Genomic DNA, 68,956 nt, shown 5'->3' with positions numbered 1-68,956 from the left:
AAAGTTCGCGTGCTTCCTGTGTCCAGCGCAGGTGCACGGAGGTCTGGCCAATGGTGACAGAGAGTCTCTCGCGCCTCAGTGTCCATTGGCTGAGCGACACGCCCATCCCGTGAGCTGCAGCCAATTGCTGTAGTGGAGTGTGTGAGTCCTGGGGAGCCCGACAGCTGTCAGATGCAGGGCCCAGAGGTCGCCACCAGCCTGCGGTCCCGCGTGAGCAGGCGCAGGAGGTTGAAGAAGACAGTGGTTTCGTGGCAGCGAGGCGAGTCCTGGAACACGGGCAGGAGGCCGAGTCAGGCTTCGCCTGGCCCAGAAACTGCCCTCCGGTGTTCGAGCCCCGTGCTCTGTCCCATCCCGCCCCCTCCCCCGGGGTGTCCTGCTGCCCGAGCCTGTGCCCCGGCATGGCACTCAGCGCCCTTGGCAGCTTGGGTCGCCTCCTTCGCGGTCGGTCGCGGGGACCTCCTCCAGGAGCCTGGCCGGATCAGCTGCAGCTGGAGGGGGGATCCGGATCAAGGAGGAGTCCAAGGCCGCAGCGTCCCGCCCAGGGCGGCCCCCCGCCCCCCGCCCAAACCCGGCTCTCTGCGGCCCGGAGGACAGGAGTCTGGCGCGGCCGGGTTCCTGCCTTGGGCGCTCAGATGCGCCAGGCGCGCGGGCCCCGGGGGCCTCAGCGGCCAGGGCACGGTTTCACTCACGCAGGCCTCCACGTCCCCGCCCGCGGCCGCCAGCAGCTCGAGGGTCGGGCCGGTGCCCGGGAAGCGCTCGGGGCTGCGCAGGCTGCTCAGCACCGCCTGGGCGTCCGCGATGCTCCGGGCCACGCGGCGGAGGCCAGCGCAGGACTGTGGGACCCGACAGCAGTTAGCTGGCTGGCTGGCGCCGGCCCGCCCCTCCCACCGGGCGCGGCCTCACCGAGGGCCGCGGCGGATCCTTCGGAGCGCGCACCGAGTAGTTGCGCGGCCTCCAGCTCGGCCTCTCTTCCTCCTGTGGCACAAGCGCGGGTGAGGCGGGGGCTCCTCCCGGGGCCCTGGGGCGGCCTCCAGCCCTGCCCGGACGAGCCCCGATGGCCGCCGACCGTCTTGCGCGCTGTCTGCGCCAGCGCCTCTGGGAAGGCGCGAGCTGGCGCTGACCTGCACCCTGCCATCCTTGGGCCAAACCCTGCGCCCCAACACGGAGCTGGGTCCCCTGCGGGGCCCTCTCCTCCCTGGCACACAGCCGGCTTCGTGCTTCTAAAGGGACACAGAACTCGGGAGCCCGAGATAGGAGCTGTGCCTTCCGGGCCGAGGACACAGTGTCCCTCAGTACAGGGCCCCGTGTCTCCAAAGCTGGCGGGTCCGGGCTGGGCTCGCCGTGCCAGGGGGGCGGGGGCTCACTCACATAGCTGTCCCTCAGCGCCTTGACTGCTGCCAGTGCCCTGGGCTCCAGGGAGTGGTAGTGTGACAGCAGGCAGTGCCTGGGAGCCACCATGCCTCGGTCTTCAGCCACCCTGAGGTTCTCAGCCATGACCAGCATGCACATGACCCACAGCCCTGCGGCCACTGCGGCCACTGCGGCTCTGCCACTGGGCTGCATCTCTGTTCCTTCAGGCAGCAAGGAAGTCAGGGAGTCAGGGACCGGGCCTGTCCGGGTCAGTGCCGCTTCTCCTTCCTCTCCCAGAGGACTGATGCTTGGGTGCACAGGGACATGGCTCCCCACGGTCCGGGCTACCCGCTTTCCTCCAGCTACTTCCCCCACTGCTCACCTGCGGTGGCCCCTGGGTGAGTCGCGCTGCCACGGGGCCTGGCCTCCACCGTCCCCGAGGAGGTGTGCAGAGTGCTGTCCACCTTGGGCAGTGGTACCCGCCCCAGCCATGGTGGCTTTTATGGGCCTGAATGAGAAAACAGTGTGCAACCGGGCTTCCCTGTCCTGGGGATTGCCCTTTCCAAACGTCCGCGCTGGCCCCAGGCTCTGTGGTATGTGGGCCAGGGAGTGAGGACTTTACCTGAGCGGTCCTGTGCCAGGGTTGGCTTGGACCTAGGCTTCAGCTCCCAAGTCGGTTTCTTTCCTCTCGAATGTCTCACCTCTCTCTCTGCCTCTAACTGTTTTGTCATTTCTTTTGTCCCACAGTCATACCCACCATTCTTTTGGGGTTCATTGTTTCCCATGCTCTGTTCTAAGTAACTGATGTATACGTATCATCTCTTTTCAATCTCAACAACCTCACAAAACCGACATTCTATGTTCACTCCACTCTACACTTGGGACGTGGTGGCCCTGTATCCCAAAGGTCTTTCCCAAACTACACAGCTATCAAGCAGCAAAGATGCTCTTCGAACCTACACACTGTCCAGCTTCAAGGCTGGTTCTTTCATGTCATTATCACCCAGAAGCTTCTAATGCATTTTCTCCTCATTTCTCCGTCTTCCTTTCATTCCATCTCTCTTTATTCCTTCTGTTTAAGCCTTCCTTTGTGCCTCCTTGTCTCTCTTCCTGACCTCATCTCTGCCCCTACATTTTTCTTTTGGTACCACGATGGAACTCAGGGTGTTCTGCCACTGAGGTACATTTCAGCCCCTCGAGATGGGTTCTTGCTAAGTTGTCCAGGTGGCCTGGGAACTTACAGTCTTCCTGCCACAGCCTCCCTTAGTGCTGGCATCATAGGCGTGAGCCGCTGTGCCCAGCTCATCTCCACCTCTTCGTGACTCCGTCCTTGTCTGTGCTTTCCTTTCACCAACAAACATACCAGTCGAGGTCTCTCCATCTGTCTCAATCTGTCACTGTGTTTTAATTTAAAAATAACATACACTACTTCTTTTTTGTGATACAATTAGCAGTGGATGTTCATTGAATAAAGTTTGAAAAACACAGAAAAACATAAAGAAAGCAACCGAAATGTCACCCTCTTTCTCATCTTCCATCACCTGGAACACTTTTCCAATAGGTAGGAATGTTCCATATATTTGTACATTTGTTTTCTGATTACCAAAGTAACACTCATAAATATTCCATCAATACAAAAACATACAAGTTGGAACAACTGTGCTAGACATTTTTTACCAAACTCACCCGACTGACTTTGTAAAGAGATTATAATTGCTAAATTACAACATGATCTTTATTTAAGGCCTATTAAATTAGCTCCCTAAAAGGGGCCCCTAACTACCACTGACCCTTCTCAGCTCGAAGCAGTCAGATGAAACCTGCGCCTCTTCTCCCCTACCTGCAGTTGGGATAGCCCTTTAAAAAGGAACTTATTAGAGATAGCTACACCAGTTAAATGCATTAGTGGTCCTTATAACCCATAAGGACAAGCCATTGTTGGGTGTACTCACTTTTCCCAAAAAAATACACTTAGATAAACAAAAAAGGAGGATCCTTTTTTGGATCAGGAGCCATTCTGCATAATTTTGGGGAAAAAAATCATTTCACAATTAAATTATGATTAGGGCTGTAGGAGACCTAGTCTTCTCACCTGCGGGCTGGCTATGGCATGCAGAAACATAACTCTGTTTTGCCTCCTGTCACAGCTGAGGCCTCAATGGTCCCATGAAACTACGATGCTCAAGGGCAAGAGTACGTCAGCTGAAGACATCCTGGTTCTTTGAGAACTGAGTGGTAATACAGAAAGAGAAAGGTTTCACCTGGGGAGGGACAAGCTCCTTGTCAATTTAACTCATCCCACCCACCTGTTTACTCATCTCACTGTCCTAATCAATTTAAGCCCTTCATCCACCTAAGATCCTCATCAGCACAAGCTCCTCATTGCCATAGGATTACTGTCACCCTTCCAGGCATCTGATACCTCCTCTGATTATAAGATCCTTGTCAATTTAGGATTATCACCGCCCTCTGAGTCATCTGATACTCCCTTGATTATTGTATGAACCCAATAAATAGTGGCAAGTTCAGAGTGTGTCTTTGTCTTTGCCTACTCTGAGGTACTGACATCCCGGCCCCACATATACTTGAAATTTAAAACAAACAAACAAACAAACACAAGTTGGAAAGTTAAAGTAAGTTTTAAATCCTACTTCCTGGAAGTAGCTCTATTTTTAACAATTTGTAACTATCTCTCTTCTTCTTTCCTTTTCCCTGAGCAATTTCACCCAAATTGGAACCATACTGTATACAGTTTGGTAGCCTGCTTTTTATGCCTTATCATTATTTCTCATTTGCATTTCTTCACGTCTTTAATTTTAGTGTATCAGTTAGGACCCAGCAGCAAACAGATGGCCTAATCAATTTGGGATAATTTGAGGTGGAGTTGAAACTAGGAGCATTTCCAAAAGGATTGGATATCGAAGGGAAATGACAAGAGCTAGTGTAAGGTCCTGGGGTCAGTTTAGGGGAGGGATTACACACAATAGGTGTCAAAGGCCAGCTTCTTGGGCCCAAAGGAGGATGGAGGAGGAGAGCCATGGAAGACACTGCATGCACCACCACTCCAGCTTCCAGGCCTAACAGGATTTCTTTCTAACCAACCACCTATTTGTGGCATTGATGCTTCCTCCAGTGTTTAAAGTCTTTGTTCTCAGTGGGAAGTGAGAAAGACGAGTTCTGCCCCCTCCCCACCACCATTTTCTTAATAGCATCTTTCTCAAGACAGATTTAAATTTTTTTTTTCTTGTGTGGATCATGCTTTTAGTATTGCATCTAGAAAGTCATCAACAGACACAAGGTTACCTAGATTTTCCCGTGTTGTCACCTAGGAATGTTCTGGTTTTGGATTTTACATTTGGGTCTAAGATATATGCTGAATTTATTTTTGTGAAATAAAAATAAATTCTTTTGCATGTAACATCTAGGTGTCCCAGCACCATTTGTTGGGGGGAAAAACTAACCTTTATTATTTTGCTTTTGCTCCTTTCTCAAAGACTGATGGGGGCCAGGGATTTACCTCGGTGGTGCCACCACCTGTCTCACAAGAGCAAGGTCCCAAGTTCGATCCCCAGTACCAAAAAAAAAAAAAAAGACTGATGGACCATATTTGTGTGTGTCTACTCCTGAGTTCTCTATTCTATTCTGTAGCTCATTTGTCTATCCTTTTACCAGTACCACAGTGTTTTGATTACTATAGCTTTATAGTAGGTCTGGAAGTTGGGTGGAGTCTGTCCTCTAGCTTTGGTCTTCTCCTTTAATAGGTGCTTGCTTTGCTATGTCTTTTAAATTTCTATATAAATTGTCAGTTTATCAACATCCACAAAATAACACTCTGGAATTGTTTTTCAGTGTTGGGAATTGAACCTAAGGTCTCAAGCATGCTAGGCAATCTGAGATTTTTGATTGGATTGTATTGAATCGATCAAATAAATTGAGAAGAATTAACATCTTAACAATATTTATTCTTCCTACCTATGGACATGGAATATTTCTCAATTTTTAGATGTTTTTATTTCTTTCATCAGAATTTTGTAGCTTTCCCAATGTAGCTCTTTTATGCTTGTTTTATTAGACTTATACCTAAGTATTTCATTTGGGGGAGTGGTAATGCAAGTGGCTCTTTCTTTCTTTCTTTCTTTCTTCCTTTCTGTGCTGGGGTTGAACTTGACTTGATAAACAATGCTCTACCACTGAGCTATACCTCCAGCCCCATACATGGTGTTTTTAATAGCAAATTCCAATTGTGTATTGCTATTGTACAAGAAAACAATTGGCATTTACATATTAACCTTGAATCTTGAAACTTTGCTATATCACCTATTGGTTCTGACTCTTTCTGTGTGTGTGTGTGTGTGTGTGTGTGTGTGTGTGTGTGTGTGTGTGGAACCCAGGGCCTTGAGCAAGCTAGGTGAGGGATCTGCAACTGAGTTAGATTTCAAGCCCCAGAATCATATATTTAAATGCATACTACCAAACACACAGGAATAAGAAGGAAATTAATTAAAGTGAAACACAATTACTGAAACAAAAAAACTTTGTGCTATTGTACTGTAAGTACCTCTTTATTTTTAAATGGAGAAGCTATTTCATCTCTTTAAAAATTTTATTCTTATTAGTACATATTTGTAGTATATAATGGTTACTTTCATTGTGGGGAATTGGTACATGTCCATAACACATCTTCATTCTCTTTATATCCCCTTCCCCTCCCCTGCTCCAACTCTTGGTCCTCCTCTCATTGGCAGATCTATCTCCCTGAGAAAAAGAATTAAGGTAATAAGCAGCAAAATATAGCAATAGATCTAAAAGCTACTATACTTTTGAAGTGGTAATGAGTATAAACGATATTTCAAGATAAGAGCTACTTCTGTAGTTTGTATGAAAATATGTGTGGATTCTTTCAATGACAAAGACACAGGTTCCAAAACTGTTGTAGTTTGTTGCTGAGTAGGTTTGTATGTGTGGAGGTGGGGATGAAATCCAGGGCCTCACACATACAAGGCAAGCACTCTACCACTGAGCCACATCTCCAGGTCCTATTGCCTACATTCATAATGGAAAGAAATGCCAAACTTCAGGTAAAGGTCGGTGAAGATAATGATGCAGCTCTCTCCCCATGCAAAGTTTGCTTCCCCTGGATCCTAGCAGGGAAAGGTATCATAAACCTCAGATCCAGCTAGACCTGCAGCAGATAGATAGAATGAGGAGGATCCATGTGTACTGACATGAAAAACTCTTTGAGATGTATGTAGTGCAAAAACAAAATTGCTGAGCAATACAGATCGTGTGACACTACTTCTGTTTAACAGTACTCACACATGGAACAACAATACAATGGAGGAAATTGTCTTTTCAATGAATGGTTTTGGAGCAACTTGCCCTACAGGGTCAAAAAATGAACTCTGAATTAACCTCATACTTAATATAAAAATTATCTCAAAAGTTACAAACCTTTTAGAAACAATCATGACAAAACATTTGAGATCTGCATTAAGCAAAGGTCTGGAATTTATGGCAAGGGCTCAATCCATAAAAGGAAAAAAGTGATAAAATGGACTTGATCAAAAGTATTTGCTCTGCTGCACAGGCACACAAGAAACAGCCAGTGGTATGCCCAGATTCCGTCAGTAAGTGCACACAGATCCCAGCAAGAAGCTCACATGGACTAGAGCTGAGTGGATACAAGCAGGTCCCAGCCAGGGCCCTGCCCAGACACCAGCAGCTTGGGCCCAAAGGCCCTCCTGGAAAAGAGCTACAAAGGCAGGCAAGCAACAACCAGACCACCCAGATACAATTGGAATTGGTACAGTGGTGAGCAGCAGAGTAAAGGCCTCTTAGTGGCTTGCTGAGAATTTAAGATCACTGGACAAGCAAAAAGTCATCTCAACAAAAGCACAGCAGGCTGCATCTGTTGAAATGAGAAGACACGTGAACAAGTCTCAAAACCAGACTTCAGGATCACCTAAGGCAACCCCAAAGGGCCACAAGATGGAACACTCTGATACTCAACCACCTGGACTCCCTGAACTGGTAACCAAAGAGGATCTGGGAAAAATGAAATCAGAAATGATTTCTCAGTTAACAACAGAGATTGTCTCCATAGTGCAAGAAATGATTAATAACTCTAGCACAGACACAGATTAAAAAACAAATAGAGGAGCAGAGGAACATGATGGAACCAAACATAGGAAACAAATGGAATCCATAAAACAGATGCAAACAGATATCCAGGAGTTTAAAAACTCCATTGATAGTTTACACAGCAGAATGAGCCAATGTGAGGACAGAATATCAGCTATAGAAGACAGGATTACAATTAGTAACCAGGAAAAGAAAAATTTCTTAAAAATAGTAAAGAACCATGAGAAATCAATCCAATAGCTGCTAGACGATGCAAAGAAGAATAACATAAGACTGATTGGAGTCAATGAAGAAACAGGAGAGAGTAGAAACAACATAAAAAAAAAACTGTTCACAGAAGTAATGGCAGAAAACTTCCCAAGCAAGGGAAAAGAACTTGACACACAGATAAGTGAGGCTTATACGACTCCAACTAGCTGTGATCAAAAAAAATCTACACCTAGGCATATAATAGTTAAGATTCCTGAAACCAAACAGAAGAACAAAATTCTACAAAGTCAGAAAAAAATAAACAAATCAGATACAAAATAAAGCCCATCAGAAAGATTTCTCAACACAAACCCTCATGGCAAGAAGAGCCTAGAGTGATGTATTTCAAGCCCTAAAGGAAAACAACCTCCAACCCAGATTGATGTACTCTGCAAAACTATCTTTCAAATTTGATGGACAAATAAGATACTTTCATGACAAAGAGCACCTGAGGAACTTCACGAATACCAAACCAGCACTCCAAAAGTTTTTAAACAATATCCTAGGAAAAGACAATGAGGATCACAACCCCAGGAAGCCCAGCAGAATGAATCCATCAGGCAAGACAAGAAATTAAATGCAAAGGGGGAGAATCCAACAAAAAGAAAGTCATGACAAGGATAAGTCAATACATATCAGTTATAACCATCAATGTTAATGGTCTCTATTCACCAATAAAAAAAAATAGACTGGCAGAATGGGTCAAGAAGCAAGATCCAACAATAAGCTGCATACAAGAAATACTTAATTCAAAAAGAAACTCATAGATTGAAAGTTAAAGGGTAGAAAACAATACACCTTGTGAGAGAAACCTGAAAAAAAGGAGGAGTAGCTATCCTCTTTGCAGATCAAATGGATTTCAAACCAACACTAATTAAAAGAGACAAGGACATTGCATCCTTATAAAGGGAAAAATCCAAGAGGAAGAGATGACAATCATAAATATATATGCACCAAATACTAGTGCACCCAATTATATAAAACAAATATTAACAGATATGAAAAATCAAATAAGCAGTAATACAATAGTAGTGGGGGACCTCAATAACCCACTGTCACAAAGAGATAGATCAACTAGAGAAAAAATAAACAAGAAAATACTAGAACTCAATCAAACTCTTGAACAAATGGACTTAACAAATATTTACAGAGTGTTCCACCCCACAAAATCAAAATACACATTCTTTTCATCTGCACACAGGTCATTCTCCAACATAGACCACATATTTGCTCATGTAACATGTTTAAGTAAGTGCAAAGGAATTGAAGTTATCACCTGTATATTATCAGACCATAGTGTGATGAAATTGAAGATCAATAGCAAAAGAAACTGCAAGAATTTTATAAACACATGGAAATTGAACAACACACTTCTGAATAACCAATGGGTCACAGAGGAAATTAAAGAAGAAATTAAACAGTTCCTACAATTAAATGACAATGTCAATACAACATATCGGAATCTATGGGACACAATGAAAGCAGTCTTACGAGGGAAATTCATATCAGTGGATATTCATATTAGGAATACAGACCAAGGTCAAATAAACAACCTGATGCTGAACCTCAAGCTTCTAGAAAAAGAAGAGCAGGACAAACCCAAAGCTCATACAAGGACAGAAATTATAAAGATCAGAGCAGAAATCAATGCAATGAAGACTAAGAAAATGATACAAAAAATCAACAAAGCAAAGAGTTGGTTCTTCAAAAGAATACACAAAATTGACAAACCCTTACCCAACCTTATCAAAAAAAGGAAGAAAAGACCCAATCCATGCAATTAGGAATGAAAAGGGTGAAATTACAACAGATCCAGCAGAAATCCAGACAATCATCAAAACCTACTTTGAGAAACTATACACCAATAAGATGGGAAACATAGAAGAAATGGACAGATTTCTAGATATATATGAATTACCAAAGTTGAACAAAGAAGACCTAAAAATTCTAAAGGACCTAATATCAATCAGTGAAATTGATAACGTAATTAAAAACTTACCAACAAAGAAAAGCCTGGGTCCCAATGGCTTCACTGCTGAATTCTACAAGAATTTAGAGAAGATCTATTGCCACTACTGTTTAAACTGTTCAATGAAATTGAAAGGGAAGCAGTACTCCCGAATTCATTCCTGGAAGCAAGCATCACCTTGATCCCAAAAGCAAAGAAAGACCCAACTGAAAAAGAGAACCATAGGCCAATCTCACTGATAAAAATGGATGCAAATATCCTTAATAAGATACTGGCAAAGAGAATACAGAAGATCATCAAGAAGATCATACACCTAGACCAAGTGGGGTTCATCCCAGGGATGCAGGATGGTTTGACATATGCAAATCAATTAATGTAATACATTATATCAATAGGGCCAAGGACAAAAACCATATGATCATCTCAATAGACACAGAAAAAGCATCTGACAAAATTCAACATGCATTTATGACAAAAATCCTACAAAAAATTGGAATAGATGATCTCTATCTCAACCTGATAAAAGCCATCTATGAAAAACCAACAGCCAATATCATACTAAATGGTCAAAAACTGAAATCCTTCACACTAAAATCAGGAACCAGACAAGAATGTCTACTACCACCACTCTTTTTCAATATAGTTTTGGAAACATTAGCCACAGCAATTAGACAAGAGAAAGAAATAAAAGGAATAAAGATAGGAAATGAAGAAGTTAAATTGTCATTATTTGCAGATGACATGATACTGTATATAGAAGACCCCAAGAACTCCACCAAAAGTGTTCTAGACTTAATAACCAAATTCAGTAGAGTAGCTGGATACAAGGCCAATGCACAAAAATCAATAGCTTTCCTGTACGCGAACAACAGACGCACTTAAAAAGGAACTGGAGAAACAACTCCTTTCACAATAGCATCCAAAAAAATGAAATACCTAGGAATCAACCTAATAAAAGAAATCAAAGATCTCTACTCTGAAAACTATAGCACTCTGAAAAAAGAGATCGAAGAGGATATCAGAAAATGGAAAGACATCCCTTGGTCCTGGGTAGGAAGAACCAATATAGTGAAAATGGCTATATTTCCAAAACTGCTATATAGATTCAATGCAATCCCAATTGAAATTTCAACATTATACTTCACAGACCTTTACAAAACATTCCAAAAATTTATTTGGAACAAGAGATACCTAAAATAGCAAAAGCAACTCTAGGCAACAAAGACAAGGTAGGGGGTATCACAATCCCCAACTTGAAACTATACTACAAAGCTACTGTGATAAAAATAGCATGGTATTGGCAAAAAAACAGACCCAAGGATCAGTGGAACTGATTAGAAGATGCAGAAACACCTCCAGACACACTCAGCCACCTCATCTTTGACAAAGGAGCCAAACACCCTCACTGGAGGAAAAATAACCTCTTTAATAAATGGTGCTGGAAAAATTGGCTTTCAACCTGCCAAAGATTAAAACTAGACCTATATCTCTCACCATACACTAAACTAAAATCAAAATGGATTAAAGATCTAAATATTAAAACAGCAACACTAAACTGGCTGGGAGAGAGGTTAGGTAGAACTCTTGAACATATTGACGTAGGAAAAGATTTCATGAACAAAACCGCAGTTGCACGTGAACTAGCACAAAGAATCAACAAGTGGGATCTCTTGTTACTAAAAAGCTTCTGCACAGCAAAGGAAACCACCAACAGCATGTAGAGATAACTCACAGTGTGGGAAAAAAATTTTACCAGCTGTTCCTCAGACAAAAGTCTACTATTTATATATATAAAGAACTTCAAAAAATCAGACCTCCCAAATTTAAAGACCCAATCCAAAAATGGGCACCTGAAATGAACAGACATTTCTCAGACAAATAAGTAGAAATAGCAAATAAACGGATGAAAGAATGTTCAACATCACTGTTCATTTGAGAGATGCAAATGAAAACAATGCTGAGATTCCACCTCACCCCAGAAAGAACGACTGCTATCATGAAATCAACCAATAACAAATGCTGGTGGGGCTGTGGGGGAAAAGGAACCCTTCTCCATTGTTGGTGGAGTTGGTGCAACCACTGTGGAAATCAGTATGGAGATACTTCAAAGAACTAGGACTGGAAGTCCCATTTGATGCAGCTATTCCCCTGCTGTGTATCTTCCCCAAAGAATTCAAAGAATCATACCACAGCGATATATGTGCACCCATGTTCATTGCAGCACAGTTTGTAATAGCTAAAGCTTGGAAACAGCCCATTTTCCCATCAGCTGGAGACTGGATAAAGAAAATGTGGTGTTTTTTTTTTTTATAAAATGGAGTACTACTCAGCCATAAAGAATGAGAAATTAGAGACATTTAAAGTTAAATGGATGCACATTGAGGCAATACTCTTAAGTGAAATAACTAGGACACACATGTGTAAATACCTAATAGTTTCTCTGGTGTGAGAAACTGAAAGTGTAAATAAGGACCTAAAGTAATGAAATAATGTGAAAGAGGAAGAAAAGGTCCAAAGGGGAAGGGGAAGTGGGAGGGGTAGGAGAAAGGAAAGAAGGGATTGGAATTACTATGAGAAAATGAAAAAATGGAAACAAAGTCTTTGTAAATAGGAGGGATGGAGGGGTTGAAGGGAGGGCAGGGGAGGGGGAAAAATAAGAACCAAGATAGATTATGTAAAGGTGCAAATTTCCAATGATGAATGTCATTATATTGTATACCTAAAATGTACCAATAAAATTAATTAAAAAGATATTTGCTCTGTGAAAGACCATGGTAAAAGGATGGAAAGGTGAGCTCCAGACTGGAGAAAATGATCTGCAGCTGACCTATCTGGCAAGGGACTAGTACCTAGCATAGGTAAAGCACTCTCAAAAGTCAACAGTAAAAATGCCAACAATTCAATGAGAAAATAGAAGACCTAGAGAGACATTTCACCAAAAAAGATACATAAATGGCAAATAAGCACATAAAATGTGTTGAACACTATTAACCATTAGAGGAATGCATATTAAAACCACAATGGGACATCATTACATACCTATCAAAATAGCTAAAATAAAAACCAGTGATAACACCAGATGTTGGTGAGGAAACAAGGAAACAAGGAAACTGGGTCACTCTTACATTGCTAGTGGGAAAGGGTGCGGCTACTCTGCCAAACAGTGTGGTCCTTTCTGCAGAGACTGACCTTGCAATTACCATATGACCCAGTAACTGCACTCCTGCACATTGATCTCATTAAATGAAGAATCATGTTCTCACAAAACCTTATATATAAATGTTTGTTTATTTGTAATAGCCCGAAACTGGAAATAACCCATATTCTTCAACAGGTGAGTGGTTAAACAAACTGGTACATCCATACCACAGAATGCTACTCATTAACAAAAATTAGTCAATTCATATACACATCTGTCTGCCCTAGAGGATTGTGTGGAGTTTTTGCCCCCACTTAAAACAAAATGTTATACACTGGATGTTTCCATTTATACAACATTCTTTAAATGACAAAATTATAGAAATGAAGAGCAGATTAGTGGTTGCCAATGGTTACAGAAAAGATGGGCTAGGAGGACAGTGGATGTGACTATTAAAAACAGTACAAGAGTGGGCTGGGGATTTAGCTCAGTGGTGCCACTGGCTGCCTCTCAAACACAAGGTCTTGTGTTCGATCCCTGGTACCCCAAAAATAAAAATAAATAAATAAAAATAGAAAACAATACAAGAGATCTATGTAGCAAAAAGGGAATGGCCTGTATCTTGTCTGTATTGACATTGGCCAATATCCTAAATAATTTGGCACCCTTCTTTTTTGTACTGGTATTAAACATAGGGCCTTCACATTGGGCTATATCCCTACCCATTTTTTACTTGGAAGCAGGGTCTCACTGTCATTAAGTTCCCCAGGTTGAGCTTGAATTTACAATCCTCCTGCCGCAGCTTCCTAAAGTGCTGGGATTACAAGTATGCACCATCACACCCAGATGAGTTTTGTAAGAAATTACCACTGGGAGAAACTGGGTAAAAGATGTACAGCATCAGGGCCGGGAATTTAGCTCAGTGGCACCACACCCACCTCACAAGTGCAAGGTCCTGAGTTCGATCCCTGGTACCACACACACACAAAAAGATACACAGCATCTCTTTGTATTATTTCTTATAATTGCATTTGAATCTAAAGTTATGTAAAAATAAAATGTTTAATCAAAGCAATCACCCAAACCTCACAAGTGCAAGGTCCTGAGTTCAACCCCTGGTACCAAACAAAACAAAATAAAAACAAACAAAAAAAATCACCCAAATATATATTCTTAGAGCTTTGTAATGTATCTATGTGGATGAACAGCTAGGCAAGGATGTGTCTTCCATTAACCATGGGCTATCTTGGGGGAAAGCATGAAAATTGAGGCAATGATCACAGAAATATTTATAATTTCTTATAAAGAGAATGAATTCTACTTGAGAAACTGAAAACTAAGATATCAAACTCATATATGAAGGCAGTGCCAGCTCATTGCTTCTTCAATTGCTGGCAGGACAGAATTTCTAAGAGCTTTCTAAGAGGTAGAGGTAGTACATCTGACCCCTAGGTTTGCTGGTAATGGCTGAGTGAAGGATGGTCGTCGCCCCCCCGCTTTGATTTGCCTCTGCCAGGCTGAAGCCAGAGGTGTTGACAGGTGATTGAGGGTGGGTGGGAAGGCAGGGCTGGGGTACTTATTTTCTATTTGCCTGGTTCCCTCCCAGCAAGGCTGCGGCTGGGGAGTGGGCTATTCCTCTACTTACAGCTATTCTTTCTGTTTCCCCTGTTGCTAGTCCCTGTGTGTGCCACCAGCCCTTGTTGGTTCCTTTAACCCTCAACACTTTTCCCATGGTTAAACTTTTGAGTAGGCCATTTGCTTCTTGTAGATTTCATTTTCCCTTAGAGTTATTTTAATTGAAATTTTTATTTAGATGATTGAAGATTTGGGTGCTGTTATAAGAAATAATACATAGAGATCCTGTGCACCCTTTACCCTGATGGTGATTTGGATTTGACTTGACTCGTTTGCTGGGGACCTGGTGGCCAGGTACAGTAGGGATTGGATTGGGAGGGCTTTAACTTCGTCCAGTGGATCAGTCCATTGATGAGATCATATTTTGATCGCTGGGAGGTAACGGGAACTGGAGGTGGGCCTAGTTGAAGGCGTGGGTCAGAGGGCTGTGACCTTGGGGATGTATCTGGCCTCCAGCCCCTTCTTTGCCTCTTTCCCCCATCCCTGCCTTGAGCTGAGCAGCTTTGCTCCACCATGACTTCTGTCCTGATGTCCTGCCTCACCGTGGGAGCCCAGAAGCCAAAGGACCCAGCACTGAAACTTCTGAAACTGTGAGCCAAAGTAGATCTTTCCTCTTCTAAGTTGTTTTTCTTAGCTATTTGATCACAATGATTAAAAACCAAAAAAAAAGAACTGGGGCCAGGGATTTAGCTCAATGGCACCGTGCCTGCCTTGCAAGCACAAGGTCCTGAGTTTGATTCCTGATACCAGAAAAGAGCTAATACATTCAGTTTCTGCCAATGATAGCTTCTTGCAAATTACTGTATACAATATCACAACTAAGATATCACCATTGATACATTTCATCCATCTTACTCAGCCCATTCTACCCCTATTCAGTGTGTGTGTGTGAACGTGCACGTGCATGTGTTGCTTTATACAATTTTGTCATGTGTTTAGGTCCATGCATGCACCATCACAATCGACATAGAACAATTTCATTCCCACAAGGACTCCCGGGGTTGCCTTTCAACAAACATACTGCCTTCCTCCCTCTACACCCACCATGTCCCCTTGCAACAACTAGTCCATTCCCCACTTGTAAGATTTTGTCATTTCAAGATATTACATAAGTAGAGTCAAGCAGTATGCAGTCTTTTGAGGTGGGCTTTTCTCGTTTAGCACAGTTGCCTGAATATTATGCAGGTTGCTTCATGTATCAATGGTTCATTTTCATTTCACAGTATTTATGTGTTGGAATTTGTTTAAACATTCACGTATCTGGGCTTTCTATTTTCAAAAATTACAAATAAAGCTATTATGAACATTTAAATAGCAAATAACTATGCTATTGCATAGACATTAGTTTTCATTTCTCTGGAATAAATGTTCGGGTGTACGATTGTTGAGCTGACTAGGAGTTCCACAATTTTTGTTGTTGTTGTTTTGTTTTTGCTTGGTTTTTTGAGACAGGTCATACATTGTATAGTTCAGGCTGGCCTTGAACTCACTATGTAGCTCAGGGTGACCTTGAACTTGAGGTTCTCCTGCCTTAGTCTCTGGACTGCTGGGATCACAGGTGTGCACTACCATGCCTGGCCCATGGTTTGTTTTATAACCAGCTATTATTAGCCAGCTGCACCATTTCCCCCTTCTTACCAGCAACATTTGAATGACCTAGTTTCTAGATCTTTTTTTTTTTGGCTCTGGGGATCCATCTAGGGTCCTTGCACTTGCACAGCAGGTGGCAAAACCACTGAGCTAAATTCCCAATCCTAGATTTTTTTGTTTTGTTTTGTTTTGTTTTGTGACAGGGTCTCACTATATAGTCTAGGGTGGCCTCAAACTCATGATGATTCTCCTGCCTCAGCCTCCCAAGGCGAACGCCACCATCCCCAGCATTCTAGATCGTTTTGGGGGGAGTTACTTGTGCTTTCAAGGCAGGCAGCAGAACAGCTGAGCTAAATCCCCAGACCCTTAGATCATTTTTGAGTTATACTAACAAATATGTTTTCCAGAGTTTGTTGTTGTTCTTGTTGTTATAATTGTTGCTTAAACTCCAGAGTAGGGGTGTCAAACAGTGGGTAAAAGAATCCTTTCTATTGGGATGGTATTAAATGTAATTTTTGTTTGTTTGTTTTTTAGTTTTTTGAGACAGGGTCTCACTATTAGTTCAGGCTAGCCTTGAACTCACTATGTAGCCTAGGGTGGCCTTGAACTCAAGACGATCCTCCTGAATCAGCCTCTCAAGTGCTGGGATTACAGTTGTGTGCCACCACACCTGGCTTGTAATTTTTTTTTTTTTGTACCAGAGATCGAACTCGGGACCTTGCGCTTGCGAGGCAGGCGCTGGAACCACTGAGCTAAATCCCCGGCCCCCGGCTTGTAATTTTTTAAACATATATAACTTGAACTCAATGACCGACATTGTGGTGCCAAGTTGGATCACTGATTGTCAACAGTTCTCATCTGGTAATTATAGCCCTCCATTAGTCCAGCAATTACTAATTTTACTTCTAATTCTGTAGTATTTGAAGATACATGATTTTATTTCAGCCCTATGCTGTACATCACTTGTGACTTTTTGGTGGAAAATAAACAAAAAATCAACTCATGCTGGCTTGAACAATGGAGGATTTATGGGCTTACAAAACTGAGAAGTTCAGAGTTAGAAGTGAGGCTTCAGCTTTGATTTAAGCTTTGGTTTAAACATCCTGAATCTTTGAGTTTGTCTAAAAAACAAAGAAACAAACAAAAAATCTTTGTGATCTCCCTCCAGCTGATGAGAAAGCTGTTTATATTTGTCATTCCAGGATGGGTGGTAGCAGATCCTCAGGCTTTAGGCTTCATTTTTCTCCAGGAGGAAGAATGTAGCATCTTCCCCCTAAGATATTGTGGACTGAGGTTCATTCTAGTTACCTTGGCTTAGGCCACATGAACACCAAAAACCCAGTCACTGTGGCCAGCGAGACAAACTGAGGTAATGGTTGCAGCTTGGTCAAGTACCCTGTTTGAGGTATGTGGAATTAAATCATCTTTCCAAAGTTATTTTTGTTCCCAAATGAAATATATGATGCTAGAAAGGGTGGATGAGGTAAAAGAAACTGGAAGGTGTGCTTTGCTGGTGCGTTGTGGGACCTCTTCAAATGTTTGAGTAAAATTGCTCTCCTGGATTTTTAGAGTTTTTACATTTCAGATATTGTAATGTTTCTTCAAACCTCTTTACCTATGAATAAGGAAAATGTGCACTGAAAAGTCATAAAATAATTTTGTCACATTAATGTAGGGAAAGATACACAACCCTGAACAAGTCACAATTTGCATGTAATATCAGTATTTGTTAATGAATTTAATTATGGTTAAAAGCAGTCCCATCTAGAGAGGTTGGCTAATTTGCTTAAAACATATTTAAGCTATAAGAGACAGATGAGCGAAGAGACACAAGACTTTTGCTAATAATAACCCAAGCAGGCTGAGATCAAATCTCCACATCACATCTACCAAGTGCATGAGTTAGGGCAGAATTTGGAGCCTCTCTAAGCCTCAGTGTCTGAATCTGTAAAGTGCCAGCCAATAGGACAACTGACCTCACAGTGCTGCTGAGGAGAAAACCACAGGGTACAGGGAGAGAGTCTGCACAGGAGCCTTGCACACAGGAAGAGCATAGGGCATATTAGCTATAGTTGAAAACAAAGTCCATGGTTCTAATTTTTTTTTCTTTGGTACCAGGGATCAAACTTGGGTCCTTGTGCTTGTGCAGCAGGCAGCGAAACCACTGAGCTAAATCCCCGGCCCCATGGTTCTAATTTTTAACAGTGAATTAACAATACTTTTATAATTGGTAAAGAAATAAATACTGGGCCAGAGTGTAGCTCAGTGGCAGAGCACTTGCCTCTCATGCCAGACCCAGAGGTCCTTAGTTAGATTTCTAGAGCAATAAAAAAATAAATAGGAAATTCAGTAAGTGCTCGCCTAAGACACGGATAAAGAAAAAGCACAGAGAAGAGAAAGGGGAATATTAAGGTGGAGAAAGAAAAATACAAACACAGGGGCAGATGGACAGAATGCAACTGAAGGGAAAGGAAGATGAAATATTGCTCTGAAAACAGGCAGTGTGGCTGTCCCAAGTACTTGTGCAGAACAATGCCTACAGTGCTGGTGCCCTCAAAGACAAAGAAAGGTGTGTCTGCACTTCATTCCCAGAGTGCAGAAGAACCAAAAACTGTCACAGGAAACAAACGTTCAAAGATCAGAACACATAGTTTGCTTGGGAAAGATAGCTGGGCCCAAGCCATCCCTGGCACAGGAACGCTGCAGGTAATTTCCCTAATTCCACAGAGCCTGGGGCCAGCGCGGACGTTTGGAAAGGGCAATCCCCAGGACAGGGAAGCCCGGTTGCACACTGTTTTCTCATTCAGGCCCATAAAAGCCACCATGGCTGGGGCGGGTACCACTGCCCAAGGTGGACAGCACTCTGCACACCTCCTCGGGGACGGTGGAGGCCAGGCCCCGTGGCAGCGCGACTCACCCAGGGGCCACCGCAGGTGAGCAGTGGGGGAAGTAGCTGGAGGAAAGCGGGTAGCCCGGACCGTGGGGAGCCATGTCCCTGTGCACCCAAGCATCAGTCCTCTGGGAGAGGAAGGAGAAGCGGCACTGACCCGGACAGGCCCTGTCCCTGACTCCCTGACTTCCTTGCTGCCTGAAGGAACAGAGATGCAGCCCAGTGGCAGAGCCGCAGTGGCCGCAGTGGCCGCAGGGCTGTGGGTCATGTGCATGCTGGTCATGGCTGAGAACCTCAGGGTGGCTGAAGACCGAGGCATGGTGGCTCCCAGGCACTGCCTGCTGTCACACTACCACTCCCTGGAGCCCAGGGCACTGGCAGCAGTCAAGGCGCTGAGGGACAGCTATGTGAGTGAGCCCCCGCCCCCCTGGCACGGCGAGCCCAGCCCGGACCCGCCAGCTTTGGAGACACGGGGCCCTGTACTGAGGGACACTGTGTCCTCGGCCCGGAAGGCACAGCTCCTATCTCGGGCTCCCGAGTTCTGTGTCCCTTTAGAAGCACGAAGCCGGCTGTGTGCCAGGGAGGAGAGGGCCCCGCAGGGGACCCAGCTCCGTGTTGGGGCGCAGGGTTTGGCCCAAGGATGGCAGGGTGCAGGTCAGCGCCAGCTCGCGCCTTCCCAGAGGCGCTGGCGCAGACAGCGCGCAAGACGGTCGGCGGCCATCGGGGCTCGTCCGGGCAGGGCTGGAGGCCGCCCCAGGGCCCCGGGAGGAGCCCCCGCCTCACCCGCGCTTGTGCCACAGGAGGAAGAGAGGCCGAGCTGGAGGCCGCGCAACTACTCGGTGCGCGCTCCGAAGGATCCGCCGCGGCCCTCGGTGAGGCCGCGCCCGGTGGGAGGGGCGGGCCGGCGCCAGCCAGCCAGCTAACTGCTGTCGGGTCCCACAGTCCTGCGCTGGCCTCCGCCGCGTGGCCCGGAGCATCGCGGACGCCCAGGCGGTGCTGAGCAGCCTGCGCAGCCCCGAGCGCTTCCCGGGCACCGGCCCGACCCTCGAGCTGCTGGCGGCCGCGGGCGGGGACGTGGAGGCCTGCGTGAGTGAAACCGTGCCCTGGCCGCTGAGGCCCCCGGGGCCCGCGCGCCTGGCGCATCTGAGCGCCCAAGGCAGGAACCCGGCCGCGCCAGACTCCTGTCCTCCGGGCCGCAGAGAGCCGGGTTTGGGGGGGCGGGGGGCCGCCCTGGGCGGGACGCTGCGGCCTTGGACTCCTCCTTGATCCGGATCCCCCCTCCAGCTGCAGCTGATCCGGCCAGGCTCCTGGAGGAGGTCCCCGCGACCGACCGCGAAGGAGGCGACCCAAGCTGCCAAGGGCGCTGAGTGCCATGCCGGGGCACAGGCTCGGGCAGCAGGACACCCCGGGGGAGGGGGCGGGATGGGACAGAGCACGGGGCTCGAACACCGGAGGGCAGTTTCTGGGCCAGGCGAAGCCTGACTCGGCCTCCTGCCCGTGTTCCAGGACTCGCCTCGCTGCCACGAAACCACTGTCTTCTTCAACCTCCTGCGCCTGCTCACGCGGGACCGCAGGCTGGTGGCGACCTCTGGGCCCTGCATCTGACAGCTGTCGGGCTCCCCAGGACTCACACACTCCACTACAGCAATTGGCTGCAGCTCACGGGATGGGCGTGTCGCTCAGCCAATGGACACTGAGGCGCGAGAGACTCTCTGTCACCATTGGCCAGACCTCCGTGCACCTGCGCTGGACACAGGAAGCACGCGAACTTTTCCAGAACCAGAGACCTCAGTGCCAGGGAAGCAGCGCTGCTTGCCTGGGCTGAGTTGCGCGAAGCTGGGCCAGGATGCGCGTGGAGAAAGCGACTGGAGCTCTGGGCGCAACCGTGGCTGACTCCGCCTCGTGAAGATCAGTCCCAGCTTCTGGGATTACCGGGAATCTCGCCCCTCAGCTGCTGGTCCCAAGCCGCGATGTGAACTGTCCCGTACTCCTCTGAGATTCTGTGAAGCTGTCGCTTTGGGTCTCCAGCAGAGGCGCCCATTTCCTTGGTTCTGACTTTCTTTTCTTTTTGGTGTGGGGCAGGGTCTCCCTGTGTAGTTCAGGCTGGCCTGGAACTCACGGCAATCCTCTTGCCTCAGCCTCCCCCGAGTGCTGGCGCTACAGGCGAGCACCACGACACCTGGCCTTCCTACGGGCCGTGGTAGTGCAAGGCCGAAAGAGCCTTCTGTTGCTGTCATCTGTGGATACTGTTACACGTGTGTTGCTCGCATTTGTGAAAATCCCGTGGGCATTTCCTCTTCTGCCTGCTGGTGTTAATTTATTACAGCGATTGAACACTGTCTCGTTTGTCCTGGTTGTTTTCCCTAGAATCATTTTGAGGTGCACTCTACAACAAAAAGGGCCCGGCTGGCAAATCGGTGATGTCATTGATCAGAGTGTAACTGTGCAAGTGGCTTCTCCCAGAGCCTCACTATCCTCCTCAATGAGACGAGGGTGCTCTCCTCCCTCCTGCATAAATGGGCCATTGTATTGTTCCTTTGCATCCAAACATGTGGGTGGCAATCTCTGGAGCTCACTGCACACCTAGCTCCCAAGGCCCCAAGGTCCCGCAGGTCAGAACTAGGATGAAATCTGCTCTTCTTTTGCTCCAGAGCCCGAGTTCTTCCTTAAGTGAACTTGCCCTCTAAGAGGAACAGGGTGGGAGGAGGAGCGCAGTGGTAAAGCACACACTGAGAATGCGCAAGGCCTGTGAAAGTCACCAGCAACACACGTGCGCGTGCACACACACACACGGAGGAGGTGTGAGTGTGACTTGCAGCCTGTGACACTGCACAACCACAATGGTGCAAAGGCTCCTACAACCAGCATTGAGGCCCTGCCTTGGAAAGAGGCTGGACAATGCACTGGACAGTGAGGTGGGCCGATCCCGCCCTTCCTTAGGAAATATTTTTAGGAATCAGAGCTCCAAGAGACTGAAAGTGTGCGTCCCTCCCAGACATTATCAGTGGGGAAAAGAAGAGAGTTGGAGTGGGAAGCTCCAAGAACAATGGCTTCAGGATTCGCTCCCTACAAAGCTCTATCCCATTACCGCGTACACTATATGCCATGAGGCTGGAGCTGAAAACTCCTTGTTAAATGATGAAGACCTTAGTTGCAAATTAGCCTGGTTCATTGAGACCCTTGGTGTGACTGCAATTCCAGAGCAGAGCCTCATTCTCCTGGGTCCTCAGTGTCTTAGACAATTAAGGGAGATCTGTGGTGGATGGGCCACCTCCCCAGGAGTCCTCTCAGGGGCAGATGGGAAGGGTGGACAGACTCTCACTCTCAATCTTGGGGTTTCCCCCCTTCAGCCCCTCCCAAGGCAGCCTACTTTCTGGGCCGCATTCCCACCCCACCCAGCCCTCTGGGAAGGTTCTGATTCTCAGGAAACAGGTGGGCTCTGGGGGGCACCTTCCTCCCTCCCTGCCTATGCCATCTTGCACTTCAGGCCCCTATCCAGCTCTGCATCCCAGACCTAGCTGTCCCAATCCTTCCCTATGTGCTGAAACTGCCTCAGTGCTGAGGGTTCCTCACTGAACTCGCTTCCAGCCAGGTGAATCTGATTCCCTGGGCAGTCTTCTCCCTTCCTCCTGCTCACCTGGTCATCGCACTGCCCCCTCTGGGCTTCTCCAGCCTGGGGCACAGCTAGTGGCCAGTGAATACGTCAGGCTGAGTCTTAAGTTTACACACATCACCTGGGACTGTCCCTCAGTCTAGGATAAAAGGAGCACCATGGGACTGAGGCAGGAGAGGCATTGTGGACACAGCTGGACACCGAGAGACACCTTGTCACAGAGCAGCAGGCCGAGATCCACACGGGAGACTGAGGCTCAAGGCTCCAAGAACGGCTGAGGTAGACACCAGAGCTGGCAGCCTCCAGTGCACATTGGGTCTCCACCTGCGACAGAGAAGGGAGAGCAGGATGAAGCCAGGTGAGAAGCACAGCCTGGTCCATGAGGGTCCCCTCCCCATGGCCCTTCAGCCCTGGGCTCCCGACGTCACCTTCCTTGCTGTCCCTCTGTGACACAGACCCCGCTGGAGGTTGCGTGCTGCTGCTGCTGCTGCTGCTGTGCACTGTACAGACCAGGTCAGGGGAAGTTCCTGTCCCCAGACCCCTCAGTGTCTCCCCGGATGCAAGGGGCTGCCACGTGGCCCAGTTGCAATCTCTGTCCCTAGAAGAGAGGCAGGCCTTCAAGACAGCCAAGGAAGCATTGGTGAGTCTCCCCTCTGCCCCTTCTGTGAGCTGCACTCCATCCCGCCCCCCATGTGTTATCAGGTCTAAGAGGGGAACCTTGACCTCCCTGTGCTGGCTAAGCTCAAACTTCGCCAGACAGGTTTAACCTCCACCCTCCGTGTGGTAGGCTCACCTCCATTCTGACTCCTGTGCACCTTCTCGTGCTCTTAGTGCACTGGGTCAACTATGTCCTCGGCAGTGGAGGTGGCTCAGCCATCCCCTAGAATCAAACCTGCCACCTTGGTACATGAACCATCCTCCAACCCCACCGCACTGTCCCCACACCCTCCTGGGGAGCTAACCTGTGTCCTTGTTGTCTAGGAAGAGCGGCGCCTGCTGAAGGACTCCACCTGCAACTCGGGGCTCTTCTTCAGGGCCTGGGACCTGGGGAAGCTTCAAGTGAGTGGAGATCAGGCCCAGCCAGCGCTCAGTCGGGCCCAGACATCGGCCTTGTATTTGGCCCACTGGCCTTCTCCTGTGTCCCTCTCCGTCCCTCTGCACAGGTTTCTATCAATTCTTCCCCATCCTGGCCCCTTATGTGGTTTTTCACTTGTGGCCCGACCCGTTCCCTTCTCCCAGTCCCCTGTGTCCTCCTCTCCTCTGTTCTCTGTCTCGAGGATCCCTCCCTGTGCCCATGTCCTTGACAGGTGTGGGAGCGCCCCATGGCCCTGCAGGCTGAGCTCTCCCTGACACTGAAGGTCTTGGCCTCGGTGACAGACCAGGCCCTGTGGGGCATCGTGAAGCAGCCGATTCACACTCTGCGTCACATCCACGCCCAGCTCCGGGCCTGTGTGAGTTCTCGGGCCGCTGTGCACCTCCTGGGCTCTGAACCCCGCCCCTCCCTGTGTGCCAGCCCCAGCTCACAGTGCCCTCTCTGCCCCCAGGTCCCAGCTCAGCCCAAAGCAGCCCACAGGCCCTGCAGCCACCGCCTGTCCCGATGGCTGCAGCGGCTCAACCAGGCCACCAAGAAGGTGAGGGACCAGGAGGTCCATGTCTGGGGCATCAGGGGACCAGGCCGTGGGCAGCCCCTGAGCCCTCTCTGTGTCCCCACAGGAGTCCCCTGGCTGCCTCCAGGCCTCTGTCATCTCCAACCTCTTCTTCCTGCTCACCCGGGACCTGAGATGTTTGGCCAGGCCAGACCTGTGTGCCTGAGCCCTCAGCCTGCCCTGCAACCTGCCATGGAAGCCTTCGTGTCATTTCTGCCTCAACCACTTGCCTTAACTTATTCCCACCCAGACACTACTTCTGTAATTTGTGTGTTGATGTCTCAAATTCATATCCAATTCAATGAAAACCTTCTGCAACTAAACAGTGAGGAAGAGGCCCTCGAGTGCCTCGTGTTTGTTCGTGTGGATTCCTTTTCACCAACTCCATAAAGCCTTAGGGCAGATGCATGCTGTCACATGTCCAGTGTCCATAGCCCTGCACGTCTGGCTATTGGGCGGGGTGTGCGGTTCAGGCTCCTTTGCTCATGAGCCAGTACGAGCTAGCAGCTACAGCGACCTGGTCATGGGCCTGTTTAGGGAAGGGCTGAGGACCACTAGGGGACACACTTGCTGTGACATCTTGGGTTCATTTCTCCTAGGGACCCCGGTTATCCTGTGATATGGGAGGGAAAACTGACCAGGTGTGGAGGCTTCGAGGGCGGCCGGGACTCTTGCTGGCACCCGGCCTCACCCTGGACCAGGCGGCCTGGATTCCTCGGTATGGGATGCAGACACGGCTTCTCGCTGCCCTGCCCCTCATGTCTGGAGCTCCCTGCTCTTCTCTCGGTCTCCACTGCTGTGTGTAGGTCAGGCTCACCGGTGGCCGAGGCTATCGCACTGTTCCCTGCTGGCATTTGCCTCCACTGCTTACGGAACTTATGTTTGCACCTTGCCTCTCCTCTCTCCAGCTCCTGGGGCCCATTGCTGTCCGGAGTCCAGCTCACACCAGCATCCTGGGCCTTCAGCCCCGGCCCACGCAGGGAGCCGAGCTGCAGCGTCCGGATGACCCACTCTCCTGGCCCACTCTTCCTTTCTCTGGATACACAATTAGTCTTCCAGCTTCTCCATGGTCCATGTAGCCGAGGTGTCCAGCCCCAGGTCATGCATGAGCCCAGGCTTCCCCGTCCTCTGAGCGGCTTCCCAGCAATCTCCTGCTGTTTTGGGCCCAGGCTGTACAGGCTCTCATGGTTTCTGTGCACGCGAGCCCATCTGCGCGGGTCCTCGCTGGGGTTGCCATCCTCCATGATGGGAGAGTATTCCCACCTCGATCAACTCTCCCTTCCCACAGTCATGAGTGCGTTATGTCCCCCCCAACACTGAAGCAAAGACGTGTGGAGGTCCCAGCCCCCTAGCGGGGAATGTGCCCTCAGGGGACTCAGTCTTCACAGACGCAGTCAGGGTTGAGGCCATCCGGGGGGGCCCTAGTTCAGCCTGCCCAGAGTCCTTCCCAGATAGGGAAAGCCGCACGTGGGGAGACCACGGGCAGAGTGTGCAGCTTCAGCTATGGGTCAAGAGGCTCTGAAGGCCCCACAAGTCACCAGATGCTGGGAAGAGCCGAGGACAGAATCTCTGCTCCTGGTTTCAGAGGGAGACAGCTCCAACGATGCCTTGACTCTCGGCTTCCAGCCCCAGAACTGTGAGATAATAAATAAGTTTGCTTTTAAGGCCCCAGCTTGGATACCTGTGGGCCTGTAACCTTCAGAGTAATGCAACCACCTCGTCTCTGCCGACCTTTGATCCAGCACCTTCAGGGTCCTGTCCTTCCACTCCTCGTGTCTTCAGACCCCGACGGAACAATTTGTCGGGGCATGGCACACCCCAGGGTCCATCGTCCTGCCTCCCATGGCAGATGCAGCCCATCGTCAGTTTGGTGTGGTGGAAATGTGCTCCATACTTGAGTGATCCTTGGGGTGGACATTGTTGTGGGAGACTGCAAAATGGCCCTCCAAAGCGCTCCAGGAATGAGGATGGTGGAAATATTCCCTTATTTGCAAAAAAAAAAAAAAAGGTTTGATCATGTGATTCAGCCAAGGATGATGCCAGGGAGGTTTTCCTGGGTCTCCAAGGTGAGCCCAGTGCCATTTCAGGGGTCCTTATACACGGAGGCAGAGGGGGACACGACCTCAGCCAGAGTGTGATGGGGAGAAGGGGCCAGGAGGGGCCTGAAGATGGAGTGAAGACACCCTCAGGGAAGGGCGTGGCAGGTTCTAGGGTGGGAGAGGCAAGGTAGGTGGCTCCCTTCAACCCCTGTGTGTGGGACCTGCTCACACCTGGATTTCAGGCTCCAGATGCTGGGCTTGGACTTGAGGCCTCCACAAATGTGAGAGAAAACATGGCTCAGTTTTCCTTGCGGGGAGCGTTTTGTTTTGACACAGGGTCTCCCTAAATTGGGAAGTTACCCAGATCAGGCTCACACGTCAAATGTTCCTGCCTCAGGCTCCCAGAGTGCTGGAATCTGAGGCCTGCACCACCATGATAGGTGCAGATACCCTCTCCATAGCACTCTACCCAATGCAAATTCCTTCCAGCTGTCTTGCTCCCCTTGCTTCATTCTACTTCCCTAGACAGGATACAAAGAGCCCGGTGAGGCTCCACCAACTTTGCCTGGTAAAACTCTCCACTGCACCACTGTGCAGATTTCTTTTGTTTTCCTGCTGCTCTCTCCTGAGGGCTTCAATGGCGTCTGCCACAAGGTTGGAGCTGCTGAAGCCTTGTGGCATGCATTAGGCACAAATCAGCCTGGGTCACCGAGGTCCTTGTCCTCACTTCAGCTCCTCCGCAGAGCCTCCTACTCCTGGGTCCCTCTCAGCATGGACAGCAAAGGAAGCTCTGGGGGCTCAGCCACCTCCCACCACCCCTCTCAGGAGCAAGGTGGGAGGGGAAGGGTGGGCAGCCGTGCCTCTCTCTTGGGGCTTCTGCTTCTGACTTTCCCCACCTTGCAGCCCCTTCTGGTGGCCCCTCCCAGGCCCACACCCAAGCTCTAGGCCTGAGGTAGCCCCCACCCCAAGGGACGCCCTGCACAAGGCCAGTCCTCTGTCCCTCTCTGCACTCCAGGCCTCCTGAGCCCCAACATGCTAGGTCCCACCCCTCGCAGAGCCCCTGCCCCAGATTCCAGCATTCCTTTCAGATCCCACCTGCAGTCCAGCTGCCCTGAGTCCGGGGCACTTTCTCTTTCCTTTACCTGCTCACCTGACTAGAGCCCCGCCCCCTCTGGGTTTCCCAGCTGGGGCTCCCCTAGCGGCAGTGTAAGGCTCTTTTTCTGTCTTCACTTTTCACACATCACCAGGGACTGTCCCTCAGTCCAGGATAAAAGCAGCACCATGGGACTGAGGCAGCAGTGACACTGTGGACACAGCTGGACACCGAGAGACACCTTGTCACAGAGCAGCAGGCCGAGATCCACACGGGAGACTGAGGCTCAAGGCTCCAAGAACGGCTGAGGTAGACACCAGAGCTGGCAGCCTCCAGTGCACATTGGGTCTCCACCTGCGACAGAGAAGGGAGAGCAGGATGAAGCCAGGTGAGAAGCACAGCCTGGTCCATGAGGGTCCCCTCCCCATGGCCCTTCAGCCCTGGGCTCCCGACGTCACCTTCCTTGCTGTCCCTCTGTGACACAGACCCCGCTGGAGGTTGCGTGCTGTTGCTGCTGCTGATGGCCATGGTGCTCACCAGGACAGGGGCAGTTCCTGTCTCCAGTGCCCTCAGTGTCTCCTCAGATGCGAGGCACTGCCACGTGGCCCAGTTCAAGTCTCTGTCCCCACTAGAGCTACAGGCTTTCAAGTCAGCCAAGGATGCCTTTGTGAGTCTCCCCTGCTCCCCCCTCTGTGAGCTGCACTCCAGCCCTCCCTGTGTGTGTCACCACCCCAAATGGACAGGAAGTGGACCTCAACCTCCCTGAGCTGGGCGCACCTCCGCCCTGACTGCTGTGCCCCTTGTCCTGCTCTTACTGCATCTGGCTGCCTGTGACTCCTGCAGGGGAGGCCCCTCTGCCATCCCCTGGGATGGAACCCGCCACCTTCCTACATGAACCATCCACCAAGCCCACTGCACTGGCCCCGCCTCGCCCTCCTGGGTAGGTCACCTGTGCCCTTGCTGTGCAGGAAGAGCGGCTCCTGCTGAAGGACTCCAGGTGCAGCTCGCGCCTCTTCCCCAGGGCCTGGGACCTGCGGCGGCTGCAGGTGAGTGGGGATCAGGCCCAGCCAATTGCCTCCTATCTGTTGCCCTCACCTTCTCCTTGTCCTGCCCTGCCCTGCCCGACCCTGGGGCTCCATCACCTGTTCCCCAACCTGACCATGGTGCTGGGTCCCACTCCCTCCTCCCCCAGTCTCACTTGTCTGCTGACCTGTCCCCGTCCTCTAAACCTCTCTGTCTTCCTCTCCTGTTGCCCTCCTCTGTTCTCTCTCCCAAGGACCCTCACCCGTGCCCATGTCCTTGCTAGGTGTGGGAGCGCGTGGTGGCCCTGCATGCTGAGCTCGCCCTGACACTGGAGGTGCTGGGCTCCGTGAGGGACCCAGCCCTGGAGGACGTCCTGGAGCAGCCCCTCCGCACGCTGCGTCACATCCACTCCCAGCTCCGGGCCTGTGTGAGTTCTCAGGCCGCTGTGCACCTCCTGGGCTCTGAACCCCGCCCCTCCCTGTGTGCCAGCCCCAGCTCACAGTGCCCTCTCTGCCCCCCAGGTCCCGGCTCAGCCCACAGCAGCCCCCAGGCCCCACAGCCACCTCCTGTCCCGATGGCTGCAGCGGCTCAACCAGGCCACCAAGAAGGTGAGGGACCAGGAGGTCCATGTCTCGGGCATCAGGGGACCAGGCCGTGGGCAGCCCCTGAGCCCTCTCTGTGTCCCCACAGGAGTCCCCTGGCTGCCTCCAGGCCTCTGTCACCTTCAACCTCTTCCGCCTGCTCACCCGGGACCTGAGATGTGTGGCCAGGCCAGACCTGTGTGCCTGAGCCCCCGGCCTGCCCTGCAACCTGCCATGGAAGCCTTCGTGTCATTTCTGCCTCAACCACTTGCCTTAACTTATTCCCACCCAGCCACTATTGATGTATTTATTTGTGTGTTGGATTCTCCAACTCACATCCAATTAAATGTTTATTTTTCTACCTTTTTAAACATTGTGCATGGGCCGGGGATTTAGCTCAGTGGTTTCACTGCCTGCTGCGCAAGCGCAAGGACCTGAGTTCGATCCCCAGTACCAAAAAACCCCCCAAAATAAAATAAACATTGTGCAAATGAACAATGAAGAAGAGCACCTTGTATCCTGACCCTTTGTACAGGTCGGTGTGACTTCCTCTGTTTGGGCCCATAACAGCCTAGGGCCCATGTGGCCCTCCCAGCCCTGGCGCCCTTCTCTCCCGGGCTGGGGCTCCGCATCAGGCAGTGGCAGCTCCTTCTCCCAGCTGCAGCCACAAACCCAAGGTTCAGCAGCTGGGCTCCTATGGGAGGAAGCTGCTTCCAAGTGGGTCTTGGCTGCTGCTCTCCGCTCCTGCTGCTCCAGCTCAGGTCCCTGTGTCCCTCTGCGGTGCAGACGTCCTTGCTCTCACAACCCCGCTTTTGTCCTTTTCCTGGACCCCCCTCTCAGAGCCTGCAGCAGCACGTCTTCCTTCTCCGCCAGACTGACCTGACCCTCCCCTGCGCCGTGTCTACTGCGGTGCCGCACCCATCGGAAGAGATCGAGGGCTCTCCATATCCCAGGACACTGTCCCTTCCTAAAGCCCACAAACCTTAATTACATCTGCAAGTCCCCGTGCCACAAGGTGTAAGACACGCGCTGCTCCCAGGGCTTGGGCTGGGATGACATCCTCGGGGGTGAAGGTTCAGCCCAGCACACTAAGTGACGGTCCATCTGATTGTGTGTCCGTGTACACAGGACTGCGTGTGTGGTTGGACATCTGACTGTGAGTCCTTCTTCATCTGTGATTTTGTTTCTGGCCCCTCTGAAGATGTGTGAGGGGATCAAGGGAAACTTCCCTCTTCAGCACACATTGCACATCCCTTCCCCCTCAACCTGAAGTTCTGCAGGATCACAGGGATCGTGTTTCGGGGTGACCTAGACCTCATGCTCCAGTGATCTGAGCCTCTTGGCAGCTTCTCCCTGAGACCCCAGGCTCTGGCTGTTCCCTTCCTAGTTATATTTTCATCACCCTGGGCGACACACTGACTGAAGATGTCCCCAACCATCCCCCTCCTGCTGGCCATGTTCTTCCCTCCCAAGGGCAGGAGCCCCTCCCCACCTGGTGACCAGGGACAGCTGTGCCTGCCACGGTGTCGGCTCCTCTCCCGTGGCAGAGGAACACAGCTACTGGGTAAGAATCAGATTCTCAGAGTCACTGGCATTCTTGCCTTGAGCATGGTGCAAAGGGCCTTCCTCTGGGCCCCAGGGCCTCTCCATCTGCACAGCCTCCTGTTGGGGAAGGAAGAACCAGTGTGTCAGGTGGGCGTTTCCATCCCACAGTCCGTTGCTGCTGGGTGCACTCGACCTGCTGATGTTCTGGGTCTAGTGTCTGGGGTGGTCACTGCTGTCACCTGGCCCTGCACTCCTCCCTCATGACCCAGCACCTGGCTGGCCTCTGCTGTGTGTTTTGTGTAGCTCCCTTGACCTTTTCCCATACCCCTTGGGCTGCACTGGGCTGCCCTCCTGAGTCTGTGTAAACTCCCAGGGCCTGGCCTTAATAGAGTGCTCTGCTTGGCAGGTTCTCTTGGGTCATTGGGTTCTTGTTTTAGAGCTGCTACACCACAGCCTGGCCTGCTGCTGGCTCCCACTCTGGCCTGGTCCAACGTCCACGGCTACGGCTTTGGAGTCTTCCTGACCATGGACCCTGCCATCTGTCTGGGCCTCTCCCTTGAGGATGGGAGTTATGAGTTGCAATAATTTAACTGGGGAGGGGGCTGCCATACCCCAGACCGCCAGATCCCTAAACACTTCACTCACGGGGCAAGCCACCAAGTCTTTAAAGGTGCTGTCTCCTGCCTTCTGGAGCTGGGGACTTCCAGCGTCCTTGCCACTTCTTCTTCGTGCCTGTGACTAGCAGTTGACATGGAGGAGTGGATCCCAGGGCTGTCCTGGAAAGGCCCCCATGGTGTTCTGGGGAGGCGATGTTCCAACAGAGGGCAGCACTGCTCACATAGGCCAGGTCCTGATTCTCCATGAGCACCTGGCCAGCCTCAGTCAGTGTGACCTGCTCCGACCTCCGGTTTTGCACAGTGATTGCCTGTGCAAGATCTATGGCCAGGTATCTCTCAGTGATAGGACCTGTGACATCCTCACATCTGTGCAGTTTGAGGCACTACTGTCTTCTATTGTCATGCATGTTGGGTTTTTTTCTTTTCTTTTCTCCTCCTTCTCCTTTCTTCTCCTCCTCCTCCTCTTCCTCCTCCTCCTCCTCCTCCTCTCTTTCTCTCTCCCTCTCCCCTTCTTTGTGGATGTTGCGTGATCCTGGAAATGGATCCCAGGGTCTCACACATGCTAGGTAAGTGCTCTCCCACTGAGCTATGCACAAGCCCTTTTTATTTTGAGACAGACTTCCTAACTTCCCCAAGTTTGGCTGACCTCAAACTTGTGATCCTCCAGCCTCAGCATCCCAGAGTGCTTAGATTACAATGTATAGGACCAGGCTTTGTCTGGGTGGTTTTGGAAGGAGTAGGAGAGGGGAATTAACTGGGCATGTGATGTGCACCAGCAGCCCTATGTGCTTGAAGCTTGGAGAACCACACAAACACCTGCCATCCGGCATATGCCTGGAACATATGACTCCTTTTCCTATCACAGCTGAGGTGGCTTGGCCAGGCCAGTGGCTTCTACTTGGGCCTCCTGTGTTGTGGTAGCTGTGTGGCCCCATCAGGGCCAGGACTCCATTTACTGCCTGAGTTCAGATGGCACCAGAGGGACCTGAGCGGGCCTCTGTATCCCCAGCATCCGTGTTAGCTAAGGTCTGATGTCCACTGATTTCTAAAGGGCCTCTGGGCAGTTTCCCTTGGGCAGTGATGGCCAGTTATTTTTTCACAACCACTGTCTCAGAAGAAAAGCTCTGATTTGCAGTACTTGCCATTTTCCATGGTGTAAACCCACCCCATGGCCAATTTCTAGCTGCCAGTGTGATGTCTCTATGCACAGAATTTGGAAGACTACAAAATAACACATCAGCAGGGCACAGTTTTGTTTTTTTAAATTATTATTCACTAAGTTTATTGGTACATTTTAGGTATACAATATGATGACATTCATCATTGGGAATTTGTGCCTTTACATGCTACGTCTTGGTTCTTATTTTTTCCCCATTCTCCTGCCCTCCCTTCAACCCCTCTACCCCTCCCTATTTACAAAGACTTTGTTTCTGTTTTCTCCTTTGCTCATATTTTTTCCTTTCCCTTCTTTCCTTTCCCCTACTCTTCCCACTTCCCCTTCCTCTTTAGACCTTTTCTTCCTGTTTCACATTCTCTGTTATACATTGTGATCCTTATTTACACTTTCAGTTTCTCACACCAAAATGTACACACAATAGTCCTAGTTTTCATTTCCTAGGGATATGGTAACAATGTAGTACAGGAAATGTAGAAGTGGGAGACAATAGCTAAGTTTGGTTTTTAAGCCCTAGGTTGGGTTTCTGTGGCCCTGTAAGCCTAGGTGTCAACGTAACAACCTCGCCTCTGTCCACCTTTGCTGGAGCACACTCAGGGTCCTGTCCTTCCACTCCTGATGGCCCCAGACCCTGATGACACAATTTGTCACGCCATGGCACACCCCAGTGTCGATTGTGCTGCTTCCCGTGGCAGATGCAGCCCGTCCTCAGTTCGGTGTCTCGGGAATGTCCTCTTCATTTGAATGGTCCTCGAGGTGGACGTTGTTGTGGAAGGCTGACAAGAAGGGAGGCTTCACGTCAGTGACTATTTCAGAGGTTTCAGTCCATGGCCACTTGGCCCGGTTGCCTTCAGGCCTGTAGCAGAGGTGCTTGTGGGGGAAAAGCTGCTGGCCTCACAGTGGCCAGGCCCGACCAGAACCGTGAGGAGGGGCCAGACTTCCTGGATGCCCTGGAGCACAACCCTGAGGACCCAACCTCCTACCCGGCCATCTGCGAAAAGCTCCACCGCTTCCTAAGAACAACATTGGCTCAGAGCTAAGCCTTCAACCCCTGAGCTTATAGGAGACCTTTCAGATCCAACCCCAACAAGCAGTGTCTGCCTGTCCACTGTGAAGCTCCAGTTCCAGGTCCATCCCAGGTGCCAGCCCCTCCCAGGCCTGGCCATGCCCTTCCCATGTGTTCCCATGCTCATTTATTTCTCTAAAATTTGCAAGACAAAATGTTTCTCCATCCTGTTTCTTGCAAGGAGCCTCTACATTGCAGAAGTGAGGGACAAGCCCACTTGTCCTGCCTCTGCACACAGGTGTCCAAGGCTGCCTGGGTCCTAGCAGCCCTGCTGGGCAGAGATTGCAGAGCCCAAGGTTCACAGCACAGATCCCGGGATGGAGGATCCAAAGCCACAGAGTGGAATTCCTCACTGTGTCCCTGACCAAGGTGTGCAACCCGGTTGGCAGGGGACCACTCATTCACCCAGGCCCCTGCTCTGCCCAGCCATGGGTGCTCAATGCCCCAGGCCAGGTGTTTGCACCCACCTCCCTTGAGGTCCTCTTGGGGGCCCTTTGGTGCCTCTGCATCTTTCTCAGCACCAGAGAGGGTTCCCGGGCCAGAGTGATCTGATTACCCTTAGAAGGCAGTGATGAAAATATTTCCCCCGTGATGTGGTAATGTCGCTGCTTCTCCATTAGTGCATTCAGACCTCACCCATCACAGCCTTAATAACTACTGTAACCGAGAGGTGCAGAGGAGCAGAAAGGAGATTGCAGGTCTCCAGCAGGGAAAGAGCACAACGGGCAGTGTCTGGGAGGCCTTTGGGTGACATCCCAAGGTCAGTTGACACTGTGCTGTATGTTGGCCTCATTGTAAAAGATGTGGGGTCTCCTGAATAATGGCCTCGCAGATGTTCCTAATGCCTGGGCCCTGTGGGTTTGTCACCTTCACGGGCAGAAGGGATCTGGGATGGACTGAGGTATGAGTGGGAGGGCAGGGTCCTGGGGTGACCCAGTGGCCCCTGTGCTGTCAGAGGCCCTCATGGAGGAGGTCGGGGCAGCATCAGCACCGGGGGATAGGACAGGGGCAGTGGGAGACTGGAGTGACTGAGGGAGGGATGGACCAAGGAGCGCAGCCTCAGGAGCAGGAGAGACACAGAGAGCTGTGGCCCTGGGCTCTGAGGATCCTGCACCGTTCACAGCTGGGTTTCAGATCTCTTCCCCACAAATTGCTACACTCTAACCAAGCAGTGGCACTTGCCTCCCAGCATTCTTGGAGGCTGAGGCAGGAGGATTCCAAGTTGAAACCCAGCCTGGGAAATAGCCATGTAGTGAGATCTTGTCTCAAAATCAAAAATAAAAAATAGGACTTGGCTAGCATAAGCAAGTCTCTATGTTTCCTATCCAGCACACAAATAAAACAAAACAATACAAAACAAAGCATTACCTAACAAAACTTTTGGGTGCTGATCAGTCCTCCAATCTGCCTAGAAAGTGTGGGGGGGGTGTAGTGAGGGCTAAAGAAAGAAAAACACTAGAGACTTGTGTAATTTCATAGTATATGGCAGGCTGGGAGGTCAGTGCCTCAGAGTGGGCAAAGACAAAGATACTTCAAGCTAGCCACTATGTATTGGGTGCACACAGTAATCAGAGGAAGTATCGGGTGACTCAGAGGGTGGCAGGAATCCTATGTTGATGATGATCTTAGATTGATGAGGACGGTGAGATGGGCAAAGCATTCTTACAATAGTAGTGGGAGGAGACAGCAGGCTAATAAGGAATCGGTCCTTCCCCCAGTAGAAACCTTTCTCTCTCTTTTTTTATAACTACTTTGTTCTCAATGAACCAGGATATCTTCCGCTGATGTACTCTTGCCTTTGACTGCCGCAGCATCATGGGACCATTGAGGCCTCAGCTGTGACTTGGAGGTACACGGAGTTATGTTTCCACATACAATGGCTGGCTCTCGGGCAAGGTGACATTGGGCCTTAGACAGCTATAATCATAATCTAATTATGAAACGATTTTTCCCAAAAAATTATGTAGAATGGCTCTCGACAAAAACCATTGTGCTTTAAATTTCAGTGTTTTTGTGTTCCTTTTAATTAGGCAATTTAAAAAAATTATCTTTTGGCAAACACATAGCATTTACCATCTTAACCAATGATAAGTGTACAGATCATAGTTCTATGCACATGCACACTGTTGAACAAGCAATCCTCAGAACTTCTTTGTTCTTGCAAAACTGAATCTCTGTACCCATTAAACCCAACTCCCATCCCCCTCCATTCCCCCCTACAACCTCCATCTACTTTCTTCTCTGCGAGTTTGTCAACTGTACATAGGGCCTATAAGAGGGACCACACAGTATTTGTCCTTTTATGACTGGCTCATTTCACTTAGCACAATGCCTTCAAGGTTCATCATGTTGCTTAGGTCAGAATGTCCTTCAGTTTTGATGAGGCTGAAAAAGCTCCATTGTGGGTAGACTACATTTTACTTACCCCCTTATTCACCAGTGGAAGTTTTGAATCTTCTACACCCCTATCTTTGTGGTGATTGGTTTCAGCAGCGATAGAACCAATACAAGCAGTAAATATCAAATTTCAGAGAGAGAGGTGAGTGAAAAATACAGATTTTTTTGCCCTCTTTCCAAATCACAGCCCTTCTTTGAATCGTTATGGCCAGTCAGAAGAACTGCCCCTAGGGACTGTCCTAATCTTCGAGGCAGAGCCTAGTTCTCAGGTGTATCCACATTCCAGGTTGGCGGTCAAAGAAATAGGGATATCCTCAAAAGCGGAAGGACCCGAGTTCAATCCCTGGCACCAAAGGAAAAAAAAAAAAATAGGGAAACCACACACTAGGTTTTTTGTTTTATTTTGTTTGGCAAGGATTGAACCAAGGACCTGTTTTGTTTTTGTTTTTGTTGTTGTTGTTTTGAGACAGGGTCTTGCTAAGTTACCTAGGCTGAGTTGGAACTTGCAATCTTTGTGTCTCAGTCTCCTGGAGGGCTGGAATTACAGGTGGTACCATCAGGGTGTTTAAAACAAATGAGTGCTTTAAGGCCTAACTCCTAGTGAGGAGACATACCCAGTAGCACAGCAGCACAGAGCATACTGGAAAATGCAGTCTTAAATTGATGACCAATGAGGCTCCATGTCTAGTACTGAGGAAGGAGGGGCAGAGGGTTCTGGTGGACAAGGCAGAAGCAGCCCCTAGGTCCCCCCAGGGGACTCCCTAGATGGGCAGAAGTCAGGTGACAGATCTCAGCCAAGTGTGCTCAAGAAACCCAATACCTCTGGAGGGAGGAGGTGCAGGGGTAAGGTCTGGGTAGCAGATAAAACTCAGCCTCCCTCAGCACTCATCTGCTGAGTAAATGTGGCCAAGTCAGCTCTCTCATATGCAGGGTGGGAGAAAGCGCAGCACCCACCTCAGAGGCCCAGGTACTGCAAGCCCACTGCTCTCATGTGGGCAAATCCCTCAGGACAGGCAGGTGCCCGGGACAGAGCTTTGTCGTCACCTACACTTCGCACAGGCAGCTCCCACCCACTGGGATGCTGTTGCCAACCGCCCACACGCTTCCTTCAGGGGCCTGTCAGCAGCACCACCTCAGCCAGCATACCGCAGGTGAGTCCTCCTCCTCCACACCCAGACTCTCCATCTCCTACTTCCCATAGCCAACCGCATGCATGTTTCCTACTCTGCTATTATTCAACTTCCCGCAGGAGCATTAGCTCCGCAGGGGGCAGGGTGTGCGTGCGTGTGTGTGTGTGTGTGTGTGTGTGTGTGTGTGTGTTGCTGATGACTGGGGCCTCAGTGCCTAGAACAGTGTTGCCCCAAGTAACTACTTGATAATACTTCTGGGTCGATGATGGACTAGATAAGGGACCAGGCTGGTCACAAGCAATTTGGTTCCTTTGGAGCCCTTAGCTGGACCTGGAATCCTCAGAGGACACCATTCCCATCTCCCTCTCCTCCCCATTGGTGGCAGGTAGGGGAGCCCTGTCCTTTTTATTATTATTATTATTATTGCAGTGCTGGGGCTTGAACCATGCATGCTTGGCAAGTGCTCCACCACTGAGCTCCATCCTCAGCAACCTCCTTTTTATTTTTAGACAAGGGATCACAAAGTTGCCCAGGCTAGCCTTGAACTTGCAATCCTCCTGCCTGAGCCTCTTGAGTACTGGCATTACAGATGTGCACCACCATGCCCAGCTCAGGTCTGCCTTTTACCTCCTTCTTTGGTGTTTCAAAGTTCTGAGCTATTTATTAACCTAGTGCACAGTTGAGATTGAGAACAACAGTGTTAAAAAGTAGAGGGTTGGCACTGTATGCATATACCCAATTATCATACTGTAGCTCCCAAATATTTAGATTTAAAAAGAATAAAACATTTTTTAACGAAAGGGAAGCTTAGAGAGGCCTGGGGATTTAGCTCAGTGGTTTCGCCACCTGCTGTGCAAGTGCAAGCGCAAGGACCCGAATTTGATCCCCGGTACCAAAAAAAAAAAGAATTCACAAAGGAAGGTTAGAGAGTTGAACACTGAACGACTTTAAGAGAATTTAACTGCTCATAACTGACCAGCTTTCCCATAAGGAGCCTGCTCTGCCTGCAGAGCCCAACTGGCACATTGAAGTAGAGAGTACAAGTTCTTTTCTTTTTTAGTTTGGTTCTTTTATGTAGCCCTGACTGGCTTGAAACTTGTGATCCTCCTGCCTCAGCCTTCTGAGTGCTGGAATTACAGGCTTATGCCACCACAACATCTAGGAATATAATGTGTGTGCATGCGTGTGTGTGTGAGGGGGGCACTTGCGTGTGTGGTATTGGGGATTGAACTCAGGTCTTTCACACACAGCCACATCCCCAGCCCTTTTTTTTACCTTTTATTTTGAGACAGGGTCTCACTAAATTGCTAGATTGCTCAGGCTGGGCTTGAACTTGTGATCCTCCTGCCTCCGCTCCTAGAGTGCTGGGATCACAGGTGTGCACCAGCATGGCCAGCTAGGAGTAGAATTTTTAATGGAAGAAGATAAAAGATTATCAACAAAACTGAGCAGGTAAAAACATGTTCTTGATTTCATACTCTGCAAATCACACTGGGGCACATATGTTCCTGGGTGGCCATCTGGTAATAAATTTGGTGCCTAATATATTTAGTAAAAATCACAAGTCCCTGTTGCCTGGTGCACATTCAGATTTAATCAAGTCACTTCCCATCTTAACACTTCCTCTTTTTTATGCTTTTTGATCAAAATTATTAAGCGTATATCAGTGGGCTTCAGTGAGGTATTTCAATACAAGCATAAAACATGCACTAATCAAATGCTTTAATGTTCTATATTCCTTCTATTCTTTCATTCTGTCTTGGTCTTGGCTCTCTCTATCCTGCCATCCCATAGTATTCCTCTCCTAAGCAAACTCCTTCTAGGAGCCCCCAGTCTCCCTCAAAAATTCTCCCTGGGTAGGACTGGGGATTTAGCTCAGTGGTTTCGCCGCCTGCTGCACAAGCATAAGGACTCGAGTTCGATCTCCGGCACACACACACACACAAAAATTCTCCCTGGGGACCCCTCACCAGCCCCTCCACACTAGGGCCCTGGGCGGGAAAATGAGCCCTGCCTGCCCCACCTTTGCCCCATCCGGGCACCCATGGCCCCTCGTGTTGTCGGGAGCTGCTGAGGGTCCAGGGATTGTCACGCTCAGGTGACTTCCAGAGCACAAACACTGAGCCCGGTCAGGGTCCCTTTCCCTAAGCTTGCCTGGCTCCCTGCCCCACCCTGCTCCAGTCCTCCAGCCTGGGGATCCCCTGGGTCTTCCTTCTGCCCAGCTGACACTACACCACACAGCTCTGGCAGGGCTGATGTCCCAGGAGGAGATGAGATCTGCAAGAGGAGGCTGAGACCAGACAGTCCACACCAGAGGAGACAAAGGGGGAGGCCACCGAGGTCCCCTTGGGCAGATGAAGGCACCCTCTTGCCCGCCGCCCCTCCAGGTGGGCTGACCTAGATTCCCACCTCCAGATCCCTATTTGCTTGTGAAGGCCTCAAAAGATGTTTATTCTTGTGGTTTTTCATAGTTCGTGAAAAATAAAGAATGAGAAAAACAATGTGTCCTCGACATTGACCCTGTTTGTGTTTGTGGCTATGAAAGACAGCACTGCTGCTTCTGCGACTGTATCCCCCTGAGTGTGTGTGAGAGACAGAGACAGAGACGGAGGGGGCCGGGGAGGGAGAAGGACGGGGGATGGGCCAGGAAGCATAGATGAGGAGTAAAGGATCACGAGGGATGTTTTTGGCTAAAGTCACAGAGAACGTGACTTAAACCCGGCGAACAATGATACCTAATAAGATGTCCAGAGGGAGGCGGTGGCTGGGTCAGGTCTCGAGCTCAGGATCTGCCCCCGACTGTCTCCAAGACATGTGTCAAACTCCTGTCTGTGGTCTTGCGCCTTCACCTCCTGTGGTTCCAGACCAGGGGTGATGTCTCGGTGGGGTCCTTGCTGCTTTAACACGGAGCCTGGGTAGTTTATAATGAGCTGTGTTTCTTACAGTTCTGGAGGTGGGGAAGTCCGGAACACAGCACTGCTACCTAGTGAGCGCCCTCTTCCCGCTTTATAACAACAGGGGGCGTCCTGCGTGGAGAAAACGCGCATGCGTGACAAACACAAAAAATCCAGGCGAACTCATCTTCTTTTCAGGGACGCGCACCTGTGATAACTTATCCATTCCCACGACAACAGTCTTGATCCATTCATGACAAGTGAAGCCCTCGTGACCTCCTCACCACTTGCCGGTCCCGCCTTTTAATATTGTTATAACAGCAATTAAAGTTCAACCCGAGTTTTGGGGAGGACATGTTCAAACCACAGCAGGTGACGACGTCAGGGCGGGAATCCCCTGGGAGGAATGTTACAGACAGAGTTGTCATCCCGAAGTCATTTCTGATGGCAGACGTAGGTTAGAATTCATTTTGACTGCAAGCACTAGAAACCCACTCAAGTTAGCTTAAGTGAAAAGAGGAATGTGGTATAAGAATAAAGGATGTGTTAAAGAATCTAATAGAAACATTTTGGCATTATCTTGTGAAGTTGGATATATGCAGATTCTCTGAGCCAGAAATTCTACACCTAAGATATGTCAAGGGGAGCTCTCGAGCCTGTCTATTGGAGACGCTAGAAGAACGTTCTCAGCAGCATTGTTGGTAACAGTAGAAAATTAGAAAGCACCCAAATAGCCACTAACAGATGGGCAAAGGAAATCGGGGTGTGGAATACTATGCGGTAGGAAAATGAATGAACTGTCACACATTTCAATATGGGTAAATCTCAGAACTAAGGGAATGTTGGATGAGTGCCACTTGGGTCTCCCTTCAAAAGAGAGCTTGTCACTCAGCCACAGGCTGTACAGTTCCCTTCTAGTCACGCTGCCTCTGGGGTCTGCCTTGGCTTCTGAGTCAACACTGGAGAGGCCACAGACAACTACCTGGAGCTCTTCCTGTCCAATCCCATATCAGTTCCCCCCCCCCCCATGTGTCACATCTGCATCACACTGTTGAGTTCTCTGCCAGCTCCAACTTCCTGTCCCTTGTACTTCTTCCAGGTATTACCTGTCAATAAATCTTGCAAGCTGTGAACCGACAGCAGCCTCTCATTCCAGCACAGGAGCACGAGGCCAAATTCCAATACCAGGTTGCAGATGACTACATGGCATCGGCTGACATTTTGTAGGATTCCACGACAATCAAACTACCCACTGCCATGTGATTAAGCCAAACAGAAAAGCAATCAAGTGATAAACAAAACAAAATGTCAGCCAGCATTTACCTAGCACCAGGTGAGTGGGATCAGGAAGGGCACACAGGTAGCTTGGATGAGGTTACGATGTTCTGTGTGTTCAGCTGACTGATGGGGTTATAAATATTCATCTATCATTAAGATGCATGACTCTCACATGCTCTTCAAATATTCTCTGTGGGTCCCAAATATTTTATATTTAAAAATGAAGAGCTGGGCATCGTGTTCAATGGTACAGTGCTAGCCTAGCACATGCAAGGCCCTGGGTTCCATTTCCAATACTGAAAAAAAAGGAGGGTGTGTTGTTGCATCTCATATTAGCACAGATAAGAGATCAAGATTCAGAATTTGGGTACAGTTTCTACTTAATGCGTATGGTTTCCACACTGTTGTAGAGTCAAAAAATGTCTACTCTGAGGCTAGAGCGGGGGGATCACAAGTTGAAGGCAGGCCCAGGTAACTTAACAACATAAAAATAAAAGGACTGGGGATGTAGCTCAATTGTGGAGCACCCGGGGGTTGGATCCCCAGTCCTGGAAGAAAAAAGCATGTCACATCAGTGCAAGTCACTGTCTTCTTTTCTAAAAGTTTAAAATTTTTCTATTGAAATTTGTGACCCATTTGAAATTTATTTTTGTATAAAATGGAAGGATTATGTTGCGGTTCACTTTTCCACCTATACATGTCCAATTGCTCCAATACTATTTGTTGAAAAGCTTGTCTCCTCTTCTATTGAATTGCTTTTGCACTTTTGTAAAAAATCAGCTGGGCATATCTGTGTGTCTATTTCTGGGTTTCCTATTGTATCACATTGATCTATAATGCCTAACCCTAAGCCAATTCTACCCTAGCTCAATTACTGCCATGTATACTAAGCCTTGAAACCAGATAGATTTATCTCTCCCACCTTACTCTTTTTTCTCCAGAATTTTTATATAGATATTTGAGTTCTTCTAGCTGTCTATGTAAATTTTGGAATAATCAAAAAAAAATCTTACTGAGGCTTTGATAGGAGTCATGTTAAGCCTATCCATCAACGTAGAGAGAATCATTACTCTGTTGAGTCCTCTAAGGACACAGCACATCTATTTTTATTTAGGTCTTGTTTGATGTTGTTCATCAGGAATTTATAATCTTCAGTATATGAGCCCTGCATGTGTGGGGTTTTTTTAGATTCACCTAAAATGTGAATGCATGTGTGTGTGCATGTGTGCACGTGCGCGTGTCTGTAAATGGCACTGTAGCTTTAATTTCAAAGTCTACCCAAAACAGATTCTTGTCTGTTCTGTTCTTCTGTGTCTCCAGTACCCACAACAGTACCTGGCACACAGTAGGTGCTCAATAAACACTTGCTGATAGAATGAATGTATTCATTGCTTGCACTTAGAAATATAGTTAACTTGATTGGGGATTTAGCTCAGTAGTTTCGCCGCCTGCTGCCCAAGCACAAGGACCCGAGTTTGATCCCCGCTACCCCCCAAAAAAGAAATATAGTTGACTTTTGTCCCTTTGTCTTTTGTCCTATGACTTTGCTGAACCTACTTATTACTTCTAGGATTACTTTTGTACATTCCCTAGAGTTTCTAAGTAGACAGCTATGTTACCTGTAAATAGTTTTATATCTTCTTTTCCTGATCTCTATGCTTTTCATTTCCTTTTATTGGTTTATGGCAGTGGATGGAACTTCCAGTGCTATGTTAAATACAAATGGTGAAAGAGGCCAACATTGCCTTCCTCCTGACCCTAGGGAGAAAGCCTTCAGTGCCTCACCATGGAGCCAGGTGTGGTGGCACACACTTGTAATACCAGCACTTGGGAGGCTGAGGCAGGAGGATCATCATGAGTTTGAGGCCAGCCAACCTGGGCTACATAGCGAGATCCAGACTCCAAAAAAAAGTACCTCACTATGGTGTGTTAACCACAGTGGCTTTTTCTTTTTTTTTTTTTTTTTGGTACCAGGGATCAAACTCAGGACCTTGTGCTTCCGAGGCAGATGGCAGCACCACTGAGCTAAATCCCCAGCCCACCACAGTGTTGTTTTTTTTCCACCACAGTGTTTTAATAGGTGCTTGTTATGAGCTTGAGGAAGTGGACTTCCCCTCCATTCTTAGTTTTTCTGACAGATTTAAAGAATCATGAATGCCTATTAAAGTTTCAATGATGCTTTTCCTGCATGAATTGACAGGATATTGGGCAGGGTGAACCTCAGCTCCTGCCTAGGACCCCAGGTGAAGGTTCAGCCCTGGCTGGGATATGACACTCTTACAATGGACGGTAAGAGCCCACAATCAGTTATGCACTGTGCTTCAGGGCTTCTGCCCAGAAATGACACAGAATACTGCCACTCCCATTTTATTGGGCAAAGCAAGTAACATAGCCCAGACTGAGGTCAATAAGACAGATTTATAATTTTCCCCCAAGAAATGGATCCCTAATTTTGAGAAGAAAATATTCTGAGTAAAAAGACAGTCTGACCCATCTTAAATTCACACCTCCAATTCTGATTTCAAGAAAAGCCAAAGCAGCTGGCCAAGGTGGCACATGACTATAATCTTAGCACTCAGGGGGCTGAGGCAGGAAGATCCCAAGTTTGAGTCCAAGGTGGGCAATTTAGTGACTTGGCAAGACTTGGCCAGACCTAGATTCTATCTATCTATCATCTATCATCTATCTATCTATCTATCTATCTATCTATCTATCTATCTATCATCTATCTATCATCTGTCTATCTATCATCTATCTATCTATCATCTATCTATCTATCTATCTATCTATCTATCTATCTATCTATCTTGTTTTTTGGTACTGAGGATTGAACCCAGGGTCTTTACACTGAGCTGCATCCCCAGCTCTTTTTATATTTTTTATTTTGAAACAGGGTCTAGCTAAGGTGCTAAATTGCCCAGGTCAGGCTTGAACGATCGAACTTATAATTCTCCTGCCTCAGCCTCCCAGAATGAAGTTAAAAAAATTTTTTGAAAAGGCTGAAGATGTAGCTCAGTGTGAAGGTCCTGTGTTCAATCCCTAGGACCACTGAAGAAAAGAAGGACGAGAAGGAGGAGAAGAAAAGAAAGAAGGAATAAGAAAAATAAAAGAAAAAGAAAAACTGACCCTAAGGTCCCCGCGCTGTCTTCTGAGGGAGGATCCACGCTACAAGCCGTCTGACGCCGAGCCAGGAACCCCAGGCCGCTCTCCGTGGTGCTGAGGACCACCTACACCTACGGCGAGGGCAGGAAGGGACTTTGAGGGGACTTTGAAGGGACTTTGAAGGATGCCTGTTAATTTCTTCAGTACTTACAGGATTTTGTTTGTTTTGCTTCGTTTTGTTTTTGGTACCAGGGATTGAACTCAGGACCTTGTGCTTTTGAGGCAGGTGGCGGAACATTGTTTGTTTTGTTCTTAAATGAAACATTGTTGAATTACACATGGTTGTAGAGCAAACAGAACCATCTTATTGTATATTAAATCCAACTGTATTCACCAGGGTTTTTCCTTAAATAATAGAGAACTCCAACTCAATTGCTTAAACCCTCAGGAATCTGTAATCTCTTATAACTGCAAAGCTGAGGTTAAGATAGATCAGCGTTGGTTAATTCAGGAAATCGCACTAATGCCACCAATAATTCAGATTCTTTCCATCTTTCTGCCTCATCTCCCTCCACATTTTGGCTCATGCTCAGGTTAGAGTTCCTCATGGTCACAAGGTGGCTATCCCAGTTTCAGACATTACATCCTCGTGCAATGTCTAGAAAAAAAGGGACAGCATCTGCTGGTCATGATGGGACACACTTGCAACCCTAGACTCTGGCAGGCTGAGGCAGGAAGATCACAAATTAGAGCCCAACATGGGCAACTTAGTGACCTAGCAAGACTCTGTCTCAGAGATGTAGCAGGGAGTGTGTGGCAAAGGGAGCTGCTCACCTCATGGCAGCCAGGAAGTAAGAGAGAGGAATTGTCTGGAGTTCCACAATCCCCTTCAAGGGCACACTCCAGTGCCCTAGCTTCCTCTCATTAGGCCCACTTCTTACAGGTTCCACCACCTTCCAATAGCACCACGGGCTGAGGACCAAGCCTTAGCACATGAGCCTCTTGGGAGCCACTTACCCAAACTATAGCAACAGATGTAAGCTGCTGAGACTCAGAGTTATTTTGTTACTGCAGCAAAACACAGCCTGTCCTGACTGACTGATTGACTGTCACCATCCCATTGAGTGTCTGCAGATGAAGAACAGGTGTGTAATCTCTTAGCAGAGTCCAGCACATAGCAAAGGTTCAGATACCCTGTGCTTCCCTCTTAGAGGGACACTTGTTATTTCATTTAAGGCCCACCCAGGTAATCCAGAACAATCTCCCCATCTCAAGATCCTTAACTTAATCAACCTGCATGTCCCTCATGCCAAGCAAGAGTACAAGCATGAGTTTCAGGATTAGGCGGTTATCTTTGGAGACCATTAGCTACCACAGTTCCCTCCCTCTGCTAAACTCAGTTTATGGAAAGCCTGAATTCCCTTTTCTCCTGTTGACACTCTGTCATCCTCTCAACCTGCCTCTTACTTGGGCTTTGTGAGAAGACCTCAAAATCTGTTCTTCCATCGGTAACAGGAAACTTGATTTTGAACCAGGGATATGGCCAACCTGAATCCAGACTCAGCTGCAGCTAAGTTCTGCCAGGAAGATGTAGACAGGAGTGTAATGTCAGGGAAGAGCATTCCCTTCTTGTTCCTTCCCTCCTCCTTTCTCCACACATGAGCTTGGATGCAAATGTGGAGGACAGAACTCAAACAATCATCTTGGACTATGAAGAAAAAGACATATATTGATGATGGAGCCATAAGATAAAAGCAGCTTAGACTTCAATACTGTGGCACCCCAGGAAGCCTGGACAGCCCTGCTCTTGTGAAAGAATATTTGTCATTTGCAGTAAAACCAAAGCCTAATTGGTGAGCAATATAATTATGGCCCCAGAGAGGTCTCCAGAGGCTGTGGTCATATCATGTTGGATGGTGAGGGAGAGTTAAGGTAACAGATAGAATTAAGTAACTAATAGACTGGTCTTAAAATACAGGACTCTCCCTTTATTTGTGGTTTCATTTTCATGATTTCTGTTCTTTATGGTCAACCATGGTCTGAAAATATTAAATAGAAAATTCCAGAAATAAAAACTTCTGAGTTTTAATTTGCACACTGTTCTGCATGGCAGGATGAAGTGTTGTGCCATCCTGCTCTGTCTTCCCTGGGACATGAATCATCCCTTTGCCCAGAGTGTCCACATTGTATACCCTACCTACCCATTAGTCCCTTCACTTCATAGCTGCCTTGGACAGCTCAACTGTCACAGTATCACAGTGCTTATGTGCAAGTCACCTTTATTTTACTTAATAATAGTCTCAAACCATAAAAATAGTAATGCTGGCAATTTGGATTTGCAAAAGAGAAGCCATTAAGTGCTTCCTTTAGTGAAAAGGTGCAAAGTTTCAACTTAATAAGTGAAGAAAAAAATCTTATGCTGAGGTTGCTAAGAACTACTAAAAACAAATCTTGTGTCTGTGAAATTGTGAAGAAGAAAATTCATGCTAGTTTTGCTGCAGTGCTGCAAACTGCAAACGCGACAGCCACAGTGTGTGCTAAGAGCTAAGTTAAGATGGAAAAGGCACTAGATGCTATCATAGCTATATCTTTATAGGGAAAAAGAGCACATAGAGAGTTTCGTGCTACCTGCTGCTTTGGGTCTTAGAACGTATCATCTGTGGATACAGGGCATGTTGGTCTGCTTTCTGTTACTGTAACACTGGAGACAATCAACTTAGAGAGAGAAAAGTCTTATTTTGGCTCATTGTTTTAGAGGCTTCCATCCATGATCATTGGCTCATTGCTTTTGGGCAGAACATGATGGTAGAAACACGCAGAGAGGAAGCTGCCCATCTCACTGTGACTGGGAAGTGAAAGAGACACAGGGAAGGGTGGGATCCCAGAATCTCCTTTAAGGTTGAACAACAGGGAAGGCTTCACTGGTCTGCCCTCTAAAGGCCCCACCACCTCCCAGTAGCTCTGATGTCTGGGGACTGAGCCTTTCACATGTGGGGAAGGGAGCACTAATCCAAACCATAGCGGAGGTTGGGGGGCAGCACCAAGAAAATTAACCTGCATTATCTGAGTAAGTCCAAGGTGAGGACACAGTCAGAAAGGGATTGGAAGCCAGCACTCTGCTAGCTTGGACTAGAAGGAGGTGCCCAGGCAGGCAGGGTGGGGTGGGTGGGTGGTTTGAGGAGCCCAGGATGCAGGACAAAAAGCAGGGTGCTTCCCTGGAGCCTCCGGAAGGGACACAGCCTTTTACTGATTTCAGCCCAGGGAGACCTGTTTCAGACTTCTGATGTCCCAAACTATAAGATAATGATTCTGTGTCATTTTATTTTTTTATTTATCTTTTTGGTACTGGGGATCGAACTTGGGTCCTTGGGCTTGTGAGGCAGGGTGGAACCACTGAGCTAAATCCCTGGCCCTCTGTATCATTTTAAACCACCCCCTTTGCAATAATTTGTTACAGCAGTGATGAAAACAACTGCATAACTGGCCCAGGATTCTTCTGAATCCTTTTCTGTCTATTTTTTTTAATCCTTTTCTGTCTTTAAGGCCTCTGATTAGTAATAATAATAAAAACCAATACTCCATTAGGAACCTTTTCGAGTATGTCTGAAACAGACTTGGCACACTATTCCCTACCCCCAATCCTGGAGATTGAGCGGAGAGCACTCACACTGAGCTACATCCCCAGCCCTTTGCATTTATTTTTTATTTTGAGACCTGGTGTCTGAGTCACTGAGTTGCTCAGGCTGAGCCCAGACTTGCCATCTTCCCGTCTTAGCCTTCCAGAGTGCTGGGATCACAAGGCTGCGCCACCAGCTCCAGCAAAGTGCTGCATTTATAACTCAAAATTGATATATAAGAGAGTGAGCCAGTGGTGATGGCACATGCCTGCAATCCCAGCACTCTGAGAGGCTGAGGCAGAAAGATCACCAGTTCGAGGCCATCTTGGGCAACTTAGCCAAACCCTGTCTCCAAATAAAATTTAAAAGGCTGTGGTATAGTTCAGTAGTAGAGAGCACTTGCGTAGCATGCTTGAGACTTGAGTTCCATTGTGCGTACACATACACACACCTTTTCTACAGATTTCAAAATTCCAAGGTGTGTTTCAAAATTCCATTGTTGCGTGTATTATGCCCACTTCAAACTTGAGGAGGAGTGAAATTTTGAAAGTAACTTTCCTGAGCTCACACAGCCCATAAACAGCAGAGTCAGGATTTGAACTCGGGTCAGGCCTCCAGAACCAGCTTGCTCAATCTCTGCACTATGGCGCCACCTCGTGAGCGATCCCGGGCTCCTTCCCAGGTCCTGCTATCAGCGACACCCGCCCCATCTCCCCGCCACCCCCGGGCCCAGCTGGCGCTCTCAGGCGAGAGCGGCGCTGCGGAGGCGTTTCTGACCGTGTCCTCTGCGGGCTTCCGGGTGAATTTCAAGTCTCTCTTCGTTTCCACCTCATCCCAGCGTCTTCCTGGCCTCACTCACCTCTGCAATCCTGCCAGGAGCGGTGGCGGGTTCCAAGTTTGGGCTGCATTCTTGAGGAATCTGTCTCAGCGAGGATGGTCAGTCTGGAGGGAGACTCCGCTCAAACAATGGCTCTCGCTGCCTGGCGTCTCCTGGGGAAGTGCAGGAAGTGCAGAAACTTCGCAAATGCTCCACACACTGACGTATTCCTCACAATCACCGGGAAGGCTTGTTAAGGCTCAGATTGCAACCGCCAGTGGTTGCTCACACTTGCTGTAATCCCTGCAGTTGGACAGGGTGAGACAGGAGAATTGTAAATATGAGCCTGACCTGAGCAATTAAATTTAGTGAGATCCTGTTTCAAAAAACAAAAAAGTAGGGGCCAGGGATTTAGCTCAGTGGTTTCACCACCTGCTGCACAAGCGCAAGGACCCAAATTCAATCCCGGGTACCAAAAAGAAAAAAAAAAGTGCTGGGGATGGAGCTCAGACCAAAGGCCTTGAGTTCAAGCCTCAGTACAGCAAGGGAAACAAAACTCTTTAGATCCTCAGGGTCCCATCCCTGGAGTTTTGCTTTGGTAGGGCTGGGTGGGGCTGAGGGTTTTATCCTCTAGCAGCCTCTAGCAGATCCCCAGAAGAGGCTGATGCTGTTGGCCCAGGGAACCCACTTTGAGAACCACTGCTTCCAAATGAGGCAGTCACAGCTGCTTTGAAATCATATTATCCCTAAGACTTACAGCCATGTGCTACATAATGACACTTTGGTCACAGGGGACAGCATATACAATGTGACCCCATAAATTATATTATCAAGTGACATTGTAGTCATTTTTTAAATTAATTAATTTGTTTATTTATGGTACTAGGGATTGAATCCAGGACCTTCACACAGAACTACACCTCCAGCCCTTTTAAAAATTGTTTTATTTTGAGACAGGCTCTCCCTAAATTAGCCAGGTTGGCCTCAAACTTACCATCTTCTGCTTCAGCTTCCCAGAATGCTCTGATTACAGGTGTGCGCTGCCATTCCTGGCTTGTCGTCATTTTAGTTTGTGTGAGTATTCTGTGATGTTTGCCTGACAACAAAATGACAACACAGTTTTTGGAATGTGTCCCCATTGTTAAGTGAAGAGTGATTGTATATGGAAATGATCCCACCCAGTGGCATTTCATGACGCAATTGTGATGAGTTCTGGTGCCCCAGTGTCAACCTCCTTGCCGATCTGAACATTGTCCTGTATTTATGCAACACACTTAACATTTTCATTTAAATTACGGTGGCATCCATATTGTTGTTTATATTCAAGGTCCACCCTATTTGAGAAAAATATTTTCTCATCCAGTGGCAATTTCAGGAGAGACAGTTTCCTTTTCTATGGTTCTGCTGGACAATGTCGAATCAAAGTTGTGTGATCTGAAAAGAGAATTTCTCATACAAATCAAAATATATCGGTGAAGATTTAAAAAAAAACCCAAACCTGTCTTTCTTCCCACTGCATTTCCAGAGTCCTTTGCAATGTCTCTGTTAGAACTCCTTTCTCAGTGTTCGAATATTGATTTACCATCTGACTTTCTCAAGGGCTCATGTGTTCCTCAAGGGCAGGACAATCTTCCATTTAAAGAAAAAAAAATTGTGCAATAGGGAGATGTTTATTTTTCTGCTATTTGTCCAGTCTGTGTTAATAAATAGAAGATGGTTTGGGGGTAAGGATGCTGTGGGCATGTGTTTGTGCATTTGTGTGCTCATATGCATGAGTCAGATGTGTGCAAGGGACCTTGTGTGTGTGAAATCTTGTGGGGTGGAGGCTGTAGTGGGTGAGGACTGGGGGCTTGTTGGTGATGGTACCTGTGTGACCCATGGGGCCACACAGATTCCCATAAGGGTACCAGGGACTGTTTCTCAAGGCTTGAGTATCAAGCACCTGTCTATGTGTCTACACTTACAGTGTGCAGGACTTTAGAATTCACCGGTGAGGGGCTGGAGGTGTAGTGCAGTGGTAGAGCCCTTGCCTGGTTTGCAGAGGCCCTTGACTCCATCCCCTACCCCCCCCCCAAAAAAAGAAAAAAAAAAACTGGGCCTAGGTGAGCACACCTGTAATCCCAGCATTTTAAGGGGCTGAAGCAGGAGAATTGCAATTTCAAGTCCAGCTTGGGCAATTTAGTAACTTAGTGAGACCCTATCTTAAAATATAAATTAAATAAAATAAAAAGGTCTATGGCTGTAAATCAGTGCAAAGGCATTGAGTTCAACCCCAGTCCCACAAAAACAAACAAGCAAGCAAACGAACGCCCTTCATCAGTGACCAACAGTGTCTGATTGTGGTGGATGCATAAAGGGGCATCACTACTTCCATCCCTGTGTGTGCTGCATGGGGGTACTGTGCCCACTCTCTGGTCTCTGTCCCTTCTGTGTGACAGCTGCTGTGTGCTTCAGGGTCTCCCTGCCCTGTGTCTCAAGTTCCTGGACCCTCCTGGGAGGTGAGGCTGTAGGTCACTGTACCACATTTATGTGTCTCTACCCAGTGTCCAGGGGCCCTTGCATCATCAGGAGGTGGGGGATCTGTGGCCCTGGCATCAGGAGGCCCTCTGGGAAGTCAGCATCTGCAGATTAGATTTCACGGGGTCATGGAAAGAAAGGAGGGTGAAGGTTCCAGGTCCGGCCTGGGCCAGGGCCATGGTCACAGATTACTGCAAGACCAGTCACAAAACTACTGTAGACTGAGCTTGGACCCTATGCCAGGCACTGTACTTCATGCTCTATACATTCACATTTATATTATTGTCTCTACTAAATATTATATTTTAAGTATATTTATAAATAAAAAATCACATTGATTGTTCATGTGTTACATTAGCTATAGATTATCTTATACATCAACTCCTTTTTTATTGTCCCATTGAACACAGGAGGAAACTGGATCTCTGAGAGGTAAGTTAACTTGTACAAGGTCACTCAGCAAGTAGGTGGCAGACTCAAAATTTAGGCTCATTTGCAAGAGCTTCCAGCCTTTGCGTCCTGAGCACTGCGCTATTGTGCCCAAAGTGGAAGACACAGTGCTTGGAGGAGGGCACAAACAGGGGCAGGGTTATAGCTGAGTGACCACAGCAAGTGTAAATTGTTGTTGGTGTTGTGTTGTGATAGCTGATGTTTACTGAATCCTTACTAAGTGCCAGGCACTGTGCTAAGGGTTTTAGTAATGACAATGGCAAATACTCACATGGCAGAGAAAGGAGGCTGACCTTTCTGGCATCAGGGACGTTTTGTGGAAGATAATTTTTCCATGAATGGGGGTGGTGGTAGATTTGCGATGATTCAAATGTGTTACTTTTTTTTTTTCCAGAGACAAGAAGGTAAGTTTATTTTACTAACCAATTTTTTTCTTTAAAAATTTAATGCTCACTAATGATGTGAACCTTTACAGACCTTGAGAGTGACCTTCCAGAGCTGGCTGAGTCCCCTTTGCAAAAGGCAAACCCATTTACTGTCCCATTTGGAGGTGGCCAGAATGAATAGGGTAGCCAACAAGTGCAGGCCTAGCTCAGGACAAGGGTGGGGGAGATTGCTGCTCTGTTGGAGGAGAAAGAGCCTTGACGGTGGCTCAGTGCCGGTATTCAGGGCCTGGGGAGCATACTGGTGGGGACAAGGCTAGGTTTTGTGTTGATCCTGGGAATGTTGTGAATTTCTCCTTCAGGAGAAGTCATTGAACTTTTTCAACTGTATCAGTAGCACAGTATTTTTGTATGAAAAGGGGAGATTTCTGAACAGTAATTCATTTAATTGCAAGGCATTTTGAAATAATAAAAACCTGCAAAACTCAAAAAAAATTTAATGTTTGATAAAATAAAACAAACTTTTAGTACCATAGAAACCTCCTGACATGTACAATGACGTATTATTATTATTATGTACAATTTCAAAACCAAAAGCTTCCAGCTCCATGTAAAGTGATGTTGAACACCCTGACTATATTTAAGCTATAAGATATTTCCTAGATGGCTAATGTTTTCCTTGACTTGGAAATAAATCAAACAATTGAAAAATATAAATAAGAACTTCAATGAATTGAGAATCATAAAAATGCTATCTGAAGTTTAGTCATCTGGATCTTGAGAGGTTTGTAGTAGTTGTAAGAGTTCAACAAGCAAAATGAAACCCTGTGAATGTTCAAACTTCAGTCTACCAGGATAGGTCCTCTAGGTTCGCAGTTATTCTATTAAAGATAAAAAGCTATCCCTTGCTGTAGCAGAATTTGGTATATGGCTCATATTCCATTTTTCACCAGCTAATGGGCTCCATTCTCATCAATGATTAAAGGTGCATGGAATTCTTTATCTGCCACATGACTTTCTAGTCCTTCTCCAGCATAGGAAATAAGAGGAGGGATTTCACACCGGATTGGTACATCATTGGCATCCTTCAAGCTGGGAATTGCTGGAAGGTGAGAACTATTTTCATCTATGAAGTGGCCCCCTGCATTGAGGACCTAGCAATGATGAAGGGACATCAAAGCATGCCTTGCAGTCGTAGGGTTGTCCTTCCCATTCTGACTGTCTGCATTCTTTAGTGGGGAAAACTCATCTTTGCATAATACTTCATACACCACAAACTTCTTTGCAAACTGGAAGATGTCAAAGACAAAATTTTCCATCTTTATTCCATTTAGCTTTTCTGGCTTAATTAACTCCCCCTGGGAATCCATGTGTGGAGTCTTCTTTTGAGCCACATGGTATTGCATCAAATGCATTACATTTATTGTGTACTTTATTTCTATTATTATTACATTGTAGTATATAGTAAAATTATAAAATTTGCCATAAATGCAGAATCCATGGGAGGCTTCAGTTTGTTTTCCTGCATGATCCAATCTGGGGGTGATGGGTGACAGTGACACCCCAGTGTGTTGCTTATGTCTGGTCTACTTCATAATCTCATTTTGATTGCTGCCACTGTAGAAAACCCTGGTTCACAAAGATAGGATGTTGGAAATGAAGGCAGATTTTTCAGTGCTTTTGTGGCAATCTCAGGATATTCTGCTTTGATTTTAATCCAGAACATATGGAGATTCAAAGTTGTAGTACACATATTTTTAAGGCCACTGTCATTTATGATGATTATTGATCCTCTTCTTTTTTTTTTTTTTTTTTTTTTTTTTTGGTAACATGGATTGAACTCGGGACCTTGCGCTTGTGGCAGAACCACTGAGCTAAATGCCTGACCCCATTGATCCTCTTCTAGTGTGGACAAATTTGATTCATCTGGCTTATTCACAAATAGGTCATGGATCCATTCCTTCCCAGTGTGGGGGTCCTTTGTGGTTGGGAAGCGATGCTCAAGCTCTTGCTAGTTGAGATACGTGATCATGGGAGAAAGAAGGTCCTGGCTCAGTCTCTTTCAAAATCTCTGCTAATGTTTAAAACGTGTCCAAAATCCCAATGTTCATTTGCTGCCCCATAATTCAAGTTTGGCTTTGAATGCAGCCACTTAATCTACCAACTTGAACAAAGTTATCATATTCCTCTGAAGTGACAGATTGAGTTCATTGAGCAGGTTGAATGTCACACAAGTAAGCAAGTTTTCAACCCATCCTATGTCACTGAAATGTGATGACTGTTTTTCTAAGAGAAATCTCTGAAGAAGCTCTCATAACTTAAAAACTCTGGCCAGTGATCTACCTTTAGAAAGCCATCTAACTTCTGTGTGCAAGAAAAGATGTGTGTGTTCTGCATCCACCTCTTCATAGAGGTATACAAACAGATGTGAGTTAAGGGCATGTACTTTAACATGGTTTATAATTTTAATCATATCCTGCAAAATGCTGTAAGGTGCAGGTGACATTTTTCAGCTAGCCAGTATTTCTCTGTGGATGACACAGTGTGTCAACTCACATTCAGAAGTGACCTCTTTGACCTGAGTAGTGAAACCACAAAGCTGTCCAGTCATGGCAGCCGCTCTATTTGTTCATATACTAATGCCAAAATGACCAGTTTAGTTTTCCTGATATATAATCATTCAAAATAGTTCTGGAGCTTTGGTGTTGCTTGGCAACAAAAGCACACATAACATATCCTCATGCACATCTTCTTGAAAAATACATTGCACAAGGGCCGGGGATTTAGCTCAGTGGTTCTGCCACCTGCCTCGCAAGCACCAGGTCCCAAGTTCGACCCCCAGTACCAAAAAGAAAAAAAGTTAGCCTAAACTCAATAGTGAGACCCTGTCTGAAACAAATGAAAAGTAAAAATATATATATATATATTGCACAAAAACGGGCATTGTTGCCTTGTTGTCAACACAGGTAGACTGGTTAACCTGGATTGCATGCCACGGTGATTCATTAATCCTGTTTAACAACTGTGGCTCAAAATCCTCTGCTACTTCATCAGTTCATCTAGTTATGCTTCTAGTTATGCTCTGTCACCTTTTGAATTGCAACCTTTCCTAAAAGCTCATGACAAATATCCTTAGCAGGAAGAATCAACTCTTTACCTAGAGTAAAGGGCTTCTTAGCTTTAGCAATTTGGTTGGCTACTAAGAATGATGCTCTCAGTGCAGACACATTTGACAAAATGGTGGCTTTCAATAAATGCTTCTGTTCTTTGTCTTCATATGTTTTTCCTCTTATTTTTCAATGCCAGGTGCTTAGCATCCATGTGGCAAAACAATTTTGAAGGTTTCATGGCTTTATTGGATAGCCAGTTACTACATTTTTGTTTTTTTGTTATGTTTTGTTTTGTTTTTCTTGAGACAGGGTTTCCTATGTAGTTCAGGCTGGCTTAAACTCACTGTGTGGCTCAGGCTTGTCTCAAATTTGCAGCAATCCTGCCTTAGCCTCCTGAGTGCTGGCATTATAAGCTTATGCCACCATGCTTGGCTTCCACATATTATACATACTGGTCTTGGAGTATGTGAATTGCCTATTGCAATGAACTCACAATTTAAGTGGGGCTCTTGGCATTTTCTTTTAAATGCAGGCTTATTTTTGTTGGTGGTCTTAGAGTCCTCTCCAGTCTCATCATGGGATCTTCCCCCCTTTTAAAGAAGCTCTCCACAGATTTTTTTTTCTCATTTTGTTCAGGGTTAGCTTATGATTTGACCAAAACTGACTGAGACATTGTGCAGTTCAGAAAAGAGGCATAGACAGAAGTGGTAAATAAAATAATGGGTACACACAAACCAAGTCATATTCTGACTTAAATTCTGCCACAAGATGTAGCTTGTCACTTGCCATTCACTGATAGGATTTTGATGTGAATCTGCAAGCAACTGACTTATTATGGTCTCTGTGCACTCAAACCTCTCTGCTAGTGTGATTCTGTTTGCAGCTCCTCCTCAATGCTAGCATCACCACCTCAGCTTCATCTCAGATCATTAGACATTCAGTTTTCATAAGGAGCACACAACCTAGACCCCTCACATGTTCACACTCCCATGAGAATTAAATGCTGCTATTGATCTGAGAGGAGGTGGAACTCAGGTAGTAATGCTAGTGATGGGAAGCAAGTGCAAATACAGAAGCTTCACTTGCTAGCCCCTCTAGTTTATCTCCTGCTGTACAGCCTGCTTCCTAACAGACCACTGACTGGTACTAGTCTGTGGCCCAGGGACTGGGGACCCCTATCATATGGCATTTAGTAAGGGTGGGCCCTAGTTGCAATGCTGATACCTGGATTAATTCATTTGTCCTTTATACCAGCATTCTGAAGTAGATGCCACCAGTGTCTTCGTGAGGCCCTGAGGTGCAGCCATGAGCATGAGCTCTTAGACAGCTGGGACTTGGACCCAGTGTCTGGCTCCCTAGGTTGCCCCCCCCACTCTCTATATCCCCTGTATAAAGACACATAGCAATCCACCTTCACAGGAATCCAATGGTGTAGGAAGAAATGTCACCCACCTTGCAGATGGGGAAACTGAGGCGCAGTCTCACAGAACCACAGACCCTGTCTACCCCATCACACTGTGGACCTTGTTCTCATCCCACAAGAGTCTCAGATCTCCAAAGAGTCTCCAAAGTGCTTTATCCAGGGACCCAGTGCTGTGTGTCTCTGGCCAACCCTAGGACCTTAGTCTTCCTCCCCTTCCTGAACTTTCCCTTTGGTTTATTTCATTTCTCCTTGTTGATTGGTAAGAGCTCATCATATATTATGTAAATCGATACTATTTTTCCCTGCCTTGATTTGGGTTGTTTTTATTTTCCTTTGCTTTGTTTACTGCAAGAGTTTTTCAGATTTACATAGCTTAACAAGTCTACCACTTATTTTGTAGATTCAAGATTTCCAGTCATGGTTAATAAAGCCTCTAGGCAGGGCTGGGGCTGTAGCTCAGTTGGTAGAGCACTTGGCTAGCATGTGTGAGGGTGTGGATTTGATCACCAGTACTGCAAAAACAAAAGAAAAAGAAAAAAAAGGCTCTTGGTTGGAGGTGGCAGCTTCCTTTCACCTCCTTTCCCCTCCTCAGCCTGTCCCATAGTGTGAATATGTTGAAGGGAGGAGCTGATTTTTCCTTATCAATTCATAAGAGTCTTTATATATCATAGCTATTAACTCTGTTGTGCAGAGTGTGACAAAATTTTTCCCACATATTTTGTCTTGCAAAGGTTTTACAAGTCTTATACAAGCCCAGGCGTAGTGGCACACACCAGTAATTCCAGTCCTTGGAGGCTGAGGCAGGAGGATCATAGTGAGTGAAATCCTGTCTCACGCAAACAAACAAATCTTGTCCAAGCACAGTATGTAAGCAGCCGTGGGGGTGCATACAATTCCAGCAAGCTGGGAGGCTGAAGCAAGAGGACTGTAAATTTGAGCCCAACCTGACCAACTCAGGTGCTTAACAAGATCCCGTCTCAAAATTTAAAAAAAGAAAGAAAAAGAAAAAAAGGAGGGGGCAGCTCAGTGCAAAGGCCTTAGTTTCAATCCCCAGTACCATAAAAGAAAAAAAAATGTCCTTAACTCCCGCCAGTTGACTTCATGACTTTCTTACAGTGTTATGCGAATATGTCCTATGTCCGCTCTGCATCGGTCCACGCGGGCTTCTCTCCCTCGGAGTCCTTATCTCACAGCTTCTCCCCTCCCACGGTCAGATGTATAAAAGCTCGCAGGGGCTCTGCTCCACAGTGTCACCATGTTCCTGCTGTGCCCTCTGCTGTTGGCCCTGGCCCTGGTGGCTGCTGCCGGCGTCCGAGGAGCCTGCCCAGCGCCACTGACCTCAAAAATGAGGAAGGGACGCGCGTGTGCGCCAAGCTCTACGACAAGAGCGACCCCTACTAAGACAACTGCTGCGCGGGCGCCGAGCTGTCCGGGTGGAGTCGGGCGCAGACTTGCCCTTCCTGCCCTCCGACTGCTTGCTCACCGTGTGGTCCCGCCCGGGCAAGGGCGGCAAGACGCGCAAGTTCTCATCGGGTGCCTACCCCCGCCTGGAGGAGTACCGCCAGGGCCTCCTGGGAGACTGGTCCAACGCCATCTCCGGGCTGTACTGCAGGTGCCTGGTGCCCCCCTCAACCCCCCAGCCCTGCCACCCAAGCCCCTGAGACTCCAACTGAGACTCCAGAGCCAGTCCTGGAGACCCCCTTGCAGAGTGCACCCTCAAACCAAGCCTCCTGTGCCACCCAAGCCCCTACCCCGCTGCCCAGCCAGACTCAGGGGCTCAGCACCCCCCCAGGCTCCACTCTGGGAGTCCCAGAACACTTCCCAGCTCCCCATCTACATTTCCCAGGGAGGGGTGCCTGGCTCAGATGGGGAGCTCACCAGCTCCCTCGCCTCTGAAGCCCCAGGCCTAAAGCCAGCCCCGACCCACCCCAAATCATCTCATCTGAAAGCTCCTCAACCCCACTCTGGGACTCTCAGACACTAAAACTGATCCAAATCCCAAGATCTCAGGCCCAGTTCTAGGGCATCCAGTCTAGTCTAGCCAGCATGCTCCCCGCCCACCTCTAGATCAGCCTTAAACCCCCAAACCAGTCCTGGGGCCTCCAGCCCCAATCCTGGAAGCCCCAGAGCTCAGCCTGCATTCATGTTTCCAAACTGCCAGACCCTGGCACCCCAGATCCAGCGGCAGTACCCTCCATACCAGCCCCAGCTGCCCCCCTCAAGCTCCAAAAGCCCCCAGCCCCAAACTCTCCCAGAACCTGGACCATGAACTCCTGAATTTGAAGCTCCCCCACTCCCCACCTTGGATCTCTGAGCCCCTGGCATCTCCCAGTGACAATTTCTGATTATGTTGCAGGTGCTACTGATGCCTTAAGGTCCCTCCTCCGCAGTTCCCCCACCATGCTGGGCTCCTCACCTGGCCTGTCCCCAGAGACTGCTGTGGGCCCCCTGACCTGGGAGCAGAGAGCTTTCTACCTGCCTGCCACCCTGCCTTTCCTGCAATACAGCCCTTGTGAAGTTGTCCCCATTGTCATTCTCCCTGTTCTTAGAACCCAAATCTACACAGCTCATGGGTAGGACGTGCCGGGGATGGGGACAGTGCCACAGGCCCTGACCTGGAGTCAAGTGTGCACAAAGACACTCGCACAAGGACCGTGTGTGGCTTGGGAGGGCATTGCTGGGTGAATGGTCAGCATTGAAATCTTGCCCACTCTTTGGTAATAGCCTTTCCCTGAGCTAGTCTGGCCTCCCATAGGAAGCTGGACCCTCCCGTCCGAGGCTGGGACAGCAGGGGCACATCTAGGACTAGGACACTGTCCCAAGCTAGGGCCAGGGTCTCTTCAGTGGTTTTTGTTTTTTGCAGTACCGGCGTTCAAACTCAGGACCTTGCATTTGCCAGGCAGGTGAAGTCCCTGCCCCCTCCCTCCTTTTTTTAAACTGAGGTTTAAAGCTAGGGCCTTTGTGCCAACCTAAATTCCTGGCCTTTTAAAATTTTTATTTTGAGACAGGGTCTCTCTAAATTGCCCAGGTTAGGCTCAAATTTGTGATCCTCCTGCCTCAGCCTCCCATGCAGCTGGGACTACAGGCAGGTGTCAGCACAACAGGATTTTTGAATACTTTTAACCCCCCTCCCAGACACGCAGACGACACTTTGGTTCAAATTGTCGTGTTTCTGTTCAGGTTACAATCTGTGTTCTCAGTGCCCCCAGGGATGAGGACCCTAGAGGGCTGTTGGGGCCTAGGGACTCTGGCAGAAGTAGAGAAGAGACCCAAGGGGTCCTGGAAGAGAGGTGAGGAGACAGATCTGGGGCAATAACTGGTTGAAACCAGGAGGGGATTTGAGGAATTCCTGAGAGTTCAGGGCTATGGGAGAAGAGGTAAGTGGAGCCAGCAGGAGGCTGTACACAGAGTTCAGAGGTCAAGGTTGATGCAAATGATCCAAGGGAGCTGGACAATCAAGGATTGGGGGATGTGCCGAGGGGATGTGAACTGAGAGAAACTATAAGGAGGAGAGGTCAGAGAAGCACTCAGTGTCCTTGGGCTTGTGTGTATGCTTTCATTCAGTGAAGATTTATTGAGCATCTACTATCTGACAAACACTGAATTTGCAAGGAGTGGCCCCTGCCCGCCTGGAGCTCAGAAAACCAGAGTCAGACACGGGGGGGGGGGGGGTGTATGAAAAGGTCAAAGGAGAAGCCAAGGGCCAGGCCAAATGCAAGGACCAGAGTTGGACCAAGATGCTGAGGGGTCAGGAAGGGGCAAGATGGTGCTAAGGGGACACAGTGGAGCTAAAGGGTCAGGGAGAGAAATGCCAAGAGGTCAGAGAAGTGACAAAGGAACAGAGAGGAGCCCAGGACTAGGAACTTTTAAAGGCCAAGCGGGTGCTACAGGGCCAGGGAGGCACGGGGTCAGCCTGTCACTCCCTGAGCTGCACCGACACGGAGGAGTCGGTCACCCTTGTGCGCCGCAGCCCCCCGGACTCCATGCGGTTCTTGGTCTTGTGCAGGAAGTGGATGAAGCGCACCCCAGGGCCATACTGGCGGAACACGTGTGACACCTGCGTTAGGAAGCACCGGGTTGGGAAGGAGTACTCCTTAGGGACCCTGTGAGCTCCTGGGAAAGCAACCCCCATCTCACTTGGATCCAGTGGCCAGCTGGGCCCCTCCCGGGGCTGCGGGGGGCCACGTGGTGCTGTGCAATGACTGTGCGGCGGTCCGCTGCCAGCAGCCAGACGTGCAGCTCATAGACACACTGGTCCAGCCGGCTGTCCTCATACCTGGAGGTGGGGCCCGGGCCTCAGCTGCCATGCAGCCCACTTCCCCGACCCAGCCACTGACCTGTCCCTCAGCATACACTGGCTGGTACCCAGGCGGCATGACCCAGGCAGGCAGTGCCCACACAGCCCTCACCCTGTCTGTCCTCATGGGAGGCACAGTCCAGTAGGCCAGACATGTCACCCAGCAGGGACAGCCAGCGACGGCCAGCGGGGAAGAGCAGAGGCACAGGCAGAGAAGTGGGGGCAGGCAGGGCACTGTAGTGAACACATCAGAGCAGGGGCGGTCAGGGAAGGTCTTGGAATGAGGAAGAATTCATCTGGAGAACAGGGGGATGGACACCCAGGGAGGAAGGAACAGCTGCAGAAAGCCAAAGAAGGAAGAGTCCAGGCTCATTTTATGAAACACAGACAGCAGGAGCTGGAGAGGTGGGGCGGGGTGGGCCTGCAGCATCATGGTCAGGTGAGGAGCCCAGTACTCAGAGGAGCAGCCAAGGAGGTTCTGGGGGACCAGAGGAGGCTGCAGGGCAGGGCACACACCAGTCCATGATGGTGACATCAGGCTGCTCGTCATCCAGTAGCTCCTCCCACAGGCCCTCAGCCAGGAGGTTCACACACTGCTGCTTCACTGTCCAGCTGCAAAAGAGGGTGGAGACTTGGGGATGGGCAGGGACCCAGGGGTCCCCCAGGGAGCAGATCTGATCATGGTGCTCTCATAGTGACGCCTGCTCCCTCAGCACCATTCAGCAGCCTTTGTAGCAGGTACGAAACTGAGGTCTTGCAGAGCCAGGCATGGTGCGCACATCTATGATCCCAGCACTCTGGGAGGCTGAGGCAGGGGGATCCCAAGTTCAATCCCAGCTTGGGAAACCTAGTGACTTGTGACTTAGTGAGACCCTGTCTCAAGGCAAAAAAATAAAAAAGAGGGATGTAGCTCAGTGCAAAGGCCCTGGGTTCAGTCCCCAGCATGGGCTTGGGGGAGGCATGGGACTTTCCCAAGGTCATGCTGAAAAAAGTGGCAGAGCCAGGATCCAAACGCGGGCATGCATGACTCTGAGCCCCTGCCACACCCTCTCATCCACTGTGGATGGATGGAGGATTCATGGGGGCCTTCCCCTCCCAGAGAAAGAGTCTGAGAATAACAATAACAATCACAGTTGCTGTTTATTGAGCACCTGACCTTGCTGGCCCCTATGCGGCAAGTTTTGTAAGTATCTCTCCTACGCTAATTCCGGTACCCGGAGCAGGAAGGAGGTCCAGGGAGGCCAAGGCTGCTTCCGAAGCCCCACAGCTTCAGGAGGAGCACGGAATGAGCCCGAGGCCCCACTCACCTGAGGTTCTGATGGAGCAGCTCTGTCCGGATGTGCCATCCTCGGAAATTGCCTGGCGGCGGGGGAGGAAGGGTTACGGCGTTTCTCTGGGGACAGCCCTCCCCTGGCAGCCACTGACCCCGGAGCTTACCCAGAGCCTCCAGGGGCTGTCGGGTGGGACGGGTAGGGGGTGCGGGCTGGTAAATGTTGATGCCTGAAACGCAGAGGGGAGGGAGCTTGAGGCCAGCACCCGGCACACCTCCCTCTCCCTGACCCAGGGTAGAGAGAGGGCAGGAGCCTGCGCCGGGCCAGAGCAGCCCAGCAGGGACGGGTGAGTCAGGGCTCCCCGGGGAGGGGGCGTGAAGGTGTCCTGGGAAAGAGAAGCCGTGCCGTGAGGGGCTGTGGAGAGTCGGAGGACACAGAGAGGAACCCAGAGAGAGACAGATACAGGCAGGGAGAGAGAACTACGAGACAGAGTGAGGGGGAGCCGGGGAGATGCTGGGACAAGAGACAGGCGAAAGGAGCCGCAGGACAAAGATGCAGGGAGAACGAGCCCCAAGGACACAGAAGGGTGCAGAGGCACGAAGAACGGAGGCCGAGCCCGAGCTAGAGAAGCAGGGAAGGGGACGCGGTAGAGGGAGCGCCGGCCGGAGCGCGCACCCTCGGGGTTGGCCGAGTGCAGCAGGTTGCGGTAGAGCGGCCGCCGCTGGAGCAGCAGCGTCCAGGTGACCCTCGGGGGCAGCAGCAGGCTCTCGCCCAGCGGCCCCCATTCGTCCAGCAGCAGCTGCCGGGCCTTGGCCTCCGACGGCTCGGGCTGTAGGAGCTCGGAGGTCTCTGGGGTCGCAGGCGGCGGCGGGGATGGCGGCGGCGGCGGTGAGGGGAGCGAAGGGGGCAGCTCCTGGGCGCTCTCCGGCCTGTCGGCCTCCATCCCCGCGCCGACCGCGGCTGGGTCCTTCGTCTCCTCCATGCTCCGGTGAGAGCGACTGCGCCCCGAGAGGCAGGCTCCGCGGTACCTGGCGGGAGGGCGGGGCGGCCGCACGGGAGGAGAGGGGCGGGGTGGGGAGGATCTGGGCCCGGGCTCCTCCCTCAGACCGGACCTGAGCCCTCCGCTGCCGCTGGGCCTCCTCCCTCGGACCGGGGTCCGGGCCCGGCCTCCTGCCTCAGACTCAGAGGTCCAGGACCTGCTGTTGTCCCCTCATTTTCTCAGCCTTCCTGCCCCAGTTTCCCAGGGCCAGCTGAGGAGCCGCGCACTGGCCCTGGGCAAGAGATGTGACAAATAAGCTAATGCCAGGGCACTGCTCGCTAATGAGGCTTGTCCACCTCGTTAAGATCAGGCAGCAGGTCTAAAAGGCTAATTAGTGAAAACCCTACTTCCTCCGACCCCACTCTGGGGTCAATGGGGGTGGCAAGAGCTCCAGCCTCTGCCACTTCTCTGCCCTCTCTGGAACTCGTCTCTGTCCTGGAAGCAAGGTGTGGCGATCAGCAAGAGACCCAGCACCAGAGATGGAGCTAGCAGTGGGGTTCCCAGGACCCCAGAGGAAGCAGAAGAGAAGGAAGCAGCAAATGTTATTTTTCTGGGTGTCCTCGCCACCACCCCACTCAGGTCCCGGTCACAGGGAGTTTGGAGTGAGGGATGGGGCATGGCAGGGGCAGGAGGCGGGTGCGGAGGAACCTGTAGGACCAGGTCCCTGAGGGCCACTTCCTGGCCCAGGTAAGGGGGACAGCATCGCCACAGCACACTACAGCGCGCTGGTCTGAGGGTTCTGGGCATTTCCTGTCCTAACAGATGAGCCAGGGCGACTAAGACTGCAGTTGGTAGGGGAAGGAAGGGTGACAAAGCAGGTGAGGAGCGCCCTGTGTGCTTCCTGATGCCTCCAGCCCCACCTCACCCCCATGACGACCCTGTGAGGGGTGCAACTGTGTGATCCCCACTTTACAGATGAGGAAATGGAGGTCAACGCCCAGGCCTGGTGCCCTACACTTCCACAGGTACTTTCCGCCCTGCATTCCCTGGAGACGGAGCCTGACTGTCGAAACACTGGGAGCAGAGCTCACGTAATTGAGGGCTGCTGGGTACCAGGTATTATACTCAGGCCTGTAGGTTGGGAAATTCATTCAGCCTTACATCCACCATAGGAAGGATGCCTCGATGCTATGTTCATTCCTCAGATGAGGAAATGGAACACAGAGAGGGCTTGTAGCTCACCTGAGGTTGCACAGCTGGTAATGGTAACTTGAAAACTCTTGCACACAGGGACACAGAGTGGAATCAACCCGGAAGATGGTTCTATTTATTAGATGTCTTGAACTCTTCAACCTTTAACAGCCCTGCGGAAGTGGGAACAGGTAATAAATAGGAGCTCTGTTTACAGATCAGGGAACTGAAGCAAAAGAAGCGGGATGACCTGCCTTGGGGGAGTTGGGAAGTCACCAGAACCCTGGGGGCAGTGGGGACCCTGGGAGAGAGCAACCAGCACATGCCAGGCAGAGCCTTCCCAACCGGGAAGTCCTCAAAAGTCCCCAGGGAAACTGGCAAAGTACACAGCACACTCATGACCAGAGCTTCTCCCCTGGCCACCACAGCCCACACCCTGTCCTGCTGCCCACCCAGCTGCCCGGCCCTGTCATCCTCATCATCATCGGCACAGGAGAGGAGGAGGGAGTCAGAATCCAGGGCTGGGCATGGCTCAGGCAGAAGAGCTGTGACGGAAGTGCATGGAAATGGTGGGGGGGGGGGCTTCCTGCCCTGGCCTGGCTGTGGTTTGTGCATCATCTTCCTTCTGCCTCACCTTGCTGTCCTGAAAGCCAAACCCAACCACTGAAACCCTCCGTGGCTCCTAGTGCCTCCAGAGAAAATTTTATCTCTCTGGTTGGCATTCAAGGCCTTGGATTTCTGGTCCCTGCTATTGTGACCTCTTCTCTCCTGTGTCAGGGCCTTTGCTCATGACATTCTCTTTGGCTGGGACATCCTTGTCTCTCACCTGTACCCCCATACTTGTGGTTCCCAAGGATTAGGGTATGTCAGAGTCACCCAGGGAACTTATTACAAATGCAGATTCCTAGTCCCACCCCAGGAGTCTAGGATGGGCCCAGAACCTACAGGGACAACTTTTACTTAACCTGAGGGACCCAGGACCCAGCTTGTGCCCTGGAAGCAGGTGGATTCCAGCTCAGATCCCAGACTCGCCTCTCTCCACTGGAAGATCTGATCTGGGAGGCCCCAGCCTTGGGCTGGCTCTTTCCCTAATTGGCTGTGGCCTGGGTGGCCCCACAGCAAGCTCCCCAAAAGCGTTGCGTCTTGCGTGGTACACGTGACAGTGTGTGAGCAGCGGTGTGGCCACTTTGGGTAAAGATTTGGCAGCGTGTTAGGAAAGCAAACATGCTTCCACCCTACACCCCAGCAGTTCCATGCCTGGGACGAGGCAGGGGGACTGCACTGGTCACTGCACTTTCTCCCAAGCCCGAGCTGCAGACAGCCTTGTTCTGCAGGCAGCGCACACTGTGCCAGGGCTGGGATATGGACTGGCTGAAGGCCTCGAGTTGAAGTCTTGGGCCCCAGGTTTTGGCTACTCAGTGGTATGGGACCCTCAAGAGGCGGGGCCTCATGGGAGGTTCCTGGTCACAGGACCGTGGCCTAGAAGGGACAGTGGGACCCCAGCCCCTTCCTCTTTTGCTCTTTCACTTCCCAGCCATGAGCAGCTTTGCTCCTCCACACACTCTTCCTACCCTGTGCTGCTACCTCAACACAGACCCCTTTGAATGGGCCAATTGACCACGGCCTGAAACCGTGAGCCAAATAAACCTTTCTTCTTCTTAAGTTTATTATCTGAGGTATTTTGTTACAGTCATGAGAAGCTGACTAACACAGTGATGGATCCAAATAGTGGAGCAGTGCTCAGCAAACTAGCAGGGTGTGGCACTTGTAAGGCTGAGGCAGGAGGATAGAGAGTCTGAGGCCACCTGGACTACAAAATGAGACCCTGTCTCAAAAAGAGAGAAGGAGGAAGAAGGGGAAAAAGAGGAAATGGAGGAAGGGGAGGGGAATGAGGGAGCGAAAGGGAGGGAAGAAAGGAAAGAAGGAAAAAAAGAAGCAAGGGGAGAAGGGAGGGAACAAACTATCCAAATGTAGAACATGGATGACCTGAAAATTGCTATGCAGGGTGACAAAAGCCAGGCAAGAAAGATAACCTGCCATGTGATTCCATTTATATAAAATTCTGGAAGAGGTAAGGCTAGTCTCAAATCAAAGAGGGAGGGGCAGTTTGCAGAGGGCTGTGGGGATTAATGGCAAAGAGGCACAAGAGTGAACTTTCTGGGATGATGAAAAGGTTCTGTCTTCATTCTCAAGGTCAAGGTAATCATGTGAGTGCAGATATTTGTCAAAACTCATCTTCCTGTAAATATTTTTTTAATTTTTTGTTTGAGATAGAATCTTGCTATGTACTTAGTTTAGGCTGGCCTTGAACTTACCAAGTAGCCCAGACTGGCCTTGAATTCATTGTGATTCTCCTGCCTTGCCTCCTGAGTGCTGGGATTACTAATGTGTACCATTTCGCCCTGGCTGTCAATATATATATATATATATATTTTTTTTTTTTTTTTTTTTTTTTTTTAAACCAGGGGTTGAACTTGGGACCTTACGCTTTTGAGGCAGGTGGCAGAACCACGGAGCTAAATCCTCAGCCCAAAACATTGTATGTTTTTGGTTTTTTTGGTACCAGGGATCGAACTCAGATCCTTGCACTTGCGAGGCAGGCGGCGGAACCACTGAGCTAAATCCCCGGCCCTTGTCTCCCTGGGTATTTTAAATGGAAGGCAGCCATGCTCACCACTATACCACCAACGCCCGCTGTTTGTGTATTTTAAATAGGTACATTTTCTTGTGTGTAAGTTACACCTTGATAAAAAACAAATCAGAAAGGATGCGGTGGCTTTCTCTACATTCTAGTAAGGAAATGCTTGCAAGTCTAGTAAGTAAAGCAAGCTGTAGGGCTGTGGAGCTCACATGCTGTAATTTGTGACAAGACAACATATTGAATATGGCTCCGTCAGTCTTCCCGGGAAGGCCACCTGTGTTCCTCAGCTTTCTGTCACTGTAACAAACACCTGAGACAATCAACAGGGGAGACCAGGTTGCCCTGGGCCACAGCTCCGGAGGTTTCAGACCATGGCTGGCCGGCCGTCCTTGCTGCTCCGGCCCATAGGGGCGTATTGTGGCTGGAGTGTGTGGTGATACAAACTGGTCACCTCAGAAAGAGAACAAGGGGCGGGTCCCACTGTCCCCTGCCTCCAGGAACATGCCCTCAATGACCTCCGACCTCCCACTAGGCTCCACCCCTTTGAAATAGCACCAAGGGAGGGAAAATGAATTTTCAATCTGTGCTTTGTACTTTTGGGGATGTGTACGACTTACTCCATTACTGATTCTAGAAAAAAAAGGTTGTTTTGTTTTGTTTTGCTTTGCTATGTAGCCCAGGCTTGCCTCAAACTCATAGTGATTCTCCTGCCTCCCAAGTGCTGGATCACAGGCTCGAGCTACTATACCCACCAAAAGAATATATATATATATTTTTGGTACTGGGGATCGAACTTGGGACCTTGTGCTTTTGAGGCAGGTGGCAGAAAAACTGAGCTAAGTTCCCGGCCCAAAAGAATATTTTTATAAAGGGGACAAAGATCCATAGTTTCCTGTATTCTTGCATTCTTTTGACCATGCACCTTTTTTTTTTCCCCATTAAGTTTATTGGTACATTTTCGGTATAAAATACAGTTACATACATCATTGGGATCTTGTACCATTACATGAGTATCTTGGTTCTTTTTTTTTCCCCCTTCCCCTGCCCTCCCTTCAACCCCTCCACCCTTCCCTATTTGCAAAGACCTTGTTTCCATTTTTTTCCTTTTCTCATATTTTTTCTTTTCCCTTTTTTCCTTTCCCCTACCTCTCCCACTTCCCTGCTCCTTTAGACCTTTTCTTTCTGTTACACAATATCAATTATACATTTTTAAAATTACAATATTAAGATCTAGGAGACATTACCACAGATTTTACAGAATTTAAAAAGATATAGAAAGCATATTACAAAAATCTTTTTTGAAATAAATTTGACAACTTCTAAGAAGTACCTTGGAAGACAAATTAATGAAACTAACTCTGGAGGAAATATAAAATTTGAATAGCACCTATTAAAGAAAGTATATTCCTAGCTTGAAAACCTATCTATATGCCAACAGCAGGCTCATATACATTTTAACTGATAAATTATATCAAACAATTAAAGCAGAAAAAAGAAGAAACACTTCTCCCCTCATTTTAGGAAATCAACATTGTGCTAATTCTAAAACTGGATAAAGATAACAGAAGGAAAAAGTATGAACATAGATAGAAATTTGTTTAATGAAACAAACTATTAGAAGCCAGATCTGGCAGTATGTAGAAAGTGATTTTGTTATAGGGATGGCAGAGTTGGTTCAGCATTGGAAGATCCACCCCTAAAAGTCATCATTTTATCAGAGGACAGGAAAAAGCCATATGATCCTGTCACTAGTTGGAGAAAAAGTATTGGACTAAATTCTACAGCTGTTCATGGTAAAAGCTATCAGGAGACTAGAAGTAGAACAGAACCTTCTCAACAGATTAAAGACATGTACTCCATACTTCCAGCGAGAACGCCTTATATGAATGTAGAAGATACAATGCTTTCACCTTAAGGTGGGGAACAAGGGCAGATATGCTTACTCTTTATCTGTCAATTAAACTTTGAAACCTGGGCCCCCCCTAAATAGTCTGGCAATAAAATGACACAACTAGGATAGGATTGGCATGGCAGAAGCAAAATCTTTACATGTAGATGAAATGATCATCTACAGAGAAAATACTAAGAAATCTCTAGGA

General features: G+C 48.7%; 4 protein-coding genes and 1 long non-coding RNA gene across 7 annotated transcripts; 2 read left to right on the top strand and 3 right to left on the bottom strand.

The window, feature by feature from the left end:
- Positions 1 to 23,007: 23,007 nt before the first annotated feature.
- Positions 23,008 to 27,401, bottom strand: LOC147824027 (uncharacterized). 2 transcript variants are annotated; one of them, XR_015443086.1, is made up of 4 exons: positions 27,357 to 27,401; positions 24,861 to 26,205; positions 23,370 to 23,620; positions 23,008 to 23,191 (listed from the first exon to the last, which is right to left on the bottom strand). XR_015443086.1 is itself a non-coding variant. In XM_087191159.1 (4 exons), exons 2-4 carry the CDS (start codon positions 25,464 to 25,466, stop codon positions 23,119 to 23,121), a joined length of 744 nt encoding a protein of 247 aa, XP_087047285.1. In that variant the 5' UTR covers positions 25,467 to 26,205; positions 27,357 to 27,401; the 3' UTR covers positions 23,008 to 23,118. The 2 variants fall into 2 exon arrangements, 1 of the variants encoding a protein (XP_087047285.1); XM_087191159.1 differs by having other exon boundaries at positions 23,008 to 23,174; positions 23,539 to 23,620.
- Positions 27,402 to 27,732: 331 nt separating this feature from the next.
- On the top strand, positions 27,733 to 29,166 carry LOC101719419 (interferon lambda-2). Its single transcript, XM_087191370.1, has 6 exons — positions 27,733 to 27,742; positions 27,840 to 28,021; positions 28,323 to 28,400; positions 28,661 to 28,804; positions 28,899 to 28,985; positions 29,068 to 29,166. Exons 1-6 carry the CDS (start codon positions 27,733 to 27,735, stop codon positions 29,164 to 29,166), a joined length of 600 nt encoding a protein of 199 aa, XP_087047496.1.
- Positions 29,167 to 33,986: 4,820 nt separating this feature from the next.
- On the bottom strand, positions 33,987 to 48,920 carry LOC110344742 (uncharacterized). The gene is made up of 3 exons (XR_002387523.2): positions 48,638 to 48,920; positions 44,186 to 44,292; positions 33,987 to 40,178 (listed from the first exon to the last, which is right to left on the bottom strand). It is a non-coding gene; the product is annotated as an uncharacterized LOC110344742 (long non-coding RNA).
- An 8,813-nt stretch (positions 48,921 to 57,733) lies between these two features.
- On the top strand, positions 57,734 to 58,139 carry Sycn (syncollin). Its single transcript, XM_087190854.1, is given in 3 exon segments — positions 57,734 to 57,806; positions 57,809 to 57,909; positions 57,912 to 58,139. Coding segments are annotated over 3 exon segments (402 nt in total).
- A 1,315-nt stretch (positions 58,140 to 59,454) lies between these two features.
- Positions 59,455 to 63,083, bottom strand: Nccrp1 (NCCRP1, F-box associated domain containing). Of its 2 annotated transcripts, XM_004859095.3 has the most exons (6): positions 62,722 to 63,068; positions 62,213 to 62,275; positions 62,083 to 62,134; positions 61,292 to 61,387; positions 60,616 to 60,754; positions 59,455 to 60,535 (listed from the first exon to the last, which is right to left on the bottom strand). In XM_004859095.3, exons 1-6 carry the CDS (start codon positions 63,026 to 63,028, stop codon positions 60,395 to 60,397), a joined length of 798 nt encoding a protein of 265 aa, XP_004859152.2. In that variant the 5' UTR covers positions 63,029 to 63,068; the 3' UTR covers positions 59,455 to 60,394. The 2 variants fall into 2 exon arrangements, with proteins under 2 accessions (XP_004859152.2, XP_087047284.1); XM_087191158.1 differs by lacking the exons at positions 59,455 to 60,535; positions 60,616 to 60,754 and adding an exon at positions 60,784 to 61,009 and having other exon boundaries at positions 62,722 to 63,083.
- Positions 63,084 to 68,956: the final 5,873 nt, after the last annotated feature.

The sequence above is a fragment of the Heterocephalus glaber genome, unplaced genomic scaffold (assembly GCF_053883595.1).
Source record: "Heterocephalus glaber isolate CG9 unplaced genomic scaffold, H.glaber_assembly_v1.0 deba00001561, whole genome shotgun sequence".
In the NCBI taxonomy this organism is placed as follows: domain Eukaryota; kingdom Metazoa; phylum Chordata; class Mammalia; order Rodentia; family Bathyergidae; genus Heterocephalus; species Heterocephalus glaber.
The sequence above is the reverse complement of the archived record's forward strand: the minus strand, read 5'-3'. Positions and strand labels throughout refer to the sequence as shown.

What these genes read in the sequence shown, in the direction of transcription:
- Nccrp1 (XM_004859095.3), bottom strand. Translation starts at nt 63,028, where the DNA reads ATGGAGGAGACGAAGGACCCAGCCGCGGTCGGCGCGGGGATGGAGGCC. An exon ending in GCACTCGGCCAACCCCGAGG is followed by an intron (nt 62,276 to 62,721) that starts GTGCGCGCTCCG and finishes TCTGCGTTTCAG; the next exon opens with GCATCAACATTTACCAGCCC. An exon ending in CAGCTGGCCACTGGATCCAA is followed by an intron (nt 60,536 to 60,615) that starts GTGAGATGGGGG and finishes TTCCTAACGCAG; the next exon opens with GTGTCACACGTGTTCCGCCA.
- LOC101719419 (XM_087191370.1), top strand. An exon ending in GGGACCTGCGGCGGCTGCAG is followed by an intron (nt 28,401 to 28,660) that starts GTGAGTGGGGAT and finishes TGTCCTTGCTAG; the next exon opens with GTGTGGGAGCGCGTGGTGGC. An exon ending in TCAACCAGGCCACCAAGAAG is followed by an intron (nt 28,986 to 29,067) that starts GTGAGGGACCAG and finishes GTGTCCCCACAG; the next exon opens with GAGTCCCCTGGCTGCCTCCA.
- LOC147824027 (XM_087191159.1), bottom strand. Translation starts at nt 25,466, where the DNA reads ATGGAGGATGGCAACCCCAGCGAGGACCCGCGCAGATGGGCTCGCGTG. An exon ending in CCTCGAAGCCTCCACACCTG is followed by an intron (nt 23,621 to 24,860) that starts GTCAGTTTTCCC and finishes AAGCTTCCCCAG; the next exon opens with GTCCCAGGCCCTGAAGAAGA. An exon ending in CCTAGACAACAAGGACACAG is followed by an intron (nt 23,175 to 23,538) that starts GTTAGCTCCCCA and finishes CCTCTCTTCTAG; the next exon opens with GGACAGAGATTGCAACTGGG.